Source organism: Euphorbia lathyris, chromosome 3 (assembly GCF_963576675.1).
Source record: "Euphorbia lathyris chromosome 3, ddEupLath1.1, whole genome shotgun sequence".
Taxonomy (NCBI): domain Eukaryota; kingdom Viridiplantae; phylum Streptophyta; class Magnoliopsida; order Malpighiales; family Euphorbiaceae; genus Euphorbia; species Euphorbia lathyris.
This window is the reverse complement of record NC_088912.1, coordinates 13,639,914-13,712,002: the sequence shown is the minus strand read 5'-3', so window position 1 is coordinate 13,712,002 and position 72,089 is coordinate 13,639,914. Positions and strand designations below refer to the sequence as shown.

Genomic DNA, 72,089 nt, shown 5'->3' with positions numbered 1-72,089 from the left:
CAGGATAATACGCCCCGCGTATTGAGTGGATTTTTGCTCCTTTCTCGTACCTGAAATACAAATCTTGAGAGCCGAGTTAGCTTGACGTTTTTATTTCCTAAACTAATAAAAAACGAGGAAAATAAACTAAAAGTACGAGATTTATTTTTATTTCTTTATTTATCAAAAACACTTTATTTTTGTAATTAAACTTATTTATTTTACACGAAATCATCCCGTAAATCACGCTAAAAGATAGGGGTAAAATACCCCTATCAAGCACTGGCACAGATGCCGACATACGCCAAATTCCTCAAGGAAATCTTATCGAACAAGAAGAAACTGGAGAACATTTCCATGATACAACTCAACAGAGATTGTTCGTCAATACTCCAAAACAAGCAGCAGCTGCCCAAGAAGCTAAAAGATCCAGGGAGTTTTTCGATACCTTGTTCTATTGGAAAACTAAATATTGAAAATGCACTGTGTTATTTAGGGGCTAGCATAAATCTCATGCCATATTCTGTGTATGCAAAACTTGGACTAGGAGAACCCCAACCTACTCGCATGTCTATTCAGTTAGCTGATCGTTCCGTATGCTACCCTAGGGGGATTGTGGAAGACGTGCTAGTAAAAGTAGGAAAATTCATTTTGCCCGTTGATTTTATTATAATGGACATAGATGAAGACTTGCATGTTCCTATCATCCTAGGAAGACCATTCTTAGCAACAGGGAAGGCATTGATAGATGTGGGTGAGGGGCGTTTATTTTTAAGAATTAATGGGGAAGAAGTTATCTTTAAAATGAACGAGACTATGAGGCGTGCGAATAATAATGATGACACATGTTGTTTCTTAGATGATTTTCAAAGTCTTTCTACTTTGCAGGAACAGGACACATTAGAAACTTTATTGGGAGAAGAGGTGAACATATGCGCGGGAACAGGCTGTTCCATTGAGTCCAACCTCCCTGCACCTCCGTTCGACCCTACTGTTCCAACTCATCAAGAACCACCAGAGGTACCAACTGTGCCTGTGTCTAAACCAGAATTGAAGCCGCTGCCTGAACATCTCGAGTACGCATTCCTTGAACCACCCAGCGGACGTCCGGTCATCATATCTTCAAAGTTGACTCCCGATCAAAAGGCGCAACTCATGGCGGTTTTGCGAAGAAACAAGGCTGCAATCGCGTAGAAAATTGATGACATAAAAGGTATTAGCCCGACAATCTGTGTTCACAGAATCTTGATGGAAAAGGAGCATAAACCAACGGTCCAGCTGCAACGCAGATTAAATCCCCACATGAAGGAAGTTGTACGTAAAGAAGTAATCAAGCTTCTCGATGCTGGAATTATCTACCCAATATCCGATAGTGTGTGGACAAGCCATGTTCACGTTGTGCCAAAGAAGGGAGGAACGATAGTAGTCCTCAATGAGAAAGATGAGTTGGTGCCCACAAGAACAATCATAGGATGGAGAGTTTGTGTTGATTACAGGAAGCTCAATGAGGCGACAAGGAAGGATCATTTTCCGCTGCCCTTCATTGATCAGATGCTAGAGCGTTTAGCGAGCTATGCATTCTACTGTTTTCTTGACGGATATTCAGGATACAACCAAATCGCAATTCATTGTGAGGACCGGGAGAAAACAATGTTCACGTGTCCATATGGGACTTATGCTTACAGAAGAATGCCTTTCGGCCTGTGCAATGCTCCTGCCACTTTTCAGCGATGCATGATGTCCATTTTTCATGACATGGTGGAGCGAACAGCAGAAATATTCATGGATGACTTTTCGGTCTATGGAAACTCTTTTGATAGTTATCTAAACAACCTCGAAGATGTGCTTGTGCGATGCAAGGAAACTAACTTGGTCTTAAATTTGGAGAAATGCCACTTCATGGTCACGGGAGGAATTGTCCTTGGGCATAAAATTTCAGAAAAAGGGATGGAAGTGGACAAAGCTAAAGTAGAGGTGATAGAAAAGCTGGTTGTGCCCACCAATGTAAAGGATGTGCGAAGTTTTCTGGGGCATGCAGGGTTCTATTGCCGGTTTATCAAAGATTTTTCAAAGATTGCACTACCTTTGTCTGCCCTACTTCATAAGGAAGCTGAATTTGTATTCACCGCAAGCTGTGTACAGGCATTTGAACTCTTGAAGAGCAAACTGATAAATTCACCAATACTAGCTGAACCTGACTGGGAGAAACCGTTTGAAATGATGTGCGACGCAAGCGATAATTATGTGGGAGCTGTTCTTGGACAGAGGATTGAAAATAAGTTTCGGCCCATCTACTATGCAAGCAAGACATTGAACGAGGCCCAGCAGAACTACACAACTACCGAGAAGGAACTTCTTGCGGTTGTGTATGCTTTCGACAAATTCAGGCCCTACCTGGTGTTATCCAGGGTGATTGTTCACACAGATCACACAGCGTTGCGATACTTGTTCGCGAAGAAAGATGCTAAGCCAAGGTTGATCCGATGGTTGTTATTACTCCAGGAGTTTGATCTGGAAATTAAGGATAAAAAGGGAACGGAGAATGTTGCAGCTGATCATTTGTCAATGATTGATCACCAGGGCAGTTTGGAACAAGCAGAAATTGTTGAAAGGTTTCCTGACAAGCACCTATATGCGGCACAGTCTGCGCCATGGTTCGCCGATATAGCTAATTACCTTGCAACTTCGCTCAAGCCACACAACCTGTCCACGAATCAAAGAAGGAAGTTTTTCTCCGAAGTCAAATATTACTTTTGGGATGACCCTTACCTTTTCAGGTTGTGCGCGGACCAAATCATTCGAAGATGTATATCACAAGAAGAAGGACAGGGTGTTCTAAGCCACTGTCATAACCGTGAAGCCGGATGATACCATAGCGCAAGCCGAACCGCAGCCAAGGTTCTCTAATCAGGTTTTTTCTGGCCCACTCTTTTCAAGGATGCCCATGCCTTCGTTAGCACTTGCAATGAGTGCCAACAAACTGCCAACATTTCGGCTCGAAATGCTATGCCCCTCAACAACATAGTAGTGTGCGAAATTTTTGACATTTGGGGCATAGATTTTATGGGACCATTCCCGACATCCTTAGGAAATAAATACATCTTAGTGGCTGTGGATTATGTGAGCAAGTGGGTCGAAGCAATGGCTAGTCCCACCAATGATGCCCGTGTGGTAGTAAAATTTCTGAAAAGGCTGTTTGACAGATTCGGGGTCCTGTGAGCGATCATCAGTGATCAAGGGACCCACTTCTGTAATGCGAAATTTGAAAAATTAAAGGGGAAACTTGGAGTCTCACACAGGGTTGCCACACCATACCATCCACAAACCAGTGGATAGGTAGAGATCTCCAATAGAGAAATAAAAAGAATTTTAGAGAAAACTGTTGGCAACTCTCGGAGGGATTGGGCAAACAAGCTCGATGATGCTCTATGGGCATATCGTACCGCTTATAAAACACCGATTGGAATGTCTCCGTTTCGTTTGTTATATGAGAAATATTGTCACCTGCCGGTGGAAATGGAACACCGTGCATTTTGGGCGTTAACATTTTTAAATTTTGAGACACAGGCTGTTGGTGAACAGAGAAGTTTACAACTGAGCGAAATGGAGGAATTCAGACTGTTCTCGTACGAAAATGCGGTGAATTACAAAGCCAGGACCAAGCAGTGGCACGACAAAAAGCTCCTGAACAAGGTGTTTCATGAGGGACAAAACGTCCTTCTCTACAATTCACGATTGAGGCTCTTTCCAGGAAAGCTCAAGTCAAGATGGTCAGGACCATTCATAGTGAACCATGTATTCGCACATAGAGCTGTTGAAATTTTCAAGTACGGGGGTGATCCTTTTAAGGTGAACGGGCAAAGATTAAAACCATATTTAGAGAACGATCACACAAGGAAGATCGATACTGTTCATTTTCAGGATCCCCCAAGTCAGTAAAAGCACGAGAACAGGGTGTCCGATACAAACACCAATTGTACCACAAGTAACTTTGCATTTTATTTATTTTTATTTTTATTTTTATTTTTATTCTTGTGTCATATGTGTTGAGTTTTGCTTCATAATGAGTATCTTCTGCCCAGGCACAATTGTAAAACCTAAAGATCCTTCCGAGGGTGAGGTAGTACAATTGTACCTATTTTGTAGGGAAGGGAGTATCGTAGAAATTAGGGCGGTAGAAAAGAAATTTTTTATTAAAAGCTAGGAAAAGTGGAACGTCCACTCCTATGCCCATAGGCAATCATACCGCCTGTTTTTCTCCTCGATAAGATTGAACGGTTAGGGGGAAATAAATGCTAAACTCAAATCTTGACCGTTCATCACCCCTCGTTCTAATTCGAAAATACGCGCCTTTCTGCCAATCTGTCCAGGTGGCCGACTCTGATTCGACCTCATAATGATAGATTGGCGAGAAGACGCCTCGTTTCCCCTACTTAAAGAAGATTTATCTCATTTCAGTCCGTCTTTCACCATATTTCTTTCTTTTCTTTGAGATTTCTTTTCACAAAGGCAGTTCATGATCTGTGCCCTGTATCACTGGAAAACCCTACTTAAACTAGAAAGCGAAATGAGAACCCGAGGCTCGGGAAAAAACGTGAAAATAGAGGGTTCTTCCAAAAAAGAGAAAGCAAAAGCAAAAATGGCGGAGCAGAGCACTGTGGCTTTTGTCCCGGATGAAAAGCTGGTCAAGAAACTCTCCCAGTTTAAAGATGCCTCTGTACAGGCGTACTATGATGAGTTAGCAAAACTTCAGTTCGGACCCACCCGAACAGTTTGTTAGGAAACCCGAAAGAAGCTGAAGCTCGAGGATCGTGTGCGCAACCTCATGAAGGCCGGTCATTTTGAATGTTTCTTTGAAATGACGGAACCTGCCTATCGGGAACTGACACTCGAGTTCTTGGCCACCTTTAAGCACAACGCTGAGATGACCGAACCTGACGAAGAGGGAAAATTTAGCTTCAGGCTCATGGGTCACTCCCAGAGGCCTTCACTTAACCTGTTTAACCAGATGCTAGATGCTGCCGACGATGACGATCTAGAATCCGAGAGCTATAAAGAGGCATTCACCACAACTCCTGATGTTTTCGACTCTGTGGCCTTCTGGGAATCACTTTCAGGATAGAAACATTATGACGACAGTTCGTCTAAGGCGTCCAATATCGATGATTACGCTGTTCGGTATTTGCATAAGTTGATCTCCGGTACAATTTTCGCCCGGGAAAACCAAGCCACCATGCCACATGCAGATCTCACCGCGTTGTGGAGTATGGCAGTTGGATCGAGAATGAATTTGGGATTCTGGTTCAGAGAATACATCAGCGCTTTTTCCAAGAAAAACTCGTTGATCATCTGTTCTGGAAGCATTGTCACTAGGATTGCGGAGTCAATCGGGGTTTTTAAACCAGAAGACCGCTCTCGTCTCACGATTGTGAATCACCCTGACCCGATTGATCTCAAGAACCTCCAAAAGACGCTATTCGGAAAACCGATGAACGGGAAGTGGGTCTGGATGTCTGACTTTGTTACATCTCGACAGACTGAGAGCCGAAAAAGGAAAAGCGAGCCTACTGTATCAGTGTCGTCGGATTCCGAGCAAGTCGAGAAGCCAAAGGACTTAGACTTTTATAAGAAGTGTGCAAAGTTGACCAGCGAGGATGTAATGGATCGATTCAACGCCCTGTTTGCCCAGAATCTGGCAAACCGCGAGATGATATTCGCCATGGAGCAAAAATACGCATCGCAACAAGGCGAAATCGATATGCTCAAGAGCCTTTGCATTGAGGAGCATGCCAAGGAAAGTCCTTCTGGGTTCTCTGTAAAAAGTCTGGTAAGACAAATGCCCGAAACACCTGCCAGTGCTAATGTTAAGGCTAATGCTGCTGCCCTCTCGAAAGAGGAGGGCATTCCTGCCCCTGTGGATAGAGAGGTTAACTCCTCTCTCTCCCATCACGCCTGATCTATACCGATAGTCGCTGTCCTAGCATCTGGTAACCTCTAATCACCCTCACTCTATCATGTTATGGTCTGCCTGTTTTATTAACAATCTGCTGCCGTGATTCATATAACTGAGGACAATGTTTTGTTATTTTTTGGGGGTGGATTGTGTGTGTCACAATTTATTGCGGAAATAACATGATAAATACTTTTAATTTGTTTGTTTAAATTAGTAATTTCATGTAGAACAAATATCCCTTGAGAATTTTTGCACATATCCTTGGTAATTATTGTTTGGTTCCATATTTTTTTTTCTCTCCGCTTGTGTTTGCACCGTCTAGTAAATTTTTTAGTGTTCAGTAGGAATCCAAGAATAGACTGTGCATGCTTTGGTGTAATGGTTGTGTTACTCGCTTGTTTGTACCTCGTGTCCCTAAATTTCAGGAAGTTCCAAGAATGTTGAAATTTTTAATTCCTCTTTCAAAATTAGTAACCGCTGCCTTACTACATTTTCCCCAAAATTAGTGAGAACTTGAGCCTTAAAATCCATCTTTGCTATGCATTAATTTGTATGAGTGGGCCAGCGCTCACTATCTTTAGGGAGAATTTACCTTGGTGCCCTGTTGAAATGGTGATTGGTTCTGACTTTCATAGGAGGAAAGAGGCATTTAGTTACCCTCTCCGCTACACAAAAGGCACATGTGCTTTGCACCCTCGAACACGGGCTTTGGCCGCTGGGCTAAGCATAGCATACCAGGCATGGATACCCTCGGTGGTCCCACTAATGCCAATAACCTGGAAGGAACAGTGCGGGTAAGACAAGAGGCTAAACTAAAGTCATTAGTCCTCGAGAGCCTCACTTCTATACGTACATCTAATAAGAATTCCGTTAAGCTAGTTATTCTTTTGGTTGTGTTTAAATCTAACATAGAAATTCCTTTCGGTTAGGATCGTTACTCTTTGAGATTTCATTCGTAGGATCATTTGTATATGATTTGATTAATTCATTATTCCTTGGTGTTCCACTCTCCCGTGTGCTTGCGAGGAGCTTAATCCAATTCAAGCTTGGGTTAAAAGCATTTAGTTTCTTTTACAATTTTCACTATTCACGTTTTTACTATTCACGTTTTTACTATTCACGTGTACTATTCATGTTTTTACTATTCACGTTTTTACTATTCACGTGCACTATTCACATTTTTACTATTCACGTGCACTGTTCACGTTTTTTTACTATTGGCATGCATTGTTCGTATTTTTACTATTCACATGCATATAGTTCACATTCTTTCAACAAACGAAAAAACAAAAAGCATCGCTCACGTGAATAAAAATTCGCGTTTTCTAACTAAAAGACTTCTAAGCAGATTAAAGATTAGCATGCAAACGACGTTCGAAATGGGCCAGCTAAAGCCTAGAAGTCTTGACAAGTAAAAACAAGGGAGTACTTACCGGATTGACGTTGGTCCGGCTCAGGTGAGAATCAAGATTCTGAAAGGGAGCCACTCTAGTCAAATCCTCGAAACCCGCTTCCATACCCTTCGTGCCATCGTGCCTATCCGAACCCATCACAAGAATGCTCTAAGGTTAGAGTTAGAGAGAGAAAGAAGAGAGATAAGGTGTGGGGTTGGAAATGAACCCCACCACCCTTTTATAAAGAAAGGGAATGTCATTTTCGTAATAAGCGAAAAGGTACGACGTGACATAAAGGTAAAAAGTAAATAATTAATTACCAGGTGCACAGACCTCCAATTTGCAGTCCGTTTCAGCCTGCGTTTCAGCCAAATGGTGACCAATACCCTAAGGATATGCCTCCAAATAACAGTCGAAATTTTACAGAACAGTGGCGCCAGTCAAAATTCCGACAACAGTCAATGAAAAATGATTTTTATTCTAAAGTGTTCCCGACAAAAGGATAAGGACATTCCTATCAACAACTCAAATACCCGAGACGATAGCTCCAGTAAAAATACAGACGACAGTGTTTTGAAGTTCAGAATTGCTAGAGAGAGCCTTTTTTTGCTATTTAGCCGTTTTACCTACGTTCGATGACCGATGTTGCTATTGAGCCATCTTACCTACGGTCGATGACTGAGGTTGCTATTGAGCCATTTTACCTACGGTCGATGACCGAGGTTGCTTTTGAGCCATCTTACCTACGGTCGATGACCGAGGTTGCTATTGAACCATCTTACCTACGGTCGATGAACGAGGTTGCTTTTGATCCATCTTACCTACGGTCGATGACCGAGGTTGCTTTTGAGCCATCTTACCTACGGTCGATGACCAAGGTTGCTTTTGAGCCATCTTACCTACGGTCGATGACCGAGGTTGCTTTTGAGCCATCTTACCTACGGCCGATGACCGAGGTTGCTAATAAGCCATTTTACCTACGGTCGATGACCAAGGTCGCTAGAGAGAGCCATTCTTACCCGCGGCCGATGACTAGGGTCGAAAGGAAGAGCCATTTACCCGCGGTCGATTTAGGCTAGGGTCCCTAAGAAAAGCATCCACCAGCAGCCGATTCAAAGGCAAGGACGGTGAAGACGGAAGACGAAACTAGAGTGCGCGGCACGGAGATCAGGTATTTTTCCTCCTACTCTATATGTGTCTTTTACTTTAATATATTTCCATTGCATGTGCTGCGTTAGCAAAAAAACGTTTTCAAAACACACACATCACTGTCAAAATAGAAAAGTAGGGGCAACTGTAGACACCGAATCGGAGGACCTGTGACGAAAACCCACGACAAACGGCTAAAGCGGTTGATTCCATTGGTTAGGAAATTTTAAAAAATAAAAAAAAGGAAAAGGGGGCGCGACGCGTCGAATGCCCGCCCGATGGGCCGGGTGTGAAACATCTCCCGTTGGACGATGGGCGTCGCTCGTCGAGCGTTGGACGCGGCCCGAGGGGTGTCGGCGTCATCCAACGTTCGATGGGCGGACGCCCCACAACGTCGGACGAAAGCCCAACGCTCGTTGTGCGGACGCCCAACGACGTCGGGCGAACGCCCAACATTCGTGGGGCGAGCGCCCGACGAGGTTGGGCGAACGCCCAATGGCCGTTGGGCGCGCGCGCCCAACGGTAGTTGGGCGTTCGCCCAACGTAAGTTGGGCGCTCGCCCAACAGAAGTTGGGCGTAGCCCAAAATATTTTAGGATCCGTGCCTATAAAAGGCACGGATCCCCATGCATTTGAGGGAGAGGGGATTTTTTGGACTCTCTCACTCTAAAACATTTTTTAGAGAGAGAGTAATTTTTTGGGAAAAATATTTTTTTTTCCTAAAAAAATCCGAATTTCCTAAAAGTTAAAATTTTACTAAAAACACCAAAAAACACAAAAATCGTAACTCGTGGAATCAACCGACTTCAGCTGTCAATACCAATCTTGAGGTATTATCCGAGGACTAGACTCGTTTTATTTATTTTAATTATTTTATTTTGTTTATTTTTATTTATTCGTGTAATTAGTTAGTTATTTATTTAAACACGTTTATTTATTTTCCCGAATATATTTAAGTTTCGTCTCGTATTAAATAAACGTTTGGTTTTGTTTTGAATTAAAAACCTCGTTTTAAGTCCCAACACGAACCGTGACCCGTGTTAAGGGTAGTTCGGGACTAAAACGTTGTAATTATAAATTTTAAACATTTTGTAAATAACGTTTCGAATAAAACATCGTTTTAGGAGTCTCCGTTATAGACTATGATCCAATTTTGGTAGTTCGGGGATCCAAAACGATAGAATAGATTAAGTTTAAAGTGTTTGAACAAATCTGGAATGTTAGGTACTGATTCTGTAATTTTCCATTTTCTGTCACAAAAGATAGTTTACCGACGGAATTTCCGTCGGTAAAACTGCTGAAATGTAAAAAAATGCTATTTTGGTCCTTCTTTCTCAACTTTTAGACTTTTGGTCCTTCATATATATATATGTATAATTATGTAATATATGCATTCAAATTATTTTTAATTATTTTGTATATATTTATTCAACATGTTTAGATATTATTTTTCCTTAATTTGATTTGATAAAATTATGTGTATATGTATAGATTTTCCTTTAAATTCATTTAAACTATACATACTTGTCATTTTGGGGTTATTAGGGGTTATTTTCTATATATACTTATCATAATAGTTTTGGGGTTAAAAGCTAATTTCTTATCATTTGTGAATATTATTGTCATTTTTTTATCTATTAATCATAGTCTTTATTATTTACCTTTTCTTTTAAATGTATATGTATAATTATCATTTCTATCAAATATATATATATATATATATATGTACATCTTTCTTCTTTTCCTTTTAAATTTCCTATATGTATATATGATTTGGAAAACGTTTTGGTTGGGTGAATTTGGATTTAATTTGTTAATTGTTGTCATTATGTTCAAATGAAGGATAATTGAGTGGAAAAGGGAAAATAAAAGATAAAAAGAGATTTCAAGTTGTTTGTTTAAATTAAAGCTTTTCTAGATATTCTTCAAGTGTAAATAAAAGATTTTTGTCATTTTAAACCGTTTTCAAAAAGTCACGTGTTGAAACCTTAATTCGTTCCAACGGCGGATTAAGCGAACCTTGTAAATAAAACCATTTTCATTATAAATAATCGAGTTTTGAATCGTTTTCCTAATTAAACTGTTTTGTACAAAAATAAATGGACTTGTATGTTTAATCACGTTTTTTTGTTAAAACTTTTTATCTCACGTTTTCAAACGCTCGAGTCGTTCCAACGGCAATTCGAGTCGATGTCATGTAAATTAACGGGGTTTTGAAACGTACCTAAATCGTTCCAACGGCGATTAAGGTACGAACCATGTAAATAAATTCGTTTTCGGAGAATGAGATTAGCTTAGAGTTAGTGTATAGTCTAAAGCATAAAATCACACCGTGAATAAATCAATTCTTTCTTCTCCCCCTCTCTCTCCTGTATACTTTAAAATTATGCAAAATGAGTGATTCTTTACTAAAATGGCTTTCAAATAACATGCTCAAAACGGTTTTCAAAGCGAGAAAGAAAAGGTTTCAAATGAATTTTAAACTTAAAGAAATATGCGATTAGTCCGTTATCGCCTAACACGCTAAGTAGGAGGCCGGTGGTTCATAACCGGGCGATGTCGGGGTGCCTAGTAGCCTTTCTCCAGAAAGAAGCTAGCCTTCTCGGCTCGTACCAAAGTTTCCCGAGCCCACACCGGTCTCCCGCAAGGGATCGGTGTTCATTTTCCCATTCGTGGGTGGCGACTCTTCCATACTCCGAGCTCCGGCCCTGCCGAGCAGCTTGATTCTGCGATTGGTTGCTTTCGGCGCCAATCACAGCATCTGTCGTCAACGGTGTCCACCCCCCGGTCCGCCCGGGCGAGGCCGCGGCACCTACAGATCAATTATGCAATTTGTCAAAAATCCTAAATTATAATCTCTATCGCACGAATTAGAATGAGGTCTTCTCTCCTTCCTGCGCAAATCGCGATTTCAACCCCTGTGCTATGTACATCGCAATTCTCTTAACATCACGATTTCGTTTTTGTTTGGGAATAATCAGAAACAATTTCTTCTCTCCTGGGTTCTTCCTTCTCATGCGCTGCGATTCTTCTCCTGGGTTTTTCTCCTAACATCACGATTTCGATTTGTGATTTAGCATGTTTTTTTTTATATTTTTATATCTAATATATATATAATTAATTATATAAAATTTGCCATGTCCCCGCCGCACCCGTGTCTCATATTTTCTAAAAATGTTGTTTGCCGTGTCCGCACCCGTGTCCGCACACGTGTCCGTGCTTCATAGTAATTTACTAGTAATTTGTATTATTTAGCATAAATTAATGGGATAAGGTTCAAAAATACCCTTAAGGTAGACAGCCAAAAACAATAATACCCCTAAGGTCTAAAATGGTATTTGGACTCATGGTTAACCTATTGGTTCAATTTTACCCATACTAACAAATCTTAATTTACACTGTTAAAGTTTCTGTTAAATTCCATCTGTTTAAAATTAACTAAATGTCAATTATACCCCAACCTCTTCATCTGTAGAAAACGTGAAGAATCCCAAATCTGAATGTAAACAAAACCCTTAATCGATTCCTTACATCATCATCTTCATCTGTAGAACAAAACCCTTAATTGAATTCCTTCCATTCTCATCTTGATCATCATTAGAACAAAACCCTTAATCGATTCTGTAGATTTCACTTTACTTTTTCACCGTGGATTTCCTTCCATACTCATCTTCATCTTCCATCCTCTCCCAATTTGTTAGAAAAGTCGAAGTTCACTTGATTTTTCCTGAAGTCGACCTCCATCTGTTGAAGTCGAAGTACACCTCGACCTTCATTGGGAAGTTACAAAGCAGACCAAGAAATCTTCCAATCATCACACCAACCTTTTACTTCAAGTGTACTTAGGGCCTCATGTACTTTTAAATTTAGACATTGAATTTTTTTTTGAATTGCAGTCTCCAAATTATACCCCTCACCTGTAGACATAAGAAGATGTTGATTAAAGAGATGGAACTTCAAAAATGAAGGGTTTCAGGTTGAAATTGGAAGTGTTTTTGACATTTGGAAGTACAATTAAAGATAAAACTTCAAAAAGGAATGTTATGTTTGTAATGTTTATGAATAAATGATATTAGCAGTGATGGTAGTTTTAGTTTTGAACAATTTTAAGATTAATGGTAGCTTTAACATCATGTTAGGCTTGTAATGGATAGTTTATTTGTACATAACATTGTTTATACATTCCTTAATTCCACTTTTACACACAAATCTTTTTTATTCATCAATTCACCTCAAAAGTGTACATGTAAAGAAAGATTAATTGATAAAAATGAAGTGCAGGACCTGAAGTTTTGGTATTATCTCCTCCATCTGCTGGTTTGATTAAAATTGCTAAGTTTACAAACTGCCATATATAGATTACTCAAATTTGAACCGAATCAAACTGTAAACTGGTGAACCAGAAATTGTCAATTGACAAAATCTGAAAAAATGAAAAAAATAACTAATGACTTAACTTAAATCTAGGGTCACATTCACGAATAAATGTGCCTAATTGCATGATATACATAAACCTACAAAATCTGCACAAGTCTAAAGATGCAAAAGAATTCCATAAAAGTGAAGTTGTTTCATTGCATTGTGAAACTCCAAGATCCAGGATGAATTTGTTGTACAGGGAATATTAATGGTGCAACAGAACATAGGCTACATATCACAAGTTAGACATTGCTAATAATTGTAACGAGACAAACTTAAACTTCAGATTTTTGACTAAATTCATAACAACTACATATCACAAGTTAGACATTGCTAATAATTGTAAAAACGAAATTTGTACACATTCAAAATACTATCCAAAAAAACTAATATGCTTGTAATATATTGCTAAGATGTTTATCCAATATGGATTTCCTTGTCTTTCTTCTTGCCAATGCAAAGTTCTTTCTCTTCATGAAGTTGTTTACTTGTCATTGCTTTCTTGCCTTTCCATTGCAATTTGAGAGGTTGAAATGGCAAATCGGATGGCTGTGAAACTTCAGAATCATTTGCAATGAAACTAATACTCCTTGTTCCAATAGGTGGCTTAAACGGCTTCATCTTTTTCTGCTTCAACTGTCTTTCATTTGGAATAGGGAATGTGACTACTGGATCAGAATTGTACAAGCCTTCTATATCCTCAACCCCATCAAATAATAAAGTCTCACTAGTGTTTCCAGGCTTCAAGTTTTACAAAGATGCACAAAAATATTATTCCAGTTGAAAAAAACTGCTGCAGTAGCAATCTTAAAAATGACAGAAAAAAACTGGATAAAAAAAGCTCTTGCAGTAGTTATACCAGTAATAGACGTTTTTGAACATAAGGATTGTGTCTCACTTAAGTTATGAAAAATGCAGGAACTGAGACAATAAGTAGTTAAGCTTTCCTATATAATCAGAACATTCCACAAAGTAAATTTGTTCAAATTAATATCTCAATCATCACTTTTCACTCTTGTTCGACAGATTGCAGCATGTGCCACTAACATTGAAACTTCTTTTCCACAAATTTTATTTCACAGCAACCCAATATGCACTAATTATACTATTATCCACTAATTGCTTTTCCCAACAACCCAATATCAACTAATTATATCTATTATCTAGTAATTGCATTTCACAACAACCCAATATGCACTAATTACACTAATCTTATTTCACAGCAACACAATAAAAACTATATGCACCACCACATCAAGATTTAAATAATAGCTTTATAATATATAAATTTAACACATGTGGAAATACTTACATTTAATGTGGCAGTTCCTGAATTTTCATCATAAAAGTACCCAATTCCAACTTCTCTAACTTGAATCCTAGGCTTTATCCAAGAGGGTGACCACTTGATATACCTTGATCTCGTTTTCTTTTGTGATGTTGATGGACATTACTGTCATTCTCTTCATTCAAGTGAGCATACTTTTCCCCTTGCTGAGCCTAAGACATTTAAAAGTAAAAAATAACAATTCCGTTATCACGTGAACAAAAATAAGTAAAAAAAATACTAATTACCTTGCAATATGTTCTCTTATGGCCTGTTTGTCCACAATTACTGCATTTTTGAATCTTACCCTTCCTTGATAGTCTGGTTCCAATCCTCTCCCCTACATTACCTTCACTAGCTTCCCTTATCCTTGTTTTCTTTGGTCTGTCAGGCATTCTCGTAATCTTTGGAGGTTCAATAGGTTCAAAATCCTCCATTCTCCAAAAATGTTTCCCTCTTACAGGTTGCATTTTGTACTTGTATGTCATCATGTATCTCAATTTAGAATAATACAAGTCTATTTGCTTCACAGGATTTATTTCAGCATGATACATAGCACATATGGCATGAGGGCAGGGTATTCCACTTAATTGCCATGCCCTACATGTGCACTTTCTCTCAAGTAAAATTACATAGTGCCTATCAGTCCCATGTGTGACTTCATACCCTTTTTCCCCATTAAACACAACTCGACAATACCTGGCTATCGAATGATTTAGCATGAATTCCTGCATACTAGTTGGTGAATAGTCACCACTCCAACTTGTAGCCTTCTTTTCATTTTCATGCAACCTATTCATGATCATCACTCTCAGTTCTTCTAACATCCTCAAAATTGGTCTTGATCTCTGTTCCAGAATCCAACTATTGAAGCTCTCGGTTATATTATTATCCACCATGGGATCTTTACACCTATCAGTGAAATAAGCCCTACACCAATGTTGAGGAGGATACTTTAACAAGTATTCTGCTGCTTTTTTATTCACATATGCCAAGGTCTTTAAGTTATCCTTGAACTCTTTTTCATATGTACTCCATGCACAACTCCAAAAGTGTTTTTGCAGCTCTAGTCCTTTAAACTTGATCCCCCAATTGGATAGAACATGTCTTGCACACCATCTATGTTCTGCCCTCGGGAGTAGCATACTTACAGCAGGGAACAATCCCTACATACATGGAAAAGAGACAAACATGATTAATAATTAAATTACTTACCTTCTGCATATTTAATTGTATAAAGATGCAAACATAATTAATAAATTAAATTACTTACCTCCTGCATATCAGACATCAGTGTTACATTAGCCCCATCTTGCAGCTTCAGATCTTCTATCAAGTGAGACAAGAACCATTCCCAATTTGCCTTGGTCTCTTTTTCGACAATAGCCCATGCTATTGGGTAGATTTGATCCATTGCATCGTGTCCCACAGCCACAAGTAGTTGCCCTTTGCATATACCTTTTAAAAAACAACCATCAAGGCCAATTATTGGCCTACATCCATCCATCCATCCTTTTCTACACGCATCAAAACATAGATATAATCGACAAAATATTCTTTTGCCAATTCTGAGACCTTCTTTTGAAAACTCTAAATCAAATGTGCTACCTGGATTACTTGTAATCAACTCATTCACATATGCTTCCAAACATGAGTACTCTTCCTTATATCCCCCATCCAACTCTTGAATGATCGCCCTCTTAGCTCTTTTGCACATACTAGGTGTCACTTCTAGTTCTAATGCTTCCTTTGCATGATCCTTCATATCTCTAATTGAATACTCAGGTTTTCCCCTAATTTTTTCCTTAAAATATTCAGCTAAAAACAATTTTGTGGCTCTGGGGTTAGTATATTGTCGAGTGCATTCATGACTTGGGACAAATGTCCTAACCACAAATTCATCACAATTACCATCTTTAACAGCATATAATTTAAAAGAACAAGTAGGTTCGCAGTGGTACCTAACTCTATTTTTATCACTCTTGATCACTTTTAATGGACATCCCTCTTGAACTGAATATTTGGAGACAGCCAATCGAAAGGCCTTAGCATTTGCAAATGTTTGACCAAGTTCGAAAGTGAATTTCTTATTTAAACAAAGCCTTTTAATAGCTGCTTCATTTCCCATCAGATTATTTATAACACCAGCTTCATCAGACTCATACTTCTCATTATCATAATCTTCTTCATTATCATCACTGCCCTCATTACCACCGTGTCCTTCATATGCTTCCCGTATCTCAATAGAATTCCATTCTGCTCTATATTCAGTATGAATTTCTATATTTCCATCCACTTGGCTTGCTTCTATTTCATCCAATTCGTCTAACATAGGAGCTGCACTTGATTGTGTAAATATTTCAACAATCTCATCGTTCGTTCTGTTATCGCGATTTGATTTCACATGACTATTAGGCTGTATGCTTTTCTCATGCTCATAAAATGGAATACCATTCACCTCAAATGGATAGATATGTACTTCAGTTCCTCTGCCTTCTGTAACATGACCCATAATTGATCTTATGTCTTTATCACCTTCAACTAACATTAAGCCATCAGACAAAGACTTCCCCAACTCTAAGTAATATAGATGTTGAATGTCCTTACACCCTAAATCATCAATGTATCTGTCTTTGATGTCTTTATAGCTGAGAAAATCTATGTCAAACTTGAATTCAATATCCACATTACCACCAATGTAATGCCTTGTGGGCATTAGTATCCACTTGCCACCAAAGTGCAGGTATAAATCACAGCAAGTTGTCATTCTGCAAATTATGAATAATAAAATTAATTTGTGAGCCAATAATCTACATATGCACTGAACTAGGCTCAAATAAGAATTTTCATCAGGTCCAAATGAAGTTAAATGCATTTCAACTAAATGCATAATAACACATTGAGAGGAAACATGGTGCACAAATGGCTTATATATGTAAAATTGGTACCACTAACTATCTTTACAAACAAAGTAACCATTAAAAAATGTGAACAAAGACAACTCACTAAAAGATAACTTCATTCTTGGACTCATTAGAGTAATATCACACATCTGAGTAAAGTAAATAACACATATAGAGACAAAGGACCTACTTCTATGCTAATCTTTTTTATATGAGATAAAAAATGTTATTATATTCAACCTAAATCCTTGCACATAAGACAAAAAAAAAGTAAAGAAAGTTACCTTTGTTCTTATTTGGTGGCTGCACAAATAAAAAAACCAGAATGCTTGAGTTCCTTTCAGTTCAATATCATCATTTACGATCCAGAAATGCTTGCTATTATATAGATAGAGGTCTTTTTCTCCAGCAAAAATCAAAGTGAATGGCAGGAAAAAAGAACCGAATCAAAGTGAACTGAAAAAACCAAGAAGTGAAATAAACTATATTAGGGTTCCTGGGTTTTTCAATTAATAGATTTGGGTGAAAATTTTAGATTTGTGAATTCTATGGCTTTACACTTAATCACATTAGTTCAAATGGAGGTACAAGAAAGAAGAAGCATATTCACGTGGATGCTTGAATCAACAAAGTCCATTCAAAATCCATCGCTTAACACAGAAGATGAAAGGGTGGGGGTACAATTGACATTTGATTAATTTATATCCCTCTGAGTTGGCAAACGGCAATTACTATAAGTAACGGTGTAAATTAAGATTTGTTAGTATGGGTAAAATTGAACCAATAGTTTAACCATGGGTCCTTAATTGTACCATTTTAGACCTTAAGGGTATTATTGCTCTTGGCTGTCTATCTTAAGGGTATTTTTGAACCTTATCCCTAAATTAGTTAGCAGTGTAATTGATCATTTTCAATGCCTTATTTTTCGTTTTCTTTTCTACTTTTAATTAGATGATAATAGAAGTTTTTTTATATATATAAAAATACTTATAACTTTATTGGATTAAAACAGAATAATTATAACCAGAAAATAAACTTAAGAAATCAAATCTTACGAAATCTACAAAGAGACTAAAACCAGTGCACAAAGCAAAAAAAAAATCATAAAAACATAAAACAACAATAAAACATAGCTACTCGACCAGAGATGAAGTATGGAAAAAAAACAATAATTAGGTTGATTAACTAGTCAAGGTTAATTGCAACTTTATTTAGAGATCTATACAATGACTTCAAGTTTTCCACTTAGAGTTGAAAAATTAGTTAGACATTTTGTGTGATCTCACCATGGCAATTAAATTCAAGCTACTACTATTAGTAAAATTTGACATATATATATAGATATATATATACTATTATTGAAATTCTAATTTCAACAATAATCAAAATAAAGGGCATAAATGCAGTGAAACTGAAATATAGGAATGCAATGTCAAGATTTTAATGAGTAAAAAGGCTAAAATTGTTGTCTCTCAATAAATAATCATTTAAGAGATTACAAATATCTATTATATTAATTAAAGCAACAATTGTATGATCATCTAAAAAAAAAATTGTATGATCATATAATGTGCTCCAACTATAACCTTTTATTATGTTTATGGTTTTCTATCAAAGTTTGAATTACTAGACATAGACATGCTAAAAAAAGTTTCATTCTTCACTTGATGTGGTAACATTCAATAATTTTTTAACTGCTACCTAAGTTGCACGGGCACAAGACAAACAAAAACTATAAAAGACATTTCAGTCTTAAATATTGAACTCGATTCTCCAGCTTTCATCTGATTAATTAATGACCTACAATTTCGTCTTCTTGGGATATGTGTGCTGTTCCGAAATTAAGGAAGGAGGGTTGGGTATGAAGGATTATTTTGTTTTGAATCAGGCCACGCTGCGCGGTTTCTGTTGGGACTTAATTGACTCTAAAAAAATTTCCCTAAACATTCTGAAATCTCATTTTCTTACCGGCCCTTGCTCTCCGCGTTGCTCACCTATCGGGTTCTCGGTTTGGTCATCATTAAAGGGAGTTTTCAAAAAGGTGAACTCGCATTGTTTATGGTTGATTGACGTGACCTCAAAGCTAAGCTTTTGGACCGATTCCTGGATCCTCCCTTCATTTTGGGAGCGCTTGAATCTGAATCTTGGGGACATGTCCTTGATCAATTATTCGGTTCTAAATTATTTTGAGCATTCCTTGGGATGGTCAGAGCTACCTATTAGTGTGTACTTGGTAGCGCGACGCCTAGTGGTAGAGTTTCTATGATGAAATGTATATATTATGAGTGCGTTATGACTATGTCTATGGATGTGATCTTTATAAATTGCTCTTAACTCTACTAGACGCTACGACTACTTAGGGGCTATTTTTTTTTTTATTTTTTTCACCTAATTAATTTTGCACTTTGACCTAAAAAGTTTAAATCTTTTACCTAATTAATTTAGCTTACCATGCCTAATTAGTTTAATTAATTGAACGTGGACATGCAATAATTAATAACCGCAAGTGTACCCCGTCGTATCAAGTAATAATCCGGTTAAGACCGGGTATCGAATCCACGGGATTTATAACTGCAAGTATTAGACGACTCGGTTTTATACGTTATCTAAGCGGTGTATACTTTGGGATTGGTTTGCGACACAACTACAAACTACTTCTAAACTATTGGCGACACAGGTTTATGTAACGGAAAACTCCACGGAATGATATGGGCGACGATAAGTTATAAATATAAAAGGCAATGACTCCGAATATATTCGATTGACAATTTACTCTTGCAAAGACGACTACGTGTAGTTCGACCGACCCGTGAAGTACTTAGACTACGTGGTTCCTAGTCAAGGCGTGTCTAATGCTGGGGGTCAGAAACTAGGGCCCGTAAGTTCCGTGGCTTGTCAATTCCTACGGTTTCCAGTTTGTCACTTCCGGTAAGGCAACACCTATATAGCAAATGAGCACCATTAGCTCTCAAAATATTATTTTTGTGCCTCTATCAAAACAAAGGATACAATAAATAATAAGGCATTCTCAAAGCTCCACCCGAGCAATTTTGAAGTACGACTTGTAAAATTCGCCAAGGCCAAAATAAGCAATGATACGGTGCAATCACAAAACGATATTTTTGAACTCGAGTTTCTTTAAACTGACCACTAAAGTAGCCATCCACATTACAACCCCCCTCCGGGTTCATTTTTAATATTGCCTAACCATATTTTAGGAGGAAAAACCCGGATAAAAATGCAAATTCAACATGATCTCGAGTAAGTGCAAAGAAGAGCGATAAAACACCGACCCACCTAAAATTGAGCGTAAGAGCGAAATCCCTTGGTGAGGTACTATCGGGTTCTCAAAAGATAATCAACCCCCGTTAATATTGCCTATTAAATCTTGATCATGGAGGTTTCAAACAAGTTTTTGTACTCAATTGTTTGCGTAGGTACTTACCGAAACCTTTGCACAAAACCATAACTTTGAAATCATGCACTTGGCAAAACCAACCTTCGGTTTGTTTCTTAATTTTCTCAATCCCTTGTCTTTCGATCTCTTTTACTTGAGGACAAGTAAAACTTTAAAGTCCGAGGAGGTTTGATAGGGGCGTTTCGTCCCTATCTTTTAGCGTGATTTACGGTTTAATTTTAGAAGAAATAAATAAGTTTAATTACAAAAATAGAGTGTTTTAATAAAATAACAAAATAAAAATAAATTCCTTACTTTCAGTTAATTTTCCTTATTTTTGATTAATATTAGAAAATAAAACGTCAAGCTAACTCGGCTCTCAAGATTTGTATTTCAGGTACGAGGAAGGAGTGAAAATCTACTCAAATACGCGGGGCGTATCATTATTTATGCGGGGCGTATCGTCATTTACGCGGGGCGTAAAACATGGTGTCAGAAATAATTGCCTTATCCGCAGGCACCATGTGGAAATGACTCAGCATACGCGGGGCGTATGACACCTTACGCGGGGCGTATGACACATGTCGGAAATGATTGGCCTAATCCTGAAAGTCAGACTGCATTGTCTCCCGGAGTCAACTCTCCATACGCGGGGCGTATCACCATTTACGCGGGGCATAAAAGGTAGTTCTTCAACGTAAAAAGATCAGAGACTCATTTACGCGGGGCGTACTTCAGCTACGCAGGGCATATTTGAGACAATTAGACATAGAATTGGTCCACATGCAGGAGATTTCTGACGGAATGGGCACTTACGCGGGGCGTATATCACCTTACGCGGGGCGTATCATGGGATTTCTGCACCAAATAATGTTGCTCCATACTTGTACCTTGTGAAGTTACAATTCTACCCCTAGCTTGATGTATAAATAAGAGTGACTAGCACTCATTTAGACACCTTCTACTTTCTATCTTCTACCTCTACCTTACCTAGATAGTTGTTGTATAGTTTTGGTTTTAGATTGGGTTTATGTAATAAAACTCTCCCACCTCGAGAGCTTGTTCGGTTATTCCAGCGTTCCATCAACGTTCCGCTCCATCATTCATCACCAAGCTCGAGAGTTCCACCTCCAAGTCCTAAGAGACGGCCTTGAGTCCGGTTGGCTAGTCCCGAGGGCCGACTCTTCCCTCTTCACTTGCTAACTAGCTTGCACTCTTCCTATGTACTAGGCTTGGTTGTATTCCTCATTTATGCTTTCCATATTTATAATATATGATTTGCAATTTCCGTTTCTATATACGTGTTGATGTTTATTGCTTGTTTTGATACTCATAATTGACTATTGTGTAGGGGAACACGATTTCCGACGCCATTCGGGCTATCTTTAGGGACGTGACTTATTTTGGGTAATTCGGGTGCAACTTGATTATATCGGTAATTAAACCAGAGGAAAAAGGGTTAAATGTTAAGAGGGTATTAACAAAAAAGTTGGTTAATAGGCTCGAGGGGGTTTCCTAATGTTTAATGAAAACGAGAAAAATAAATTAAGAGAAATTAGCCTAAGTGGGTTCGGTTTATCATCTATTGCCTTTTTACCACAATAAGTGTACTTAACCCGGTATTAGATGCAAATTCTATGCGTCGAGTGAAGTCAAAGCTCTCGAAAAATTGTGAAAGAAATAGAGTTCTCGTACGAACTCTTTTAGGCTCAAATATACTTCACAAAGATTCGGGTTTAAATTATGTACTTTCAAGTTCTCATCAAATTCTCAACTATCCCGTTTTTATTGCCTTTTTAAAGTTCATTATGGAGATAACATTTGGGTTAAGACTCAATGCCTTAGTTTAGTACTAACCTAAGCTTTGCACAAATTCCCTAATTTCAAAACCAAGACTAAAATTTCTTAATCGAATCATTCCTTTATGTTCCGACACTTTTATTTTTGATGACGAATAACGGAACTTTAATTAATTTCCAAAGGAGGGATAACGTGTCGGGAAAATTTAAAAGAGTCAATAAATTAGTTTAATTATTTTGTTGTTATAAAATTTTTATTTTTGTTTTTGGTAGGGCAAAACAAACGTTAAGTGCGGGGTTGCACGTCCCTCCGCGTTATTTAAAATGACGCCTATTCCAAGGGCGTCGCAAAAAGAAACTAAAACAAAAACAAAAATAAAGTAAGAAAAGGAAAAGAAGAAGACCCTTAGTGGTCAGGGGCCCTACGCGAGGCGTGCCCAGGGGGGCGCCCCGCGTAGGGTAGCATTATTAGTGCGTTTTGAGTCAGAGACTCAAATACGCGGGGCGTAATAGGGAGGGCGCCCCGCGTAAGGCGTTGTTTATATATATATATATTTTTTTTTTGTTTTGGAGTCAGAGACTCAAATACGCGGGGCGCAGGAACTGGGCGCTCTGCGTGTTTGAGTTTCTGAACTTTTATAAAAATGAGAGGTACGCGGGGCGTGCCATGGGGTACGCCCTGCATGGTGTTATGCTTTAAACAATAAAATGAAAAGAACGAAAGCACAAAACACAAACGAGACTTAACAATTTCAATGAAAAGAAGAACAACCTACATTACAAACATAAAAACAACACAGGAAATAATAAAAACAACATTAAAAAGAAAATAAAGAAAACATGAAAAGAAAAGAAACAGAAATTAGGATTGCGGTGGAGGTGGATTGCCATGGAGGTTGAAGTAGGAAGCGAAGGAAGCGGTGAGAGCATCGAAACGAGTGTCGATATGGGCCCGGTCCTCCCGTTGTTGTGCTTCGATGGAGTCGAAGCGGGTGTTGAGGGTGGCGAATTGGGAGTCATAATGAACCCGGTCCCGGCGTTGGTTATCCTCCAAGATATCCAACCGAGCATAGATGGCATTGAAGTCATGGTTAGGTGGAGGGCTAAAGTTGAGACCCAAATCGGAATCCGAATCCGAACCCCCTTCCTCGTTTGCATGAGCCGCCCCCGAAGTCTCTCCCGGGCCCGAAGTGGAACGGTTAATGGACTTAAAAGCATTTTTCTCCACGGGCCTAGGCAAAAGGCTTGGGAGGCTAGCAAGGGTAGCCTCGCCAAGAGCGGAAGTGGCGAAAAGAGTGACTAGATGGCCCAACCCGATCTTGCCCCGCTTTCGGGTGGAAATGTGGTGGAGTTGGACGGCCACAAGATAGGAGAGGTCATAGGCACGGTTGTTGACACAACAATAGAGTGCCAAAAGTTCGTCCTTGTTGACCTTGGTGGATTCCGACTTCCCCGAAAAGTAGACGGAGATGAAGCGGTGGAGAAGTTGGAGGATTGGATCACGAATGAGAGAGGGGCGGAGGTTAGAGACGTCATAATCCTCGGACCCGGTGATGGAGGTCCAAAAATCACGAGCGGAAACATCCTCGGGCCAATGGGAGATACCATTTTCCGCTTGTTTGGTGAAGTGATTGCGGAGCCATTGGGTATCAATGGTGAAGGGGTGGTTGTGAAAGCGAAAATTGAAGAGGGCGGCACTGGGGACATTGTTAGAGGTGAGGGTGGTGTAGAACTCCAAAACTAAGGAGGGGTAAACGTGGTGTCGTGCAAGAAAATGATCGTACCAAGAGAGAGCACGGAGGCGCTCCACGAAGGCCCCGCCAAGGCCGAAACGGTCAAGAGTGTTCCGCTCAATGTACGAAAGTTCCATAAAGTGGGCAGCGGAAAGTGTTTGGTAGTGCTCGGCCTCCCCTTCGGTTAGGAGATGAAAAGGGGCCCGGTGTAGGCGGGTAAGTGGTGGAGTTCCCTCCCATTCGGGAGGTGGAGGTGATTGTTGGTTTTGTACGGAACGGGAGGATCGGGCCCGAGTGGACCGTGGGGGGCGTATGTCGGCGACTCTCTTTCGTGCCATGGCAATAGTTAGGAATGGAGAAGGATTGAGAGAAGGTGGAAGAAGGTTGGGAGAGAGTTGAGATAGTTGTGAGGAAGGGAAGGGAGAAAAGGGGAGATATAAATAGGGGAGAAGTGGGGAATCCAAGCAGAACTCGGATTCCCAGAGGGGTACGCGGGGCGTAAAGGGGCCACGCCACGCGTATCCCTCCCCCTGATGTTATTTTTGCGCAAGAATGGTGAGATACGCGCGGCGTAATTGGGGTTACGCCACGCGTATCGGACCTCCTGCTCCTTTTTGATGACAAAAAGGGCGGAGACGCGGGGCGTAAATGGGGTTACGCCCCGCGTATGAGGACGGAAGATGAAGGATTTTTGTGGTTTTGGTAATTTTCTGATTTTTTTGATTTTTGGGTTTATGAGTGTTTAATGATTTTTAATTGATTTTATGATTTTTATGTTTTATTTATGACTCTTTTTAATTTTTATTAATTTGTAATTAAGGGGGGTGGTTAATGAAAATTTATTATGGAGGGAAGTTGAAAATTTGAATTTGGAATGATGGAAGTTGATTGGATGGAAAGGAAGGTGGAGTGTGGAAGTGGAAAAGGTGTATGGGGAAGATGAGTGATGGGAAGTTTGAGGGAAAGGGAGTTGCCATGGGGAGTTGTAATTCACAACTCCCCGAGGATACGCGGGGCGTGCCCTGGGGTACGTCCCGCGTGTCCTCCCACGTGGCGTTTATTCAAAAAGTGACGAAAATTAAAGTGTACGCGGGGCGTGGCAGGAGAGACGCCCCGCGTACCGTGTCTTTTATTGTGAATGAGGATTAGACACGTAGATACGTGGGACGTATAGGTGCGTACGCCCCGCGTGTCATAAAATTTGGATTAAAAAGGGATTTGTTTTTCTTTTGGTTTTATAAAAATAAAAGAAAATAGAAGAAGATAAAATAAAGTGAAGATGAAAATAGAACAACAATGCAAAATAAAGAAACAAAATAAAGTTTATAATACATATAGACAAGTGGTTCGAGGAATTCAAACCGGTGCTACGTTTTGAGTCGAAGTAGCTCGACTTTGAACTTCCTCCTAGGTGTATGCTTCCATTCGCGTTAGGAATTCAAATTCTTGAATAAACAACCCGTACCTGCAAAACGGATTGTTCGCTTCAAAAGAATTTGACAAAAACCAAAAACTATATGTACAGAAATTATCGAAAAGCTTATTTTGCTCCCTTTTTGACTCCTTTGGTAGTTCAAAAGGAGCGAGATGTTCCGAGGTAGAAGGAACCTCCGACTCTTCTAACTTTGGATTTACTTTCATGGGTCCGCACACAACCGACTTATTTTTCTCCCCACTGAGATAGCCTTGAATATTTGGAGAATCCTTTTGAGAAAACTCGATTAACTCGAGCTTCCCATTTTGACAAACCGAATTGGACTCTCGACTTGATTCGTCCGCGACGGAATCACGAGGAGACTTCAATCTGGCCCATAGATTTCCTATTTCCCTGAAATATGTCTCAGTGTTAGATAATCCTTCATGAATATCTTTAAGCAAAGAGTTTATCACATCAAATTGCGAGATTGAGTGTGGGCATTCGTCATCCATGCGGTCGTCCCACCGATGATGATTATGAAGCATCATACCATGAAACAAATCATTAGTAACATAAAACGAAATAAATTATTCACATGAACTCAGACCAATTGGTAGAATTCAGCATGGTACTGGGCCTCAGTTATTTCTTTGAGCCGTAGTCAGTTTTTTTGCACTGTTTCTTACCTTTTGCTTTGTTTCTGATAAATGTAGATCTATAGTTTGCAATATCGTATACAGCACAAGAGCATCCCATTGACTAAGGAGAAGCAAATCCTTAAGAGAATTAATGGCCAAAGGACAAAGTGATTTCTAATGCTGATATGCGAGCAAAGATTCAGGATTCAATGGCCCAGAAAGAAGGTATACAAGACCAGGTCAAAGTAAGAAATCTTAAATTGGGGCTCCCTTGTGCTAAATTTTTGTAGCTTTTCTGGATTAGTTATTGTGATTAATTTATGTTGCAATCAGAATTGCCTAGTAACTTGCTAATTTACTTATATTATTGTAGTTATGGGTTCTTATTCGGATGGAGTAAGAAAGGAGCAACAAGAAGTTTGGGGAAGAATTAACCACTTAGGGATAAAGTGAAGGTTTTTTATAATGAAATCAAGGACCTTACAGCTGTGATCTAGAAGAGGGACGAGGCATTTGAAAATATCAAATCATTAAGGCAATGGTGTGATGAGGTATGTTTTTTCATCAACTATCTAAAAATATGTTTTTCTCGGCACATAAATTTGTTTCTATCTATTATGATTTTTAACTGATTTCACTAAGTTATGGTTTTTCTAAACATGGATGGTGTGTGTGCGAATGGTGAACTAGGTATGATGCAAAACTGTTTATAGATTAAACAACTGGAATTTTATCATAATGAAGATCATATGGCATACAGAACAAGCTTTTAGCAATGATTAGCCTTGTGGGAATTAGTACCTGAAGCAAAATTGTTGAATAACTTATTTTGTTCATGGTGAAAATATGTTGGCACTGGAAGGCCCTTGCATGATAAATGTTATGGTATTTGTAAAAAATAAAAAACTTTGGGTTGGTCCCTTCTTCTTTCTTGATACTTTATGCATTGTTTTGTGCATTGGTCATTTGTAACAATTGCAATTTAATTGTCTCATCTGTATTAGAATATCCACATCTATAGTAGTCGCAAGGCCATGATTGAGGCCTATGACCTTACTGCCAAGAAAGACTTAATGGCTCTGGATAAGCTTTCCCATGAATTCTACTGTCACACTTTCTAAATTTTTAAGTTTCGGACATTCTGATTACAGTGCTGATATCTTTTATTTTCGTGCCATGCCTAAGAATTGTTCCATTTGGAACTATAGGCATGATGCATAATACCTTTTCACCATTTATGCCACACTTGGCAAACTGTGGTCCACGGTTAATTTTGTGTATATTTTAGCATATGATCTTGTTTTCCCTTTTCCAGATTCAGTAAATTCTAATATTTGTAGAAGTATGCCTTTTCTTTTCTGATTTTTTCATTTTTGGGTTTGATTTTACCATTTTTTTCAATAGTATGAACCTCTCCTTTGGTTGTGTACGGGACGGACCAAGTCCGTTCGCATGCATGTCATATAGTTGCCATGACTATCATTAACTTTCTGATTAGCTAATATAATTTGATAGACGATTTTGGTCAATGTTATTTGTCATATTGCTGATTTGCTTTTATTTACCTTTTTATTTGTTTTGGAGTGACATGGATATTATTTGATGCTATCATAGCTCCATTCAATCCAAATTTTTATTTATTTTATTATTAGAAAATTTAGTCTAAATAATAAATATCATTAATTAGAGTAAATGTTATGATTTAATAAGGGAATTTTTAATTATTATAAATAGTTTTTTTTATAGGAAATTATTATAAATAGTTTTTAATAATGGGATTTTTACTTATTATAAATAATTTTAGTAACGGAATTTTTAATTATTATAAATAAATTTTAATAAGACGATTTTTAATTATTATAAATACTCTTATAAAAAAACATTTCCCTTATTAAAAATATTTAATAAGGAAGTATTTATTAAGGGGTCGATAAGGGAGGAATTTCTCTTATTAAAAGCTTCTAATAAGGAAAATTTGACTTTTAATACGACTTTTCACTCTTATTAAAACCCATTTTTTTTAGTGAACAGAATGGTATTAAAAAAGGAACTCACAAACTCATCCTAATAATTACATGTACATAACATGTATTCATTTATTATTCTTTACTGTTATATCTTTGCTGCCACACCAAGTGGACTAAAACATTCAGACTAAAATGGAAAAACTTGTGGTCCACAGGTGTCTGTATTTGTAAACTATAACCAAAACTTTTTTTTATGTCTTTCTAATATTTCCATTACTGGATAAATTATTATTATGTCCATAAATGGGCTCAAACTATGTTTCCGGGCTCATAAAAATGGGAGTAAGGATAGTTGTAGTCTTGGTCCGGATAAAAAGCTTTTCGGAGTTCATTATATTTATGAAGATCAAAATTATGAATTTTCATAAGTTTCTTTTGCTTTGTCTTGAATCGGCGCTGAAAATAGCCCTCAAACGAAGGCTCAATGGAGGTTTTCAGGAAGAACATATATGCAAGGCCAAAGTAAATAGAGGTTACAAAATAACAAATGGGTTCCATAATATCCCAGCTGAGTTCCCAAAATGTTAGCCTCATGAACCCAAGTGTTTGAACCATTAAGAACCCAAGTCCACAATATAGCTCTGCTCGAACATGGGCTCGAGCCTTTTTGTCTATCATGGCCTTTTGCAGCTCCATTTCTTTCAATTGCTCTCTTTTTGAGTCATCAGGATATACTATTGACTGGGTAATTATGTTTTGAATTGATTTAGCCACCTGTCAAACATAGAAAATAAAATATTTTAATGGGGTTACTCAGAATAGCACGATTTTATATTTGTTTGTTTGTTAGGAGGGAATCAAGTGCACCTAACATGATTGCATGAAAGCCACTTGCAGCCTTTTATAGGCCATGAGATAAGGACTAACTACAACATGTCATTCCAAAATGTAAAGAGGGACGTTTCATTTGGAGTGAAATATTTCAAACATAATTTAGTTTTTTATTTGTCATTTTGTGGTCAAATTAACATGGTTTCCAATAATTGATGGTTCTTTTCTGTTGAAACATGTTAGTTTCTAAGTTTAATATATTTTTAGTCTCAGAAAAATTGACTGTCAACTTATTTTAAGTAATCTATTAGTTCAGGGAAAATGTATTAAACTAGACTTAAAGTTATTGGGGATGTATCAATTTAGGCTTCACTTACAAAATAGCACTAATACAGGTTTAACTTTTAAAAGAGAGTACCAATTTAGTCTCGATAACAAAATGTGACACATCATTCATATTAATCCGTTAAATTCTGGCTTCTCTCTTCATATACAATTGAAAGATCTTAACAGAATAATATGAATAACGGGTCACGTTTTGCTATCAAGATCTAAATTGGTACCTTTTGCGTTAAGCATATATTGATGTTATTTTGTACATGGAGCCTAAATTTATACTGTCCTGAAAACTTTAAGCCTATTTTGATACCTTATTCCTAAAGGTGACGAATGCATTAAGCCTAGTTCCTAATATTAGTACATATTATTTTGATTTAGTGTTAAAAAATAAATTTTATCTTTATCCAAAAAAAATCCACTTGTGCATGTGTCCGTTTCCAAAAATCTGTCATTATGTTTGTGGTTTTAAAACAGATATCTGTGCAGAATCCCAACTACGGGTGCTCTGCTTGGCCAATATTGAACGTCTAAGTCGAACCTATTATGCATGCCTACTTATTTTCTTCTTCTGTCTTTCTCCGGCCGAACCAGCACTCATATGATTAATTGAATCACAAAATCCGATTGATATCGCCGTTAAAATTAAGAACATCTAAATTAAAAACGGAAACAAAATAATAACCAGTTAACCTGCTCCGGGCGGAGGAACACAATACTCCTATGAACGATCACATTTCCACAATGATCCAACGTCTTAGCAAACTCAACACCTTCGATTTCGTTTCCACACTCCTCAACACAGATCTGAACGAACTCATGATATTGAATTGAGCTTTCCTGAATTTGCCTAAGCTTCAATTTCAGCTTCTCCATCTGAGATAACCTCAAGATTTTCCTGGCTTCTTCAACCGATATTCTGAAACAATTTAGATCTATAGCCTCCAATTCCTTCGCCTGAGGCAAAAGAGCTAGTCCATCAAAGCCGATTGGATCTCCACTGATGCTTTTGAGTCTCTCCTTCAGCTTCTCCCCGACAGGCATGGAAAGGAACTTAGTGAGCTGGTTAATTGATCTCCGGTGAAGGAAACGACGGAAAAATCCTCTCTCTAAGGATTCAGAGGAGTTGAGATACTCTTTGTGGAAGTTTGATTTGGCTGCATTTAGGGGTACCGTGGGTTGTAATGAGATAGGGGAAGAGATTGGAGATTGTTGAAGAGACACCTCCGTGTATCTTCCCGAGAGACGTTTCCAGAACAATTTACGAAGCGCCATTGATGAAGAAGAAAAGGCAGTGGGCTGAGTTTGAGAGCCTGAAACGTTTTTTTGGATGAGCTGATGGAGAAAGACGGAGGCTGAGACGTCTTTTATAAGGTAGAAATATGAAATATAGCAGGGAATCTTTCATTTTCAATTTCAAGATAAATGTTTTTATTGTTTTTAGGGCGAGGTGAGAAGAATCAGACCCGTTATGACGTTATATTTCAACATCGTCTTTTGTTCTTCAACCATTGAGTGATACCACTAAATTACTTTATTTTTATTGATTATGGTATAATTTTTTCAATTTTTAGATGAATGATTTATTAAATTTTTATACTTTGTTAAATTTGTAATATTTTTTGTTTTATTTATTCATTATTAACGGATAAGGATACCCTAGGTAAAAGGACGGGTAATTAAAAAATAAACAGATAAGTGTTTGAGAGTTACACTATTCGCAAGTACTATACCCGTTACCATCCCTAATGTGAATCAAGCTGTGAAATGGAAAGTTACCATCATATAGTAGTATCTGATTGGGCGGTGTAGTTCACGCGTAGTTATATTCATAGGGTTTGTAGGTTCTCATTAAGGATGACAACTGGTACTATATTTGTGGCTACCCGAAACTACCCGATTATAATGGGACTATTTGTACCCTATAAAAAAGTGTATGAAACGAGTATGAGACAAATATGAAGGAGAACAAACAAAAAGAAGGGGAGGAGAAAAGTTTAGGAAAGTCAACAAAAACCCAAGTGATAAATACTACAAATGTCATCATTGATAAACCTGTGGCAAAAAGCATGAAGGCCACCAATTGATCACTGAGGAAGAGACTCCAAACTTTGCCATTGCATCATCAACTCTATTTCCTTGTGTAAAGATGTGTGAAAAAAGAATGTTCATCCTAGAGCAAATGCTGAGACAATATAACCATTCTTGCTGAATACTCCAAGGAACATCAATGAAACGATGTCTAAGCAGATTAACAACGTACTTTGAGTCTGACTCAATCCAAAGCAAAACAGCCTTTGGAAAATCCAGGATAGTTGCGAAAAGATTAACACTACCTATGGGTAGTTAAGTGTTGGCATCCCTAGTTCCGATACATAGGCACAAGTAACCATAAGCTTTAGGTGAGCAGAAGAACAAGATACCCTTACTAGATACCACCTTCCTCGGATATACATGGAAGAAAAAAAAGACAAGCAAACTTAATTTTTTTGATAAAAGATTGAAACTTGCCCTCCAAAATAATTTATTAACAGCAATTTACTTTGTAACGGTTTAAATCCAAATCTATTTTATTTTTATATAATAAAAAAAGCCTCACCATAAGAAAAACCTTGATTTACAATTATTTAAATATTAGATTGTACCTTTTTCAAAAACAAAAAAATTCCACGATAAAATTAGATTGTACATTCTATACCCACTGACTTGTATCCTGCTTGAACGGAACAGAAGATATTGTCAATAAATAGAAGTACATCTTCTTCATTGAGATCTCGGAAATATTCAACCATAGTTAGCTCTATGGTAATATAATATAAATGGTGTTGTCAAGTCAACAATTACCAATCTCCATGTACAATTAAGTTTAGTTTTAAATTATTAATTTCTTGTTTAAATTTATATTATTTAAATTACTAATTTCTTGTTGAAAATTAAAAGCTAAAATGATCCTTGTATATTCAATGGGCTAGAGCTTGTAAGTACTTTTAGAAAATATATTGAATTTGTTTAATTCGATATAAATTTACAATTAGATCATTGCCTAGCAATAACATTAATTTTGTTAAGAAAGACAATTTCTCGCCTTCATTCTGCAACTGCGAACAAACCTAAACCTCGACAACTGAAAAAAGAACAAAAGAGGAAAGGATTCCATCTATTTGGATGAAAGTCACCAAATACATCATTATTGTATACTCTTTCATATATATGGCGCAACCCAATCATTGTTTTTCAAGTTTCTAATCCTTAACTTTTTTGAATTCAAATATCTAAATAATAAGAAATTTCCTCTTGACAGTGATATATGTTGTCTATGTAAATCCTGGAGTCATTACCACTCTTTGATTTACCGGAGCCCTCTCCTTTCGACTTAATTCCGCGTCCGCTGGTAACAAAAGTTGATCAGTTTTATTTTCCGCTACCTCGGATGCAGTGGACAAATCGTTTTCTTCTGGGACAGGCATCTTTTTGGGGTTCTTCTGGGGCAGGCATCTTTTTGGGGTGGTCGTGCACACCGAGGGTAAAGAATTTAGGGTCAAAACCCGGGTTTTGGATGGTAAGAGGCTTTCCTGTCTTTCAGGTAGTCTGTATTAGTGTTTGTTCTATTAGACAACAAAGATCGCATTTTTTTCATTTCGTTCAAATAAGAGTTGTACCCGTACGGAATTGTTCTGTTTCTCAGTATGATCTCTATCATCATCTCTATTCCCTTTATCATTCACCGACATAATGTTTCGGGTTGTTAAGATCTTTTAGTTTTAGATAGAGTTAGATAGATAGATTCTATAATAGTTATAGATCTAAGAGATATGTTTTTTTCTCTTTTCTCCCTTATATAATAATAAGACAAGACTTTTTTTCGATCGGGGAATAGTCGGATAATAGGGTGTTCCAAAAAGTGTTAAGAGTGAGTTTCTACGTATGACAGAAAGATCAGATGGCAGAGAATCCGATGTGAGAGAATGAGCTCAAAGACTCAGAGCCCTTGGAACCGAAAAAGAGGTGCCGCAAAGGAGCAGGCCAGGCATTTGCGGGTCCTTCAAAGATATTCCACCCTGCAAGACAGTTCTCTTATACGGCAGTTGAAACAGCTTTACGGGACCAACTGAACCTGAAAGTCATGACCGAATAGCTTCTCGTTAGAACGTTTATTTTTATTCATTTAAACAAAATCCACTTGAATTGCAAATAACATCTATTGGGCTTATGGAGACTAATATATATATAGGTCCAACTGAAGCGATGGGCCCAACTGCAGCGATCCAACTACGTTTGGGCGATTAGGATTTTGGACGGTTAGGGTTTCAGGAGTATAAATGTAACCTCTTTCTCTGTAATCCGTATCTTTTTCATTATAGTGAAATATCCTGGTTTGGTAGTGCCCAGACGTAGTCATTCATATGGCGAACTGGGTAAACAATTCTTATGTGATTGCTTATTTTTCGTTTATCGTAATTTCAATTATTCCTAACAACATCCGAACCGTGAACCACCCCTTCTTGGATTCAGGCCAAACAAAAACATCTGAAGGGCCATATCCTCCCTTAATGTTAAGGATGTCCGAAAGATGAGAGTAGACACTAGTAGGTAGCTCTGACCATCCCGAGGAATGATCAAAATAATTTAGAACCGAATAATTGATCAAGGAGGTGTCCCCAAGATTCAGATTCAAGGGCTCCGCAAAAGAAGGCAGGATCCAGGAATCTGTCCAAAAGCTTAGCTTTGAGTTCACGTCAATCAACCATAAATAATGCGAGTTCACCTCCTTGAACACTGCCTTTAATGATGACCAAAAAGAGGACCCGACAGGTGAGCAACCCGGAGAGCAAGGGCCGGTAAGAAAACAAGATTTCAGAATGTTGAGGGGAAATTTTTTAGAGGCAATTAAGTCCCAACAGAGACGGCTCAGCATGGCCTGATTCAAAACAAAATAATCCTTCATATCCAGCCCTCCTTCCTTAATTTCCGAACAGCATATATCTCAAGAAGACGAAACAGTAGGTCATTAATTAATCAGATGAAAGCTGGAGAATCGAGTTAAAATTTAAGACTGAAATGTCTTTTAAAGTGTTTGTTTGTCTGTGTGCCCGTGCAACTTAGGTAGCAGTTAAAAATTTATTGCATGTTAGCAAATTAAGTGAAGGATGAAACTTTTTTAGCATGTCTAGTAATTCAAACTTTGATAGAAAACCATGAACATAATAAAAGGTTATAGCTGGAGCACATTATATGATCCTAAATCTTTGACAAAATGCATTATATTATTTGTGTACTTCTTATTATACTGCTGAAAGAATTACAATTATTACAGAATCGAAAGAAAGGGCACAACCATCACATATTGAGATCAGACAGCCTATTACCCTTCACAGATGATTGGTGACGGTTCCACAGAAGTTCAAGTTGTTCCATATACTGCTGTTGTAATGCAGTTGTAGCTACAGTAGAAATATCCATTCGTTGTCCTTGCACTTGTTTCAATCCCGTAGCCATTTTGGTCCATGCCAAATGGAGTAGCTCACCTCGACACCTCTCTGTACACGTGTTCAAAAGCTTTAGTTGCTGCATAGTTTTGATTTAATGCAACATTATTCTACCCCCTCCATTTTGATACAACCTACTTACACAAGCCAAACCGGTTGGCTCTGAATGGTTTAGCAACCATGTATAGTAAGCGATGTTCTGATTAGGACACAAACCATTGTTTTGGTTTAATGGAGCAAGAGCAGCAGCATTCTGTCTCCCTCCATTGGTGCATACCATCTTTCCTTCACAAGCAGCATACATATTAAAAGGAAAATTACAAGGCATCTGACTGCCCATCCTTTACAAGGCATTTAACTGCACATACCCCCCATTAAGAAAAGCACCATTCTGCAAGGCGGCTAATTTAGGAGCAACACAATCAGCAACCATGCTAAGTTTCTTGTTGGCAACCATTTGTGCTGTGGATCCTCAATCCTACACAAACCACATTAGACTATTTGTGTACTAGGTAGCTGCACATGTAAAATGAAGCATTCACTCAATTAAATCAACATACAACCTCATATTATCATTTCCTTAGGAAAATAAGAGCACAAATTGGTCAAAACCGAAAATAGCAGAAAGTTACTTAAGTTGCAAATCTGGAATCAATTTTGTGATTTAGAACTATTTGCATTCAAAATACTAAATCTTCATTTTCATTACAAAATAAGAGAACACATTTTCATTTCGAAAGAAACTTAAAGTTTGAAAATTGGTGCACAACTAAGGTCTTGTTCAGTTTTACAAAACATTTTCAGTTTATCTTTTATAGACTAGCTCTTCAATTTTCACCAAGAAAAACAAGAGCTACCAGAGATGACCATAAGAAATGAATATTTGACATTTATAATTGAAAAGGTTTCTAATTAGATGTAGTTATTTAGAACAAAAGGTTTCTTTGGTAACATTTAAATATATTGCTACTGATGGGCTGGTTTTGAGACAAAAAAAGGCAGTCTAATTTGTCAAACAAAAAGGGAAGAATCGCAACAAACAATATCTGACTAACCCTAGAATTTGGCAAGGGTCTCCCAAAAGTATGGGATATGGTACAAACCGAATATGATCAGTCAGAGAATGAGGAGAAATTAAATTTAAAGAAATCAAGGAAGAATGACCAACAAACACTCTCTCTCATCCATATGTGTCTAGATAAGATTATGTTCATGAAAATTTCTCTGCAACAACATTGAGGAACGCATGGAAGAATCTTGAAGATTCCTTTAAAGGGAAAAATAAAGTAACAATGTATGTTTGCAAACCTTGAGAAGTGAGTATGAGAAACTGAAGATGAAAGAGTTAGAGACAATTGATGAGTTCTTTAATAGAACCTTAGTAACTGTGAATCAGTTGAAGAGATGTGGAGAACCCATGGAGGATGTTCTTGAAAGAAGATAACATTTAATTGATTTACAGAAGAAAACTACACTCCAATTAATTCAAGTATAGTTGATCCAAATTGTTCAATTTTATCCTTGGACTTAATTCTTTTATTCAAAGTTGAAAACTGTATTAAAAATAAAAATTGTTTCTCTCTCTTGCTAAGGGAGATTTAAAAAAAATTTGATATGAAAGAGAATGAATGGATTGAGAACACACTCCATCACTTCCCTTTCCTTTGTATTATCTCATTTAACTCTCTACCTCATTCACTTCCAAACTCCCAAACAAAAGCTTACAACAATAAAAGAGAGCAAGATAAAAATGAAAAGAACTATAATTTGATTCAATTTCATACAACTCAGTCAATTTTTAAAGTGATTTAACAAGTACCAATAGCTAATGCAGCAATTAAACAACCCTAAACCAGACATGAAGTTGTAACATGTAGTTCGATTAATACCAAATTTACTTGTGTATATAACTGGAGTCATTATAATGTGTACAAAAGCTTCATCTTTACATCTAATGCATATCAAAATCAAGCGAATGAAACTAAATCAGATACAAAAGTACTAAAATCCACATAATCAAAATAAATACATCACACTTGGAGAAATCAAAGAAATGAAACTGAACCCAATAAAATTACTGTAGTTACATTGAACAAACACGAGACATCCAAAAAACACTAAATTACTGTAGTTACACTGAACTAAAGGAGACATCATGAAAACCCTAAATCAAACATAACAGCGAACTAACATCAAATTAGGTTATCAAAGGAAAACCTAAGAATTTGTGAACTTGGTAACAGCCTTGGTACCTTCGGATACGGCATGCCTTGCCAATTCTGCAGGCAAAACAAGTCTGGCTGCGGTCTGGATCTCCCGAGAGGTAATTGTCGGCTTCTTGTTGTACCTAGCCAGACGAGAAGATTCCAGGTTCTCGAAGATATCATTGATGAAGCTGTTCATAATCCCCATAGCCTTGCTGGAGATTCCAATATCAGGATGAACCTGCTTCAGAACCTTGAAGATGTACATCTTATAACTCTCAACACTCTTCTTGGATGGCTTCTTCTTCTTGTCAGTGGCTCCACTTTCCTTAGACAATTTCTTTCCTGCTCTCTGCTTTTTCTCTGCCGGTGCTTTCTCGGCCTTCTTCTCCTCGGCCAGTTTCTTGTCTGCCAGCTTCTTTTCTGCTGCCTTGGGTGCCGCCCAAAATAGTGAAGAGTCTAAAGGGGATGCTAGAGTTGAGGGAAAAGAAGATATTTTTCAGTTGGGTAAGTTTGAGAATGAAGAATGTACATATATAGGACTGAGAGATGAGATATGATTGGTTGGATAAGTGAGGTAAAAATTGATGACTTGGATAATATAATGACCGTGGATTTGGAAAGCACAATATTGAAGGGTTGTGATTTTCTAAGGCTAAGGAGCTATTTAATTTTTGAGTTATTCAATTTTTTTTTTATTTCTTTTTGAAATACTGAGTTATTCAATAAAAACCATTACCGTTAAGATATAAAACAAAAAATATTACAAATTTAACCAATTGTAAATTTAATAAATCATCAATCTAAATACTGACAAACAAAATGTTGAGATTTGGATCATTTTAGACGTTGGTAATAAAATTGCTTCATTTTAGACGTTAGGAATAAAATTGCTTCATTTTAAACGTTAGGAATAAAATTGTTTGGGATCGTCAACATTAGGAGTATTTTTGCATCTTATTATCCCTTTATATTTTCTTTCTTTTTACAATTAGCAACCAATTGAAAGTATAAAGTTGGTCTAAAAACTTCAACTGCCCTCCCGATTTTGTCCAATTGCATTCAGCAACCCCCTATTTCTTAATTAAATTTGTTGGATACATAAAATGGGAGACACGCTCAACCACATGTCAAAATGTTCGCCACGTGCCAAAAAGAAAATTTCAAATAGATAAATAATTAGGAAATTTTGAAAGCTCATTTAACGGGAAAGTTGAAGAATAAAGAGTTATTAAACGCAATTCAATAAAAATAGGGGTTATTAAATGCAATTGGATAAAAATTAAGCATACTATATATATAGTTTGGTTTTTATAGTTTGTAATTTTCTACTAAATCTAATCCCACATTGTTACATAACAATATCTTTCCATAACTTATTAGTTTCAACCATAACAACTTACATCGCTGAGCTTGGTAGCACAAGCTTGTGACCCAAGCAGGAGCAACAATGTGATGGAACATTACTCTGACTCAGAAATCCAAGTTTGATGCAGCTAACATCTGGCTGGCCCGTTCCAAGCTGAGAGTTTAACCATGTTGTTCCAACGAAGGTTGAGATGGCATGGTTCCTAAAGCAGAGAGCATCGCGTGAGGCTGGCTTCACAGAGCAGCGACAACCTCCCGCTCCCAGCAGTGGAAGGAATACCGGCTAGTGGCTACTCGAACTCACATGGTCTAATGAGTCAACCAAATTCAGCTGCATCTTCTACATGAATTTTAGCAAGCCTGAGTTTTTTCATTGTATCCCAGCACACGGTTCTGATTGGCCCAAACTCGAGCTGAGCGAGATCATCATAATACTTTTGTGTGGCGGCGTCCTTGAATTCGGAGATCTTCTTTACTAATTTCTCGTCGGGAACAAATGCAACCGTGCTTGTGCCCGCCATTTTGCTCTTCCCCTTTTCTTTCTTTGTGCCCTCGATTTTAACTTGCTTTCTAGACCCTCGAGTTCTCATCATGTGCTCAAGTCTAAATAGGGTTTCCCAATGATAACGATCACATAACATATGGTGAACAGTGTGAAAAAGATGTGTGAAAAAGAAAGAAAGTCGAACAAGGGTCCGTAATATGGTCGGTCTCCTTAAGTAGGGAGAATAATGAAACGACACGTTGCCTACCCGTCATTATGATAGCGCTCAAATGAACGCCACCTGGACAAGTGGTTGGCAAAAGGTGCGTTCATTCGAAGAGACTCCTGGGGGGTGAACGGTCACTTTTCTAAATTTGAATTCACTACTCTCCTATCCATTTGGTTCTACCGAGAAAGGAGAATAAGTAGAGTAGGTACCGAGTGACAGACGATTAGATGTTTACTTTTCAATCCACAGTTCGCCTCCCTTTTCCCAAGGATAACTCTTCAACAAAAGTTTATTTCATTTTTCTACTTAGAACCAGTAAAAATGTAAAACTTGACCCATATGGAAGAGAAATTTTTTACGTATTTGCTTGCACAGGAATTACCGAAATCACGGACCATCATATGACACAAAATTTGATCTTAACCACCCTTAATATTATTTAACAAAACTGAAAATGTAAACTAATTAAAAAAATGCAATGTTACTTGTGCTACAATTGGTGTTTGTAGCGAACACCTTGTTTGTGCTTCTATTGGCGCGGGGGATCTTGGAAGTGGACTGTGTCGATCTTCCTTGTGTGATCATTCTCCAGATATGGTTTCAATCTTTGCCCGTTTACTTTGAAAGGTTCGTGACCTTCTTTGCCAATTTCAACTGCTCCATGACTAAACACGTTGTTTACCAGATAAGGTCCCGACCATCTTGATTTCAGCTTTCCAGGAAACAACCTGAGTCTCGAATTGTACAAGAGAACTCTCTGTCCTTCGTGAAATGTCTTCTTTTGGATTTTTCTATCGTGCCACATCTTGGTCTTGTCCTTGTAATTTACATCGTTTTCATATGAAAACAGCCTGAACTCTTCCATATCACAAAGTTGGAGTCTTCTCTGGTCTCCCACAGCCTGTTGCTCAAAATTTAAGAAGGTTAATGCCCAAAAGGCCATGTGTTCCATTTCAACCGGCAAATGACAAGACCTGTTGTACAATAATCTAAATGGAGACATTCCGATTGGTGTCTTATAGGCCGTCCTATACGCCCAAAGAGCATCGTCAAGCTTGTTTGCCCAGTCTCTCCTAGAATTGCCAACAGTTTTCTCTAAAATTCTCTTGATTTCTCGATTTGAAATCTCAACCTGTTCACTTGTTTGTGGATGGTAAGGCGTGGCAATTCTATGAGAGACTCCAAGTTTTCCTATCAGCTTCTCAAATTTGGCATTGCAAAAGTGGGTTCCTTGATCACTAATGATCGCTCGTGGGACACCGAATCGGGCAAACAACCTTTTTAGGAATTTTACAACCACATGGGCGTCATTAGTGGGGCTAGCCATTGCTTCAACCCACTTGCTCATATAATCAACAGCCACTAAGATGTATTTATACCCAAAAGATGTAGGGAATGGTCCCATAAAATCTATTCCCCATATATCAAAAATTTCACAAACGACTATGTTATTGAAGGGCATGACATTTCTAGCTAAAATATTGCCTGTTTGTTGGCACTTATTGCAAGTGTGAACAAACTAATTGGCATCTTTAAAAAGTGTTGGCCAGAAAAAACCTGATTGAAGTACTTTGGCTGCAGTCCTGCTAGCGCTATGATGTCCTCCTGCTTCTCTGTCATGATAATGGCTTAGAACAGCATGTCCCTCCTCTTGAGATATACACCTGCAAATAATTTGATCGGCGCACAACCTGAAAAGATAAGGTTCTTCCCAAAAATAATATTTAATTTCTACATAGAACTTCCTCCTTTGATTAGTGGACAGGTTGTGAGGTTTCAGTGAACTGGCTAGATAATTGGCAATGTCGGCAAACCACGGAGCAGTCTGTACAGTATATAGATGCTCGTCTGGAAAATCTTCCAAAATCTCTGGTTGTTCCTGGCTCCTCTGGTGAGGAATTCTTGACAAATGATCAACAGCCATATTCTCCGTTCCCTTCTTATCTTTAATTTCGAGATCGAACTCTTGAAGTAAGAGTAACCACCGTATCAACCTTGGCTTTGCATCCTTCTTTGCGAACAAGTAGCGCAGTGCAGCGTGGTCTGTGTGAACAATGACTTTTGACAGAACCAAGTAAGGACAAAATTTGTCGAAAGCATACACTACTGCAAGGAGCTCCTTCTCGGTAGTGGTATAGTTCTGTTGGGTATCAGTTAATGTTTTGCTTGCATAATAGATAGGCCTGAACTTCTTCTCAATCCTCTACCCAAGAACAGCTCCCACACATGTATCGCTAGCGTCACACATCATCTCAAAAGGCTATTCCCAGTCGGGTCCTGCCAGTATGGGCGAGTTGATCAGCTTGCCTTTCAATAGTTCAAACGCTTTAAGACAGCTTGTATCCAATGAAAATTCCACATCCTTATGAAGCAAAGCTGACAAAGGCAGCGCAATCTTTGAAAAATCTTTCATAAACCTCCGGTAGAACCCTGCGTATCCCAGGAAACTTCTCACATCCTTTACATTAGTTGGAACAGCCAGTTTCTCTATTACTTCCACCTTAGCTTTATCCACTTCCATTCCCTTTTCAGAAATCTTATGCCCGAGAACAATTCCACCAGTAACCATGAAGTGGCATTTCTCCCAATTCAAGACTAAGTGGTCTCCTTGCATCACACAAGCACAGCTTCGAGGTTGTTTAGACAATTTCCAAAAGAGTCTCGATAAACAGAGAATTCATCCATGAAGATCTCTACAGTCCGCTCCACCATATCATGAAATATAGACATCATGCATCTTTGAAACGTGGCTGGAGCGTTGCACAGTCCGAATGGAATGTGCCTGTAGGCATAGGTTCCATATGGACATGTGAACGTTGTCTTCTCCAGATCTTCACTGTGAATTGCAATCTGATTGTACCCCGAGTAACTGTCAAGGAAGCAATAGAATGCATACCCTGCTAACCGTTCTAACATCTGGTCAATGAAGGGCAAAGGGAAATGATCCTTCCTTGTACCTTTGTTGAGCTTTCGGTAATCCACACAAACTCGCCATCCTGTTATGGTTCTCGTAGGGACCAACTCGTCTTTCTCGTTGAGTACCACTGTGGTTCCTCCCTTCTTTGGTACAACATGAACAGGGCTTATCCACACACTATCGGAAATGGGATAAATAATTCCGGCATCCAGCAGCTTGATCACTCTTTTCACACGACCTCCTTTATGTGGGGGTTCAGTCTGCGCTGTGGCTGGACAGATGGCTTGTGATCCTTCTCCATTAAAATTTTGTGGACACAGACTGTCGGACTAATACCTTTGATATCATCAATTTTCCATGTGATTGCATCCTTGTTCCTTCGCAGCACCTCCATGAGTTGAGCTTTCTGATCACCAGTTAACTTTGAAGATATAATAACTGGGCTCCCGCTGGGTGGTTCCAGGAAGGCATACTCGAGGTGTGAGGGTAAAGGTTTTAGTTCGGGTTTATTTAATGGCACAGTAGGTATCTCAGGTGGTTCTTGATGAGTGGGAACAGTAGGATCTAGAGGAGGGGTAGGCAGGTTTGATTCGATGGAACAGCCTGTTCTGTCACATAAGTTCACCTCTTCTCCCAAGAGAGTGTCCAGAGTGTCATGTTCCTGCAAAGTGGAAAGACTTTGGAAATCATCTAAGAAACAGCATGTGTCATCACTAGTGTTAGCTCGTCTCATTGCCTCATTCATTCTAAAAATGATTTCATCCCCATTAATTCTTAAAAACAGTTGTCCCTCTCCCACGTCTATCAATGCTTTACCCGTTGCTAAAAACGGTCTACCTAGGATAATAGGAACATGCAGGTCCTCATCTATGTCCATTATGATAAAATCAACAAGCAATATGAATTTTCCTACTTTGACCAACACATCTTCCACGACTCCCCTAGGATAACATACTGATCGATCGGCCAACTGAATAGACATTCTAGTTGGTTGTGATTCCCCTAATCCTAGCTTAGTATATACAGAATATGGCATTAGGTTTATGCTATCTCCTAAGTCACATAGTGCATTTTAAATATTTAACTTTCCAATCGAATAGGGAAAGAAAAACTACCTGGATCTTTTAGCTTTTTCGGAAGCTGCTGCTTGTTCTGGAGTATTGAAGAACAATCCCTGTTTAGTTGGATCATCGAAATGTTCTCCAATTTTTTCTTGTTTGACAAGATATCTTTCAGGAATTTTGCATATGTCGGCATCTGGGCAAGTGCTTCCACGAAGGGAATGTTGATATGCAGCTTCCTCAAGGTGTCTAGCACCTTAGAGTTTTGTTCTTCCAGCTTCTTGTTTATTAACCGCATCGGATATGGCACATGTGGAACACAAGGTAGAGGTGGCTTGTACATCTTTCCTCGTTCCTCCTGATCTTGATCACTGGATAATTTTACCCCGACGGGTTCTTCCTGACTAGGAACAGTTTGTTCCCGCTCACTTCTTAGAGTGATGGCCATAACATCGCCCTTGGGGTTTGGCTCTGTGTTGCTTGGCATTATTCCATTCCAAAATTTGGATGATTTCTTGTTGCTGGGTTGTATGTGTTTGAGTATGGATTTGGTGGATTTCTTTGATTATACCCGGCATAATCACATTCTCCCTGCTCACCTTTCCCTTGTTTAACTCCAGGGCAGTTGATATTGAAATGATGCCCTCCACAAAAATCCCATATGTCATTGAATGGTGGTTCGTTGTGAATCGACGACACATTTATCTTGTCGAGCTGTCTGGCAATCTGTTCCACCTGGCTGGTCAATTTTAACACAACATCATCATTTCCCATTCTTTTTCCGTCACTCCCGGCGGAGTGCCAGTTATAACTCGTGCTCACTACTCTTTCAATAAGGTCATACAAGGCTTGTGGTTCAAGATCTTCAGGGTTTCCATTGGCAATGGATTCGATCTGGATTTTATAAATGTTGGTGACTCCATTGTAAAAGTTCTGCACTTGCATCCATATAGGGATGCCATGATTTGGTACCCTTCTTAGTAGTCCCTTGTATCTTTCCCATGCCTCGGCTTAGGATTCGTCCTCTTCTTGCACGAAATGGGATACCTCGTTTCTGAGTTTAATGGCCTGTCTTGGTGGAAAATATTTCATCAGAAATGCGCTGGCCATTTCTTCCCAAGTGGTGATCGTTCCTGGTTGCAAGTTTCTCAACCAGTTCTTTGATTTATCCCTTAGAGAAAAGGGAAACAGCTTTAGCCTGATCACGTTGTCAGAAACCCCTCGGTTTGATCTGAAAGTGTTGCACAGTGTTATGAACTCCTGGATATGCCCATTTGGATCTTCCGACTGGTATCCATTGAACTGTACTGATGCCTGCAACATTTGTATCATCGATGCTTTCACCTCAAACATGTTGTTTCCTTCAATGGGCAACACAATGCACGACGAATGGCCTTCCATGGTTGGCCTCGAATAGTCTCTGATTCTCATAACAGGATGATTGTTATTCTCTCCTTCTTCTTGATTGGGTTGAACTGGCTGTTCGGGTGGTACCCTTCCAGTCATCCTTCTTTCTATTTGTCGCTCTCTTTGTCTTGCACATCGAGCCCCCGCTCGGTTTCGTCTACACGTTCTCTCTAACTCGAGATCGATAGGAAAAACAGGAGGTCCAGCTCTGCGCATAAATAGTTAAAGAACTCCTTCTGGCTGCACTATTTAGCAAACAGATTAAAAACACCTTGTTTCATAGAAAATTTCGTATAAATTTTTTTGCTTTCAATCCCCGGCAACGGCGCCAAAAACTTGTTGTCTCCTAAATGGACTCTAGCAAGTGCACTAGATACAAGTAATAAAGTGATAAGTCAAGTATCGTATCCACAGGGATTGAGGACCAAAGTTTACAAGAAATACTTTGCAGAACAGGGTGTTCGTAGTGTGTGATTCTTTTATATTGACAGATGTTGGTATTTATGAAAACTAGTGACTAAACAAGTTGCTTTGCGTGTCAAACTAATTACTTGATAATGATAATAAAGGGAACAGGCTAAGCACAGCGGAACATGTTACTACAAGCCTCCAAACAACCTAATAAGTCATGAATGATGCAACTGAAGCCAAGGTTTCTGCTTTAACACTCACTTAAGTCAACTCTCGTGTGTTCTTAAGATTCTAAGACTTACTAAAACCAATAGCGTCCTACAGGTTTGTTCTTTCTTGCATTAAGATTTAAGCAGCATTTCAAATGAGAAAACCCTTGATAAAACCACCTAACATTTCTGCTTCGAGGTTGGATGTTTGATAGAGCGTTCGGTGAAGATGAAAGCAGTGTCCTATCATTCATCTAACACAAGCATATATGCATAAGCATTGGAATGTAAAGCCTCAACAAACACTTCATGCGTTAACATCATTCATTCATTACTAGACTTTGGAAACTTACATTACCGGCCCCGACTGGCCGAGCCCATTCAAAAGGATTACTCACTCATACTGGTGAGTGAGCAATCTGCTAGTTTAAAGCTCTGAAACTCTCCTTCCTCCGCAAGGTCTATATTTGTGTTTTTCAAAAAGTGTGATCCCTTTCCTTCCTTACTACCTCTATTTAAAGGAAAGGACAGGGTCAAAAACGGTACTAGAAAAGTATTCGCTCAAAATATATTACAAAACAAAGTCAAAAGTTCAGAAATCTAAAAATTGCTAAAAGTGGTGAAGATCATTTTGACCCTTGAACACACAAGGGTTGAGCTTTCTTTTCATCATGTTGCTTTCTGCCTGCACTCATCCGCCTCTCTGCCTGCAACTATTGTCGTAACTGCGTCCTGTCAAGTCGCTGTCCATCATCAGAAGTTCCGGCGTTTGACTGCTGGATCAAAGAATGGCTCAATCCCCTATTGGTATGTGCGAACAGGCTGCTTCCAGTTTGTTTGGCTTAAACTTTCCTTATCTGCATAAAAGTGCCTATAAGACCTTCTTTCTTGCAATAAAACACTACAAACACCCTTAAGTCATTATAATTAACACGTTAAAATGTAGTCAATTTCATGCCTAACACCGACCGAAGAAGCTTAGTAGAATATAACTCAGCCCCGTCAAAGGAAATCTTAAAGGCAAAGCCGAACAATCAAGCTGAGTATTCGTTAGGACAGCGCCAATGATCCGTTGACTTAAAGACAAAGTCCGACACAGGTCTGCACCAATTCAGAAGTATCGGAAATCCGCCCAGAGAACTTTTCGAGACGCATGGATCATCTGGAATTTGGCAAGAAGACAAAACTGGCGCTAGAAGACGAACCTGGCGCAAGAAGATGAAACTGGCAAGCCTGACGCCTGCTAAAATCAGACGACAGGATTGGCCTGCAACTCTGAAAGCTGACCAAGTGATGACAAAGATGATCGTTCTACAAACAATGGGTATTGGGAATTTAAATCATTGAAGACCAGAAATCATTATAAATAGACAAGTTCATCATTTGGAAAGGACAACGCATACAAGGTCTTATAGACAGAAAAGCAAATCTTCACAAGAGTGAAAATCCAAAATAGAAGTTGTCTGAAAAGAAAGCAAGTTCTTACACTCAATTCCAATCTTTGTGTAAAAGTCTAGAGTGAATTTGTATTCATCTAAAGTGTTCTTCATTTAGTGAGAACAATCTTGTATCAATTTTAAAGGTTAGAAGAGTGAAGCTGAGTACTCGGTTTTAGTACTCAGCGGTAGAGAAAATCTGAGTGTTCGGTTATAGCGCTCAGTCGGATTGAGTAGACGAATAGAGGACGGTAATCTTGCATACTCAATTGCTTTGTAAACGGTTTTTGCTCTACCATTAAAGAGCTCAGTAGTGGATTGAAAAAGCCCGGAGGGACTCTGGGACTGGACGTAGGCGGTGAGGCCGAACCAGGATAAGTCTACTGAGTAATCTCTAACCCTTTCTCTTGATATATATGTATGTGTTGCTTGCTTAAATTGCTTAGGAAACAATCTATATAAGCCGACACTGAGAAATTAGAGTGTTGAGTTGGAAGCTGACCTAAAGTGTTATTTTCCAACTCAACACTAAAACAGCTTTAGTCAGTTTCTGATTAAAGCTGTATTGCATCTCACTCAGCCTTGCTGACCTAAAGCTGAGTTAAATTATCAAACATTTAACTAAGTCAGCAGTATTAAGCGAAAAAGTTATATTAGTTCCTAACCCCCCCCCCCCCTTGGAACTAATCCTATTACATTACATGGGACCAACAAGTGGTATCAGAGCTCAATAGCTCACTATTTAAGATAAAACTATCTTGAGCTGATCCCTGTAAATGGTTGAGAATAGCACTCGTTTCCTTCCAAGAAATCAAACAACACAGATACTCCCTGAGGGATTATCTATTAGTCGGCCTCCTTTGTTCTTCGGGTCAAATTATACATTTTGGAAGAACAGAATGAAAAACTTCGTTCAGGCAACAAACATGAGTGCATGGCTGGCAATAGTCCAAGGCCCGTTTGTTCCCTATGAAATTATTGACGGAGTAAAATCTGTCAAGAGTGAGTCTAAGTGGTTAGAGGATGACCTTAAAAAATTACAAAATAATGCTCCGGCTATCAATATGCTTCACTGTGCGTTAGATATTGTAGAGTACAACAAAATTTCAGGTTGGGAGTCAGCACAGGAAATCTGGAAGAAGCTAAAGGTGACCTATGAAGGAACAAGCAAGGTCAATGAGTCCAAGGTGAATCAACACATGAGACTATACGAGCTGTTTGAGATGAACGAAAATGAAGACATCTCTGAGATGAACTCAAGGTTCACCAATATCATAAATGAGCTTAAGAGACTCGGCAAGAACTTCACAGAAGAATAACAAGTGAAGAAAATCTTGAGAAGTCTCCCCAAGAGCTGGCATGCTAAGAAGACAGCCGTGGAAGAAGCTCAGGACCTGACCACGTACAAATATGATGAGCTGATTGGATCTCTGCTGACCCACGAGATCTCCATGAAGAATTTTGAGGCGAAAGAAAAGTCTGAGGACAAGAAGCAAAAATCTCTTGTCATGCAAGATGACTCAACAGAAGCTGACTCATTAGATGATGAGGAAATGGCCATGTTCACAAGAAAGATGAAGAAGATGTTTAAGAAAAAAGACAAATACAGCAAGGGGCCATTTAAAAAAAAGTGATAAACACAAAGCTGAGTCTAGCGACATCAGATACAAGAAGGACAGCTCAAAGCCCGTCACCTGCTTTGAATGTCATCAGGCTGGGCACATCAAATTAAGCTGTCCTACTTTAGAGAAGGACAAGAAAGGAAGAAGAAAGGCAATGGTGGCCATATGGAGTGACAGTGATGAGTCAACCTCATCAGAAACTGATGCCACTGAGTCAGCAAACATCTGTGTTATGGCTGACGAAGTTGCTGACAACGGCAAATCTGAGTAATCTGACCTCTCAGATGGGTTTGACCATGAGAAACACTCTAATGAGGTAACATTTATACCCTTGCTCAGAAATGAAATGTTTAATGCCTTGAATAATCTCTATACACTGATCAAAAAGTGTAACAAGAAAATAAGAGCACTCAACAGGCGGTGTGATGAGATTGAAGAGGTCAAACTGAGTGACCTCTGACATCTGCTACAGGAGAATACCAGGCAAGATGAAAATCTAAAAATCATGCATCGGTTTGTCTCGAAAGTCCAATCAGATTCTAAGAAACTGAGGAAGGACATCACATCAATATAGAATCAGCTGAATACATCAGCTAAGAAGAGTTTCCATCCAAAAGCTGAGTACTCAGGTACAAGTCAGCGTAGGTGGAACACTCAGCGGAATGTCCAATGTGACTTCTACGGAAAGAAGGACATACCACAAAGGTACATTGGCATGCTCAGCACAATCGTGCTGACCAAAAATGGAGACATCCTCAAATGTATGTCGTCACAAACTTAAATATGATGCATCGCCTATTAGCTCTAACAAACAAGGACCTAAAAAGAATTGGGTACCTAAAGATAACTAGTTAAATTGCAAGTGAGCATGAGGTGCGCGGAGAAGTCAAAGCTATGGTACATTGATAATGCATGCTTGAGGCATATGACTGGTGATGAAGCTCAGTTCATCACACTTGTGCATGAATGAGGTGGAAATGTAAGTTTTGGAGACAACAAAAAGGGTAAGATAGTATGGTCAGGTACCGTTGGTGGTAATCCTACTATTGAGTCTGTTAAGCCCAAAATATACCTAAAATATCATATATAAATACATTAAATTTACATTGAAATCGTGCTAATTATATTCATTTGGAATATTTTTACGTCTTTATTTACTTCTTTGATACAAGGTACTTAATTATTTGGTTAAATCCAAATAGGAGCTAAAACGGAGCTAAAATGAAGGAAAAATGAAGGAAAACCCTAAAAAACGGGCCAAGAATACGTATCAATCAGAAGAACGCTCAAGGAGGACAAGAAGCAGTCGAAAGACGGGGAGAAAAGCCCCTGTCACGACTGAGATTTTCAAAATCTCAGTCGCGACATACGAAAGCCGAACTCTGAAAAAACGAAATCTTCAACTCGCCCCTACACCCCCTGTCGCGACTGAGATTTTCAGAATCTCATATGAGACAGCGAAGAATTCTGCACAGTTTTCACATGTTTTAATCCGAGAAACGCGTCTGTTCGTTTGGATAAAAGCGGCCCTTCACCAACGGACACGACCCATCATTTACAACCCTTCAACAACTATAAATAAGTGATCCATTTCAAGAAATCAATGTTGGATTAGGTGGATTAAGGGTTATGAGAGTTGTTATGTTGAAGAAACTCTGACTCAGAAATGAGTCAGAAAGTTAGATTACATTTCTATGTAAACAAACTTGATGTACACAAGTTGTTATTAGATTAGTTATAAACACGGTATTAGTTTAGTTTCAAAGGTTGATCAGAGACAAGTTTTCATTCTGGTAGCGGACTAACCGGTCCCTATTCTGAAGATTCAGCGAGAAGAACTAACGGCTGAAGCACAAAAGGGTCTGACAAACCTACGGAGTTTGAGGGAAAGATTGACAACCCGGATCTCAAAGTTTTCGTCACAATGCTTTCCATATTTCTACTTCTCTGTTAACTTGTGAAGATTCACATTTCATTAATGATATATTTATTTTATTCAATACATTCTTTCTGTTGTTATTTTGATATTGTTCTGACAAAATGATTTTCAAAATGATAAATTGGTGTTTTTATTAAAAGGTTTTATTCCATCTTATTCATATAAGAACTTTGCTGAACACTTGAAAGAATTAGTTTTTACGGATGATATGATCGCTGATCGCGGCTTATCAGATATAAAATACTAATTTGATTAAGGTAAAAATCTGCTCCGAACCAGAGAGATTTCTACGGTTCAAAGCCATTTAATTGAATAAATTCCTATATTATTACATGTCCATAATCTTACCAAAGTTAAAGTTGTTTTCTTTGCTTTATGAAAATAAGTTTTATACCTTCTATTTATTCCAATTACGGAAGTATCTGTCTTATAATCAAAATCTCAAGACGGAATTGTTCTCTAAATTGAATATAATATTCTTATCTAATCCTAATTTACCCGAACCAATTCAATCAATTAAACGATTTTCTTTTGTTAAACCTAAACACGTGAATAAAACTGAATTAAATAAGGTTTTAGTTAAAAAGCGTTCCTTGTGGGTTCGATATCTTTTATTACTACAAGCGTATACCGTGCACTTGCGGAAATCGCTCAATAAGTTTTTGGCGCCGTTGCCGAGGAACGCCAAAATTTTTTACAAAATTTTAAATTTTTCGTGTTTTATTTTGAATCTAGGTTTAAACATACTTATTTTAACTTTTATAATTTATTAATTTTAATTTACTAATTTATTTATTTTCTAAATTCTGTTTTGTAGGTAGTTTCGGCTCGTGTAAGATTTCAGGTTCATGCGCAGTTCTCGAAGTTCAGGCATTGTACCAGACCCTATAGACCCAGAAATTGAGAAAACCATTAGGAAGAACAAGAAAAACAAGAAAAACAAAAATAAGACTCCAGTAAAAACATTTACCGAGCCAGAAAAAATGGCAGATCCACCAACACTTATGGATTACGCTAGGCCAGGTGTGGCCGGTGTGACCAATAGTATCGTTAGACCCAGAATCACCACAAACCAATTTGAAATTAAGTCAGCTTTGCTTAATATGTTGCAAAATAATGTAACATTTTACGGGTTACCTAACGAAAATCCTAACACTCATTTAACAAATTTCCTTGAAATTTGTGACACTTTTAAAACCCCAGATGTGACTGCAGAAGCAATCAAACTTCGCCTCTTTCCTTTCACTTTGAAGGATAGAGCCAAAGAATGGTTAACTTCTATGCCAGCCGCAACTTTTTCCACTTGGGAACAATTAGCCCAAGCATTTTTATCAAAATATTTTCCTTTAGCAAAAACTGCAAGAGTCATAAAGGAGTTAACATCTTTTTCTCAAAATGATAATGAGACTCTTTATGAGACTTGGGAACGTTTTAAAGAACTTCAACGTTTATGCCCACACCACCAATTACCCGCTGAACTTTTAATGCAAACATTTTACAATGGACTAAATCCTACAACTAGGGGTTCATTAGATGCTATGTCGGGAGGGCTATTTATGAAGAAAACATCAGCCCAAGCAAGAGAACTTTTAGAGGAAATGGCAATCAACAGCAGTATGTGGCCTGCGGAACGTGGACATATACCGGTGGCAAAACCATCATCCTCAACCACATCATCAGTTAAAGGTATAATAGAACTTGCTCCAGTCGCGATGTTACAAGCCCAATTTTCTGCTTTATCGCACAAAATTGATAAGTTTATGGCACCACGCGATACTAATGGTAATCCAATCCAAATGGATGTGGATTACGAAAACATGAGTGAGATAGAACAGGTAAATTTTGTCCAAGGGCAAAACCAAACTAATAATCCTTATTCTAATACTTATAATTCTGGATGGAGGAATCATCCTAACTTTAACTGAAAAGATAACAATAACAATAATGCAAGTGCTAATCAAAATCGTACCACTAATTATCAAAATCAGTCAAGAGATACGATTAGCACTTTATCTTCTAAAATCGACAAGTTTATAGACGTTATCAGTGGAAAAATAAGTAATCCCGATGATAGTTTTAAACGGATCGAAAATAAATTCGATCAGCTTATTAAAAACCACTCATCTAGCATCCATAATTTGGAGGTTCAAATTGGTCAACTTGCTAAATCAATTCCATCTCGAAAAGAGGGAAGTCTTCCCAGCCATACGGAAGAAAATCCGAAAGAGCAGGTGAAGGCTATCACTCTTCGTTCAGGGAAAAATTATCAAGGGCCGGAAATGCCCAAAGATGCAACATTACCAGGAACTGATTTACCAAAGTCCAAAGAAGATATCTTAAACACAAATAGTTCACCATTCGACACAAGTACCAAAACTTTTGTACCCAAACCACCTTTTCCGCACAAAGTCCGAAATAAGGACTATGACAAACAACTTCTAACGTTTTTGGATAAACTTAAAAATTTGCACATCAATTTAACGTTTATGGATGCAATCACACAAATTCCTAACTATGGTAAGTTTTTAAAAGGTTTAATTTCAAAGAAAATCAGTTGGGAAGGAATTTCATCCATTTCGTTAACTGAAGATTGTAGTTCAATCGTGTCAAGTAATTTGCCCACTAAACTCAAAGATCCCGGATGTTTTACTATTCCGTGTAAGTTGGGAGATATTGATTTCCCAAGTTGTCTTTGCGATTTAGGAGCAAGTATAAACTTAATGTCGTTGTCTATTTTTAACAAGTTAGGTTTAGAAGAAGATATCAAACGTACCAATATGGTTTTGCAATTAGCAGGTCAAACCACTAAGAGACCATATGGTATAATTGAAGATGTTTTAGTCAAAGTCGATAAATTTATTTTTCCTACTGATTTTGTTATATTAGACTTTGCATATGATGTAAATTGCCCTTTAATTTTCGGTAGACCGTTTATGAACACGGGACGCGCTCTAGTAGATGTGTCCGAAGGGAAGGTAGTTTTAAGGATATGAGAAGATAAGATCGAGTTTAATATGAACAAAGCGATGAAATACCCTATGGAGGAATTCGCTTGTATGAAACTTGATTTAGTCGAGGAATGTGTCAATGACGTTATTCAGAGTGAAGAAATAATTGAACCTATAATAGGTGAGGAATTAGAAGATAAGGACCCAGAGCCTTTGATTCAAGAAGATGGACGAGTTCCGCCTTCAATTGTAACACCCCCTAAATTAGAACTTGAAGAGTTACCCAGTCATTTGAGGTACGCTTTCTTAGGCGAAGGCGATTCTCTACCTATAATTATTTCTAACAAATTAACAAATGATCAAGAAGAAAAATTGAAAGAAGTTGTTAGAAATAGGATAGGAAGTATGGGATGGCAAATTTCAGACTTAAAAGGAATTAATCCTAGTATCGTAATGCATAGAATTCACTTAGAAGAGGATAAGCCACCTAAAGCGGATAGGCAAAGACGCTTAAATCCGAACATGAAAGAGGTAGTCAAAAATGAGATTACTAAACTTCTCGACAATGGAATCATTTATCCGATTTCGGATAGTGAATGGGTTAGTCCAATCCATTGTGTACCCAAAAAAGGAGGCATAACTGTTGTAAGAAATGATGAAGGTGAACTGATACCTACACGAACCACCACCGGTTGGAGGGTTTGTATAGACTATAAGAACCTAAACAAAGCAACTAGGAAAGATCATTTTCCTCTACCTTTCATTGATCAAATGATCGAAAGGATAGCCGGTCATGCATTTTATTGTTTCCTAGACGGTTATTCCGGATTCTTTCAAATTTACATTTACCTGGATGACCAAGACAAAACAACCTTCACGTGTCCTTACGGAACATTTGCATATAGGAGAATGCCTTTTGGTCTATTTAATGCACCAGCAACATTTCAACGATGTATGACAGCAATATTTAATGACTTCATTGAAGATATAATGGAAGTTTTCATGGATGATTTTTCAGTTTATGGAGATTCTTTCGATGCATGTTTACAGAACTTAGATAAAGTATTGTCTAGATGTGAGGAAACGAATTTAGTATTAAATTGGGACAAATGTCATTTCATGGTAGACGAAGGAATTGTTTTAGGTCATAAGATATCTGAAAAAGGTTTAGAAGTGGACAGAGCAAAGACTTCAGTTATAGAAAAATTACCCCCACCAACCACTGTTAAGGGAGTAAGATCATTTTTAGGTCATGCAGGTTTTTACAGAAGGTTTATAAAGAACTTTTCTGTAATCTCCAAACCACTTACTAATTTACTTATGAAAGATTCAACTTTTGATTTTAATGAGGATTGTTTACAACCTTTCAATACCTTGAAAACGGCTTTAGTCAGTACACCTATAATATCGAAACCCGATTGGAATCTACCTTTCGAAATTATGTGCAATGCGAGTGACTTAGCTGTAGGATGTGTATTAGGTCAAAGGAAGGATAAGAAACTTCATGTTATATATTATGCGAGTCACACATTGTCCGGTGCACAATTAAATTACACCACAACTGAAAAAGAAATGTTGGCAGTAGTTTTTGCATGTGATAAGTTTCGATCTTACTTGTTAGGATCTAAAGTCATCATTTACACAGATCATGCAGCTTTACGATATTTATTTGCAAAGAAAGATGCAAAACCGCGTCTTATTAGATGGGTTTTATTATTGCAAGAATTTGACATAGAGATTAAAGATAAAAAGGGAGTTGAAAACCTTGTCGCCGATCATCTATCAAGACTTGAGGATGAAAACGGTCCCATCGGTGAAACATTAGGCATTCGAGATGATTTCCCCGATGAACATCTCATGCAAGTACAAAGTGTCATAGCTCCATGGTATGCGGATATAGCCAATTACTTAGCTACACATGTTGTGCCAGATGGATTGAATCCTCAGCAAAAGAAGAAATTCTTTTCAGAGGTTAAGAGATATTTTTGGGAAGATCCATTTTTGTTCAAAACATGCGGCAATGGAATACTTAGGAGATGTGTTAGTGAGTTTGAATATGACCCTATAATGTCGGAATGTCATACTAGAATGCAGATTCTTTTGGCCTACTTTGTTTAAAGATGTCTGTTCATTTATTGTCCGCTGAGATAAATGTCAAAGAACCGGGAATTTAGGAAGGAGAGATGAGATGCCTCTCACGAACATATTGGAAGTTGAAATCTTCGACGTATGGGGGATCGATTTCATGGGTCCTTTTCCTACTTCTTTTGGCAAAAATTATATATTAGTAGCCGTAGATTATGTAGTAGCCGTAGATTATGTTTCAAAGTGGGTTGAAGCAATTGCAACCCCGACAAATGATTCTAAAGTAGTTGTTAAGTTTTTAAATGCAATATTCTGTCGATTTGGAGTTCCTAGAGTTATGGTAAGCGACGGTGGTACTCATTTCGTAAATAGAAGTTTTGAGTCACTTATGAAAAAATACGGAGTACACCACCGTATCTCTACACCGTACCATCCTCAAACGAATGGTCAAGCAGAAATATCAAATAGAGAGCTCAAATGGATACTTGAGAAAACAGTTTCGTCTTCTAGAAGAGACTGGGCATATAAACTTAACGATGCATTATGGGCATACCGTACTGCATTTAAAACACCTATCGGAATGACACCTTATAGATTAGTCTATGGTAAAGCTTGTCATTTGCCGGTAGAGTTAGAACATAAAGCATATTGGGCTATAAAAACCCTTAATTATGATTTTCAACGCGCAGGAAAAAAGCGGTTGTTCGACTTAAACGAGTTGGATGAATTACGCTATTTGTCCTACGAAAATGCAAGAATTTATAAGGAAAAAGTTAAAAAGTGGCATGATGCCAAAATCAAAATTAAAAACTTTAATATTGGGGATAAAGTCTTACTTTTTAATTCGAGATTAAAGTTATTTACAGGTAAGCTAAAATCTAGATGGACTGGACCATTTTTGGTTGTTAAAACATTTGATTACGGAACTTTGGAGCTAGAAAAGTCCAATGGCGATCGATTTAAGGTCAATGGAAATCGTTGCAAGATTTATTTCGACGGAGCTCCAATTCAAGCAATTGAATCCGTGGACTACTTCTATGAAAATTAATTTATTTAGTTTTCATATTTTTATTTTATAGTTTTTCTTATTTTATGTTCATAATTTTTTATTTTTCTTTTTAAGTTATTTATTTTTATTTTTATTTTATTTTTATTTTTAATTTTATTTACTTTAATTTTTTTTTATTTTGTGTACAAATAAGTTTTGTCAACATTAAAATTTTAATCTAGTCATGTTTTGAAAATAATTTCATTAAGTGTTAAGTGTTATTGAGAAATTAAAAAAAAATGCAAAAATCTCAGTTGAGATTTTCCATGTTTCAGGATTTGGAAATCTCAGTTGAGATTCCGAAAATCTCAGTTGAGATTTTCTGTCTTTTCCAATTTGAAATAACTGTAAGGGATTACAGCCATCTGATTTTAAAATTTCTATCAGTTGAATCGAAGAGGTATCATTTTTGCATCTTTTCTTTTTAACAGACACAACCTTTCACTTATATGTCTTATATATTCCTGTAGGATCAGACTTATTCCATTTTCATTTCATCTTTCTGAATTTCTTTCTCAAATTCTCAATCATACAGACACCATTTTCTTCTCTCTCACAAACATGACTAAGTCTTTGAAAAATGTTCGAAAACACACTTCTGCTCAAAGCGGAAAAATTGATATCTCTGATCGTTATGGCGCATGGTTTCCAATCTATAATCAGGACGAAGGGAAACGCTTTCTGCAGTTTAGATATGCTCAATTCTTTAGCATGATGTATATGGACGAGTTTCTGAACGAGGAACTCGGGATAAGCGAAGATATAGATCGCTATCTGACTAATTTGGGATGGACCAAATTTGCTTCTATGAAATTTCCTATAATTGGGAATTGGGTTCTAGAGTTTTTATCCACCGTTCGATTCGTCAATAAGAGACGTGTTCATCTCAGTTTTCGTTGTGAGGGGCATGTATTCACTTTTGGATATCCAGAACTTCATAATTGGTTTGGTTTTCCACCCCGAGACACAACTCAGCACCATCCTGGACGGGATATGACTTCTACAGATATATGGAGGATGTTAATAGGATTTTGGCGATTCAATCCACGTCTTGCCTTCAACAAATCCATAAATTCTAACTCAATGCTGTATCTACACAAATTCCTCTGTCATAGTCTTTTTGGTCGAGTCAGTAGCAATGTTGTGAAAGATACTGATCTCTATGTGTTAGGCGACGTTTTCCAAGGCAACTCAGTGAACTCCTCGAAGATTCTAATGGAGGGGTTAGTTGCCGCTTCCCGTTCAAAGAACCGGAAGATTGGGTTCGCCAATATCATTTGTGGAATCATTTTGGGAGCCAAGGGAACCATTTCTGTCCCTTGGACTGATACGGAACCTTTCCCTATTCTTGACTACGAGTTCTTGGAGAACGAGGGGCTTGTCAAACGAGTTTTTCGTTCTGGTCCAACATTCCTTTCTGCACCAGAGAGGCAAGTCTTCATTCAAACGAAGATTAACAGGGCCAATGCACGTCGTTTTTCCAATTCTTAGGGATATAAGTTGAGTTTCTGTTGATTATTGTATATATGAGTGTTTATTTATGATTTGAGTTTTTATGAGTAAGATGATTTTATGTAAATATATATATTAAGGTATTGTTTATATTTTCTTTATAATTAATGAAAGTGCATTAATTCTTTCTTTTATTTCTTTCATTTAAGGAACAACCCTTGGTTTTCCTTCGATTTAATGTTTCAGTTTTGTTTATCTCAGTTTCAGGGATTAATATTCACATTAATGTCACTTACTTATAAGAGGAATTGGTTTAGTCGTGTTAAAATTGTCAAAAACAGTCCCCTTTTTACCCAGAAATTTCAGAATCTCAGTTGAGATTCTGAAATCTCAGTTGAGACAGCAACAGGGCAACTTTCAGGAAAAATTTGACCCCCTTGCATACTTGCTATCGCGACTTCCAGGGACGGGATATGGGGCGAATTTTGCATCTTTTCCTATTCCTACTCTAATTACTTATCTATCCTAATCAATACCTATTACTTACACCTATTTAAATCACCAATATTTACACCAATCAATTATCTTTTCTCTTCCCAATACCAAGATTCACTCACCTTTCCCATAAATTTTTACCCTATTCATCTTCTTCTTCCCTAAACCACCACCATTATCTTTTACTCTTCCTTTCATCCTTTCATATTTTCTTCATCCCATTCACCAAATTTCACAAACAAAATGCCTCGACAAAAGACCGTTGCTAACAAAACTAAGGCCACTGAAGTCAATCGATTACGGGTTCAATATGGAGCACCGTTCGATATTGCGACGGAAGCCGAATGACGCAAATTTCGCCGTTTTTCTAATAGCCAAATACAGTTCGTCGACATGCTTTTCCTTGACACCGACACGGTAAACATATTTTCTTTTACCGAACGTATTGATGAATATCTATCCGTTCTTGGTTGGAAAAGGTTTTCTAGTATGCGTTTTCCTAGTATTAAATCGCATATTATTGAATTTTTGGTTACTCTAACCTATGACAAGAAGAAAGGAGTTATCTCTTTTCGGAATAATGGAGTTCGTTTTGACGCTGGGTATGCGACTATGAACCGATGGTTTGGACTTCCTACTCGGAATTTTTATTCCAAACCAAAGCCTTTTAATGCACACACGGTTTGGCACTCTTTAACCGGTTTAGATGTTTTTAATCCAAAGAATACATCTAGTAAGCTACTTAAGGATGATTGTATCTTTTTCTTTCACAAGTTTTTATCATTTTCCTTATTTGGTCGGGTTGAAAGTTCAAAGGTGCAAGTTCGTGATTTGTTTGTGTTGGATAGTATTTTTAAGGGTTTGACCATTGATATTATTGAGATGATATTTAGTAATTTAGTTCGAGCTTCCAAGTCTCGCAATAAGCAAGTGCCTATGGGTAATTTAATTACCGGCATTGTTTTGGATGCTCGGGGTGAATTAGTGGATTATTCAAAATATGCCTCATGTTGGTTTACCTTCCTTGGATCTCACGACACTTCAAAGGGCCAATTTATTGAAGAAAATGGGACCGCCCGCCTTTATCTCTTATGAAGCTCGTACAAGACGTGTTTTTGCTACCATGGGTAGTGAAGCTTCGAGTTCTCAAGGTTTGGGTGCCCAAGATGATGATGAGGAAGATGAAGAGGAATTTGATGAAGAAGAGGAGGAGGAGGAGCATGTTGATGTTCATACCAACGAGCAAGCAAATGTAGAACCGAATGTTGAGGAACAAGTTGGATGGCAACGTGTTTTGCACCAAATGAACGAGCATAACCGTCACATGAATTTGTGGTTAGATGAAGTCGTTGCCACCAATACCGAAATGATTCGAGCATAAACACGGCGGATGCCAATATCACTACGTTGAGACGTGAGCACAAATCTACTCGTCGCCGGTTGCTATCTTTCTTCCGACGCCAAGGAGTTGAGACTACGCCTTCTCCACCGCGTTCACCTTGATAGGTTTTATCCTTTCCACCTTTAACTATAAATAAGTGATCCATTTCAAGAAATCAATGTTGGATTAGGTGGATTAAGGGTTATGAGAGTTGTTATGTTAAAGAAACTCTGACTCAGAAATGAGTCAGAAAGTTAGATTACATTTCTGTGTAAACAAACTTGATGTACACAAGTTGTTATTAGATTAGTTATAAACACAGTATTAGTTTAGTTTCAAAGGTTGATCAGAGACAAGTTTTCATTCTGGTAGCGGACTAACCGGTCCCTATTCCGAAGATTCAGCGAGAAGAACTAACGGCTGAAGCACAAAAGGGTCTGACAAACCTACGGAGTTTGAGGGAAAGATTGACAACCCGGATCTCAAAGTTTTCGTCACAATGCTTTCCATGTTTCTACTTCTCTGTTAACTTGTGAAGATTCACATTTCATTAATGATATATTTATTTTATTCAATACATTCTTTCTGTTGTTATTTTGATATTGTTCTGACAAAATGATTTTCAAAATGATAAATTGGTGTTTTTATTAAAACGTTTTATTCCATCTTATTCATATAAGAACTTTGTTGAACACTTGAAAGAATTAGTTTTTACGGATGATATGGTCGCTGATCGCGGCTTATCGAATATAAAATACTAATTTGATTAAGGTAGAAATCTGCTCCGAACCAGAGAGATTTCTACGGTTCAAAGCCATTTAATTGAATAAATTCCTATATTATTACATGTCCATAATCTTACCAAAGTTAAAGTTGTTTTCTTTACTTTATGAAAATAAGTTTTATACCTTCTATTTATTCCAATTACGGAAGTATCTGTCTTATAATCAAAATCTCAAGACGGAATTGTTCTCTAAATTCAATATAATATTCTTATCTAATCCTAATTTACCCGAACCAATTCAATCAATTAAACGATTTTCTTTTGTTAAACCTAAACACGTGAATAAAACTGAATTAAATAAGGTTTTAGTTAAAAAGCGTTCCCTATGGGTTCGATATCTTTTATTACTACAAGCGTATACCATGCACTTGCGGAAATCGCTCAACAGAGTCAGTCTCCCAAGTTAGGGGTCTTAAATATAACCTATTGAGTGTAGCTCAGCTGTGTGACAGCGGTAGAAAGGTTGTATTTGATGCCACTGAGTGTAGAATACTCGAGGGAAAAACAAATGAATGGATTTTAACTGCCCCTTGTGTTGAAAATGTTTTTATGCTGAACTTAGAAAAGAAGTTTTCAAAGAATATATGCTTAGTGTCAAAGGAAGATAATTCCTGGCTATGGCATAGGAGACTTGGTCATGTAAGCATGGACCTCCTAGCCAAATTAGCAAGAAAGCAACTAGTTGAGGGATTACCCAAACTTGGATTTGAGAATGATCAATTATGCAATGCTTGTCAGCAAGGTAAACAAACCAAAAAGTCTTTTCAAAGTAAAAATGTAGTCTCAACCAGGCGTCCACTGGAATTACTACACTTGGATCTTTTCGGACCAGTCAAGCCGCTGAGCTTGGGTGGTAAGAGATTTTCCTTGGTCATTGTAGATGATTTCTCTCGGTATACTTGGGTCATCTTGCTGAGTAGCAAGGATGAAGCTTTTGAGATGTTCTCAACACTGATTTGAAAACTTGAAAATGATAAAGACCTAAAATTAGCTAACATTAGAAGTGATAATGGCGGAGAATTCAAAAACCAATAGTTCGATGAATTCTGTGAAGTCAGCGGCGTTGACCATAATTTTTCTGCTCCTAGAACTCCTCAACAAAATGGGGTAGTTGAGAGGAAGAACATAACCTTAGTCGAAATAGCTAGGACAATGCTGAGTGAGAATAGGCTTCCAAAGTATTTCTAGGGTGAAGCTGTCAACACAGCTTGCTATATACTCAATAGGGCTTTAGTTAGACCTATACTTAAGAAAACCCCCTATGAACTTTGGAAAGGACGGAAGCCCAACATCGGTTACTTTCGTGCCTTTGGTTGTAAATGTTTTATTCTTAATACGAAAGACAACCTTGCTAAGTTTGATTCTAAAGATGATGAAGCTATATTTCTAGGGTACTCAACAAACAGCAAAGCATATAGGGTGTTTAATAAACGAACTCAAGTCGTAGAAGAGTCTGTACATATTGAGTTCGATGAAACTGACCCTGCAGGGAAGATAAGTCAGCCTACTGAAGATGACCCATGCTCAGCTTCCGCCGACCAAAATGGAGCCGCTGAGTCATTACCACAAGGGCTGACCAAAGGTAAATACGAACCTGAAATTACCTTTGCTGACCAATCTAAAACTGCAGAGATTGTTGAAACACCTGCTCCTGAAAACTCAACACTGCCCAAAGAGATCAAAATTTCAAGAGGACACTCAGAAAAGTCCATTCTTGATGCTGCTGAGAACACCCTGATGACCAGAAATCAACTCAGGAGATATCTCAGTAATGTTGTGTTTGTCTCAGTTCATGAACCAAAGAATTTTTAAGAAGCTGAGCATGATGAATTCTGGATCAATGCGATGCAGGAAGAACTTGATCAATTCAAGAGAAATGAGGTATAGGATTTAGTGCCAAAACCTAGGAATCAAAAGACCATAGGAACAAAGTGGGTATTCTGCAATAAGCTAGATGAACAGGGAAACGTAGTCAAAAACAAAGCCAGACTTGTAGCTCAAGGTTACAGTCATCAGGAAGGTATTGACTATGGTGAGACCTTTGCACTCGTAGCTAGATTAGAGGCTATAAGAATATTATGTGCATATGCTAGCTTCATGAACTTTAAACTATTCCAAATGGATGTTAAAAGTGCTTTCCTTAATGGAGTTATAAACGAAGATGTATATGTTAGTCAGCCTCTAGGGTTTGAGGATCCTAAATTTCCAAACCACGTTTATAAACTCAAAAAGGCTCTGTACGGCCTAAAGCAAGCACCACGTGCTTGGTATGAAAGGCTGACCAGCTTCCTGCTGACTAGGGACTATGTCAGAGTAAAAGCTGACACAACCTTATTCATTAAGAAAAAGGGTAAAGATACCCTGTTGGCACAAATATATGTAGATGACATTATCTTTGGTGCTACTAACGAATCTATGTGCAAGGAATTTAGCAAACAGATGCAAACTGAGTTTGAAATGTCAATGATGGGAGAACTCAACTTCTTCCTTGGGCTTCAAATCAAACAAGGTAAAAATGGCATCTTCATTAGCCAGACCAAATACGCCAAGGAGATACTAAAGAAGTTCGAGGTATGATTGGCTCTAAACAATGCAAACTGACACTGTGCTTTGCCTTGACGAGAAAGGTAAGTCAGTAGACAGCAAATTGTATCAAGGTATGATTGGCTCTCTACTTTATTTAACTGCAAGTAGGCCAGACATTCAGTACTCAGTATGCTACTGTGCTAGATATCAAGCTGACCCTAAGGAATCTCACTATATAGATGTGAAAAGAATTTTTAGATACTTGCAGCGCTCAGTAAATGCAGGTTTATGGTATCCAAACACAAACGATTTCACACTCATTGGATACACTGACGCTGACTATAGACGAGACAAGCTAGAGCGTAAGAGCACTTCAGGAGGATGTCATTTCCTTGGAAGATGTCTAGTGTCTTGGTTCAGCAAGAAGCAGTCGCCAATTGCCCTTTCAACAACTGAAGCTGAGTACATTGCTGCTGGAAGCTGTGTGGCACAAGTTCTATGGATTAAGCAACAGCTGGAGGATTATGGAGTACAAACAAAAACAATCGAAGTCAAATGCGACAACAAGAGTTCCATTGACTTATCCAAAAATCCAATCCAACACAGCAGGATGAAGCATGTCAGCATTAGGCATCACTTCATCAGAGACCATGTACTCAAGGGTGAGATCAAGCTGACCTATGTTCCAACAGATGAACAACTTACGGATATCTTCATGAAGCCACTAGCTCGTGAGCAGTTTAACATATTAAAGGAAGCTATCGGTATGTCTAATCCTCTTCAATAAATTTCTGCGCTAAATGAATGTTGAGTGATTATAATATGTCGAGTGACTATTGCATGTCAAGTAACTATCATATGCTAAGAAAACATGAATACCATGAAATCACTATGTTGAGTAGATATATATATATATATATATATATATATATATATATATAAAGTGATTATTAAGCGCTGAGTTACTATGCATGTTGAACATCCCTTCTATAGGAAACAACACTCTGAATTTCAAACAATTAGTATCCTAGATGCTGAGTGAAACACCTGGCACAATTAATGCTTGCACGTGCAGTAGACACCTAGGATGACGTAAGCGTAATGATTAGAAAACCATGCGCCGTATCTGTCATTAATGTCAGAATTAAGTACCGTTGATTGTTTCAAGAACCCACCGCCACTCTGACCTATCAGATCAACTCGAAATAACTAAAAATAGTGGATGATTTCCCATTAATTTCTCTTTACACTTGAAATCTTTGGCACTCGATTTCTCTCTCTGAAATCCCTAAACTTCTGCATTTCTCAAAACCTCAAGAACACCATGTCTAGAGATTCCCAGGACAACTCTGGCGAAGAATACAACGACAATCGCTTTAACATTAATCCTGCCTCTCTTGCAGAGCAGGAATATCAAGAGACTTCCACAGAGTCTCAAGAACAAACTCATAGTCAGTGTGACCAATCTGTTCCCAAGGTCAGCATGCCTCGTAAAAAGCCTCAAGCTGACCAACCAACTTCATCAAAGAAGAAGAAAGAGAAAAAGAACGAACAACTTGAGGAAAGAACATTCTTCCCAGTTTTCACAAACGTCAAAAATCTTAAAGTTTTCCATTCACGATGGTTCTCCAAAGGATTCGTAGAAGCTGAGAAACCCTTTTGTGAGTGGATTTCAAAGAATGGCTGGACCGATCTCTTCTCTCTTCTTAGAACCACTTACCCGCAGTTAGTAAGGGAGTTCTACATTAATCTACGGGTAGCCGATGATGACGATGACCATATGGTTACTAAGGTAAAAAACAAAGACATCATCATCACTCCTTCTTATCTCGCCAAACTACTAAAGCTGAAGGAAGAAGGATCAGAACTCAGATGCACGAACGACTACTTGCGCGTTAAGTACGATGTTGAGTTCTGTAAACCCAAAAACCACAAGGGAGAAATCGCCAGTACCAGCATGGGTCAGCCTAAAAAACAAGCCCACTATATCCTGACTAACTTCTTATTCCCCAAGGTCAACTCCTCCTCCTCAGCTTCCAACTTTGAGCAGTGCTTCATCTGGCACATGCTAAACTACAAGCCGCTCAACATGCCCGTCTTTCTCATCGGCGCTTTTCAACGCAGCACCGGGATCCTAAGGATGGGTTCTCTCATCACCAAAATACTTCGAGATCACCAGGTCAGCTTAATAGAAGAAATTGAGATTGAGGGTACGGAAATCACTGCAGCAGTGCTGTTCGGCTTAGCTTACAACCAACCTATAAAACCTAAGAAAGGAAAGGGGGCTATGGTTCAAGAAGAACCCGCTGAGGGAGATATGGAAGGGGATAATATGGTTGAAGAAGCACAGGCTGAGTTGACCAAGAAAGGAAAGAAAGTGATGGTTGAACCTACTGTGCGAACCAGAATGGAAAGAAAGAGGAAAGATGACCAATCCTCAACCCCACTTGTCAAGGATATCAACAGAACAGTAAAAAAGATCATGTTTGTGACAAAGGAGAAGAAAGCTGCTCTTGCGGAGCAAGCTCAAGGGGAACCTAAGTCAGTTGAGAAACGAAAAAGGCAAGCTGACCCTAAGGAAGAAAGTGAGGAAACACCTAATCAGCCTCTGAAGAGGAAGAAAACCTCTGGGTTAAAGCCGATAGATGCTAACCCACTTGACTTTGTGATTACAAAGGAATCACACTTCGTGTGAAGTTAAGAAATTGATTTAGAGAAAAACTCCTTGTGATCAGGAGGAAGAACAAGGCCGTACTAAGGATCAGCCTCAAGCTGACAAGATGGGTCCTGCTGAGCCAAGTAACACAGGTGCTGCTGAGCAACCTGCTGAGAACCAAGCTGAGTCACCAGTGAAGGACAGGGCTGTGGAAGGCCTTTATGTTGACTTTGGACTCAACTCTTCGTATGAGTCCCTTGACTCTATTACTGCTGACCCTTCTCCACAGACCAAAACTCAAAATCCCAACATCATAGATTTTCTAGATGAATCTCCACTGAGGGATCCTATCACTGACCTTACAGGACTTCAGTTCCAATTCTTCACCGACATCATTGAGCCCACTCCGGACCAAGTAAAGGAAAAGCAAGTCTCTGTTTCTCAAGTTGAGGAACACGTCGACCCAATAATTCCTAAGGGTCCAATTTCTGCTGACACTTCTGCTCAACCTTCCAGTGAGCAAGTGCTCGAAGTTCCTGCTGCTCGACCCAATGAATTAGCAAAGGAAACTCCCCATGCTAAAGACATCACTAAGTTGCCTCAAACTCCAACTCAATTTCAGGCTGACACGGAGCATGTTAATAATACTACTAAGCACATACTTCCATCCTCTACTGAGCAGCTCATAGACCAGTCAACTCTTGCTGCTGGCCTCAATACACAAAGTGCAGCCACTGACCTCGCTGGCACTTATGTTTCCGGACAACACCAAACACCTCCAACATCTGGTACTGACAAAACATTGATGATTCCTACACTTATCTGAATGCTTCTGAGACTAGAAGAAAAATCATCCACTCAGCTCAAGCTCTCCTTCATGAGTTACATCAGTCTCAAGCCGATGTTGTTGGGTCTATTCCTGCTGAGCCCACTCAATTTTCCTTAGTCACCTAACTTTTGACTGAACTCAAGGGTCTAAAGGAGCTGATGAGTGTAATGACTTCGCTAGTCTTTCAGCAGCCCAAGCAAGATTTTATGGTCAAGCTGGCTGAACTCCAGTTGATGATGGTAAACCATATGAACTCTATCGAAGGGAAAATCAATGCCCTATCTGATGTCCACTCATCATCCGTAACTTCTGCTGAGCTTAAACAGCAGTTCACCCAACTGACCACTAAGCTAACCGGGGATCATGAACTGATCTCCTCCTCCTCTCAATGCTCCATTGAACAGATTGGTGAAGCCATTCGCCTACTCAACCTGAGAAAAGAGGAAATGGACACTGACCAAGTGAGGACCAACAAGATTCTGCACTGCACTCAATCCATACTTACACATGTCCGGCATATCCATACTCAACGCCATTCTTATGATTCCGCAATGCTCAAGATGTACTATCAATCTTATGCACGGATGGCCGACTCCATTACTTGGATTGGGAAATCTCTTGAGTATCTACTCAACATGCTCAGTGCTAACATCAAAATCCTCGCTTCAAGTATGGCCGATGGCATGCAAGTTTTTAAGGGTCTTCGAGATAGTACGGGTCACATGCAACACTACTCATCCATACTGACTCGTGCTGCTCAACAAGGAACATTCCTTGCTTCTTCCCCTCCGACTAATGATGCTGGCAAAACGGGGGAGAAATATCAAGCTGCTGGAACTCATCAAAAAATGGGGTAGAAAGAAAAGGCTAAGCTGCCAACTACCGGAACTCAGCAGAAGCCTGGTTCAACTTCTGCTGTCCCGGGTAATCAAAGTCAGCAACAAAGAACAGCCAAGGGCAAAGGCAAATCTAACTAAGTTCAAGTCAACATGAAGAATTAGATTAGCAATAGTCTTAGCTCATGACTTGTAATTGTATCTGGCATATCTTTGTTGAACTTACTATCTATATATATGCATCAGTTATCCAAAACTGACTATATTTATGCGATGCTTACTTGCTGTATTTTTATGCTGATCTCTCATGCTATTCATTGAACAACAACTTAAAACTTGTGAACATAAAGAATATACAAGTAAATCTCACTCAGCACAAACTCTGATATCCATATTTGAAACTGAGTAATGACTAAATGCTCCAAGTATTGACCTTCTTCAGAAACTGACCTTAGACTCTTTTCGATTAAATCTTAGAAGGTTTAGAATTTAGCTAAGTCAGTGGACTCAAGTCTTAGTTTCAATCAATTACATCTTAGAAGGTTTAGAGTTAAACTAAGTCAACAGATGCAACCCTTACGGGGGAGTAATCTAAGAAGAATAAAAAGGTCATAAATCATGAGGGATGCTCAACACTGAGTTCCTTGACTAAATACTTTTGCCAACATCAAAATGGGGGAGTTTGTTGAAACACTTTTCCACATGATTTTGATTTGACAAAATTATTTAAGTTAATCCCATGATTAAGATAATTAAATTTAAGTGCTTTGATTTTATTGTACTAATGTGTTTGTTCAATGTTGAGTATATTTACTAACGAGAACATGAACTAAAAGTAAGGCAGAACGAAGTCAGCATAAGCCACAGAAGCTGAGTAGAATACACACTCAACATTGTAAAAGAAAAGTCTTCTTTAGAATAACGCTTGAAGGCGAAGCCGACCGAAGAAGCTGAGTAGAATGTAACTCAGCCCCGTTAAATGAAATCTTAAAGGCAAAGCCGAACAATCAAGCTGAATATTCGTCAGGACAGCACCGATGATCCGTTGACTTAAAGATAAAGTCCGACACAGGTCTGCACCAGTTGAGCAGTTTCGAAAATCCGCCCAGAGACCTTTTCGAGACGCATGGATCATCTGGAATTTATCAAGAAGACAAAACTGGCGCTAGAAGACGAACCTAGAGCAAGAAGACGAAACTGGCAAGCCTGACGCCTGCTAAAATCAGACGGCAGGATTGGCCTGTAGCTTTGAAAGCTGACCAAGTGATGACAAAGATGACCGTTCTACAAACAACGGCTATTTGGAATTCAAATCATTGAAGACCAGAAATCATTATAAATAAACAAGTTCATCATTTGGAAAGGACAACGCATATAAGCAAATATAAACAGAAAAGCAAATCTTCACAAGAGTGAAAATCCAAAATAGAAGTTGTCTGAAACAAAAGCAAGTTCTTACACTCAATTTCAATCTTTGTGTAAAAGTCTAGAGTGAATTTGTATTCATCTAAAGTGTTCTTCATTTAGTGAGAACAATCTTGTATCAATTGTAAAGGTTAGAAGAGTGAAGCCGAGTACTCGGTTTTAGTACTCAGCGGTAGAGAAAATCTGAGTGTTCGGTTATAACGCTCAGTAGAATTGAGTAGAAGAATAGAGGACGGTACTCTTTCATACTCAATTGCTTTGTAAACGGTTTGTGCTCTACCTTTAAAGAGCTCAGTAGTGGATTAAAAAAGCCCGGAGGGACTCTGGGGACTGGACGTAGGCGGTGAGGCCGAACCAGGATAAGTCTGCTGAGTAATCTCTAACCCTTTCTCTTGATATATATGTATGTGTTGCTTGATTAAATTGCTCAGGGAATAATCTGTATAAGCCGACACTGAGAAATTAGAGTGTTGAGTTGGAAGCTGACCTAAAGTGTTATTTCCCAACTCAACACTAAAACAACTCTAGTCAGTTTTTGATTAAAGATGTCTTGCATCTTGTTAAGCCCAAAATATAGCTAAAATATCATTAGTATTTACATCAGTTTTGCTTCGAATTCATACTATTTATAGCTGTTTAGAATACTTTTACTTTCGAATATGTTTCTTTCATGCAAGGTATCTAAATATTTGGTAAAATCCAAATAGGAACGAAAAGAGGTCAAAAACGAAGGAAAAACCCTAAGTTAGGAGCCAAAAGACGAAGAAATCAGCACACCGATACAAGGAAGACGAGAACGAAGTCAGAAACGGGAGAAAAATTCATATTCTCGGTTGAGAATCCAAATTCTCGGTAGAGAATTGTGGGCCGCGACCGAGAATTCCAAATTCTCGATCGGGACACGCCTTTTCCAGGCATCTTCTTCCTTTGTTCCGAAGACCAAAAACTGCTCCCTCATTCTCGGTCGAGAATTTCCATTCTCGGTAAGATCAGAAATTATGCCAAGCACAACATACACATGTTTATATTCCAAGAAACGCGTTCGTTCAGGTGGATAGAAACGTCTCTTCACAGTGGATACGACTCTCCATAATGGACACGACACTTCAATCACGACTCTTCAACATCTATAAATAAAGAGTTGACTGAGAGTTGAAACATATAATGAGAGAGTCAGATTTGTGAGATTAGTGCAAGAGTTATGTAGAAACTCTGACTCAGAAATGAGTCAGAGACTAGAAGTTCGATTTTGTAAAAAGCAATATGATGTACACACATTGTTTATTAAATAATTACAAACACAGTAGCGTTTAGATATGTTCATATTAGTTTACATTTTGGTAGTAGATAGACCAGTCTCTATTCCGAAGATTCAGCGAGAAGATTTAGTAGAGGATCCGCCCCTGAGCCTGACAAACTCTAACGAAACCCAAGGAAAGGATTGATAACCCGTTCACTTGCAAGTCGTCGAAAGTTTCCATGCTTCTTGTTCTCTGTAAACTTGTATCAAATTCACATTTCATCTAATAAAGTTCATTCTATTCGATAGATTTTTATGTAGCACTTTGGTAAATGATCCGAAGTGAGTTCTGGTGTTTTCATTAAAACGTAGTTGAATTCAAAATCTTTACAAGAAAACTTTGTTGAACACTTAAGCAAATTGATATCATCAGTAGAGTATTAATTTGGTTAAGGTAGCAATCTAACCCGACCGTAGGAGGATTGACTGCAGTTCAAAGCCTTTTAATTAGAGGAATTTACGTTATTTCATTTTCATAATTTATACAAAGTTTAAAGTTGTTTTCTTTGCTTAATGCAAACGAATACATTTGTTTACTTTTCTAAAGAACTAAACGTTTCTGTTTTGTAAATTTATCCTTAAATCAGAAGTGATTTCTAAACATTCGTTATACTCTAATCTAATTCTTATTCTAGCAATTTTAAAACCAAATCCAATTAAACGATTTTACATATTATAAACCTTAAAAGTAAATCTAACTAATTCAAAATAAGTTTTCATTAAAAAGCGTTCCCTGTGAGTTCGATATCTTTTATTACTACAAGCGTATATCGTGCACTTGCGGAAATCATTCAACACATCTCACTCAGCCTTGCTGGCCTAAAGCTGAGTTAAATTATCAAACATTTAGCTAAGTCACCATTATTAAGCGAAAAAGTTATATTAGTTCCTAACCCCCCCCTTGGAACTAATCCTATTACATTACACGGGACCAACACTCACACCCATTATGGGGGAAACTAAAGCGAAAAGAAAATCTACCTTGATTTTTTGTCCTACTTACAAGTCGTTTATCCACGAGTGTGAGGAGAGCCAAATGGTCTATATAGTGATGGTGAAAGCTAGCATGCCATCGGATGGGGTACAAAGTGAAGAAGGAGAGGTTCCGGAGGATGTGGGCAGATTGCTTAATGAATTTCGAGATGTCTTTTCGAAAGAGCTACCACATGGGTTACTACCTCTAAGGGACATTCAACACCACATTGACCTTATACCGGGAGCTAGTTTTCCTAGTCTCCCTCATTACTGAATGAGTCCCACAGAGAGTGAGATTATAAAGGAGAAGGTGGAGGAGCTAATCAAGATGGGTTATGTGAGAGAGAGCATATTCCGTGTGCGGTTCCAGCATTGTTGACACCTAAGAAAGAAGGTTGTGGAGGATGTGTGTGGATACCCGGGCCATCAACAAGATCACTATACGGTACAAGTTCCCGATTCCCCGGCTTGATGATATATGCTTGATCAATTGAGTGGGTCCAAGGTCTTTTCGAAGATTGGTTTGAGGAGAGAGTACCACCAAATCCGAATTAAGGCGGGAGATGAATGGAAGACGGTGTTTAAGACGCGTGACAGGTTGTATGAGTGCCTAGTGATGCCGTTTCGGATGACCAATGCACCGAGCACTTCATGAGGTTGATGAACCAAGTCCTTCGACCGGTGATTGGGAAGTTCGTAGTGGTCTACTTTGATGACATCCTCATCCATAGTAAGATGTTGGAGGAACATGTGGGGTATTTGAGAGCCGTATTGGTATTACTCGGGGAGAACCATCTATTTGCTAACACAAAGAAGTGCGATTTTGTGATGGAGAGTTTTGTGTTCCTCGGGTATGTTGTGAGTGGGAACAGAATCTGGGTTGATGAAGAAAAGGTTAGAGCTATTCGGGAGTGACCGACTCCGAAGACCGTTGGGGACATTAGGAGCTTCCATGGGCTGGCTACCTTCTATAGTCGATTTATCCGAAATTTCAGCGCCATTGTTGCTCCCATGACTGAATGTTTGAAGAATGGAAGAGGCTTCAAGTGGCAAGATCAGCAAGACAACAATTTTGCATTGATTAATGAGAAGTTAAGTATGGCTACGGTCTTAGCATTTCTAGATTTTGACAAGCTCTTCGATGTTGAATGTGATGCAAGTGGAGTAGGAGTTGGAGGAGTATTGATGCAAGAGAGACGACCCATTGCATACTTCAGTGAGAAGTTGTGTGAATCTCAACAAAAGTGGGCCACTTATGACAAAGAGTTCTATGCGGTAGTGCAGGCTCTCAAGATGTGGGAGCACTATCTCATTGGGAAAAAGTTCATGTTGTAC

The 72,089-nt window shown here is 38.3% G+C and overlaps 3 protein-coding genes and 2 non-coding genes across 5 annotated transcripts; 1 reads left to right on the top strand and 4 right to left on the bottom strand.

Moving 5' to 3' along the window:
- Nucleotides 1-13,116: 13,116 nt before the first annotated feature.
- LOC136223974 (uncharacterized) lies at nt 13,117-17,722 on the bottom strand. The gene is made up of 5 exons (XM_066012160.1): nt 17,408-17,722; nt 15,494-16,988; nt 14,469-15,386; nt 14,206-14,393; nt 13,117-13,634 (listed from the first exon to the last, which is right to left on the bottom strand). Exons 2-4 carry the CDS (start codon nt 16,985-16,987, stop codon nt 14,280-14,282), a joined length of 2,526 nt encoding a protein of 841 aa, XP_065868232.1. The 5' UTR covers nt 16,988; nt 17,408-17,722; the 3' UTR covers nt 13,117-13,634; nt 14,206-14,279.
- A 10,354-nt stretch (nt 17,723-28,076) lies between these two features.
- LOC136222537 (calcium uniporter protein 4, mitochondrial-like) lies at nt 28,077-35,184 on the bottom strand. Its single transcript, XM_066010304.1, has 5 exons — nt 35,115-35,184; nt 34,870-35,012; nt 34,608-34,806; nt 29,935-30,596; nt 28,077-28,848 (listed from the first exon to the last, which is right to left on the bottom strand). Exons 1-5 carry the CDS (start codon nt 35,182-35,184, stop codon nt 28,384-28,386), a joined length of 1,539 nt encoding a protein of 512 aa, XP_065866376.1. The 3' UTR covers nt 28,077-28,383.
- Nucleotides 35,185-36,609: 1,425 nt separating this feature from the next.
- LOC136222536 (probable histone H2B.3) lies at nt 36,610-38,820 on the bottom strand. The gene is made up of 2 exons (XM_066010303.1): nt 38,622-38,820; nt 36,610-37,426 (listed from the first exon to the last, which is right to left on the bottom strand). Exons 1-2 carry the CDS (start codon nt 38,818-38,820, stop codon nt 36,945-36,947), a joined length of 681 nt encoding a protein of 226 aa, XP_065866375.1. The 3' UTR covers nt 36,610-36,944.
- Nucleotides 38,821-43,945: 5,125 nt separating this feature from the next.
- Nucleotides 43,946-44,052, top strand: LOC136225234 (small nucleolar RNA R71). Its single transcript, XR_010686960.1, has one exon. It is a non-coding gene; the product is annotated as a small nucleolar RNA R71 (small nucleolar RNA).
- A 7,323-nt stretch (nt 44,053-51,375) lies between these two features.
- On the bottom strand, nt 51,376-51,482 carry LOC136225188 (small nucleolar RNA R71). The gene has a single exon (XR_010686918.1). It is a non-coding gene; the product is annotated as a small nucleolar RNA R71 (small nucleolar RNA).
- Nucleotides 51,483-72,089: the final 20,607 nt, after the last annotated feature.

Excerpts from the sequence above, each read along its gene's own strand:
- LOC136223974 (XM_066012160.1), bottom strand. The coding sequence starts at position 16,987 with ATGACAACTTGCTGTGATTTATACCTGCACTTTGGTGGCAAGTGGATA. Across the intron at positions 15,387-15,493 it reads TGATGTCTGATATGCAGGAG|GGATTGTTCCCTGCTGTAAG; the intron begins GTAAGTAATTTA and ends CCATGTATGTAG. Across the intron at positions 14,394-14,468 it reads ATAAGAGAACATATTGCAAG|GCTCAGCAAGGGGAAAAGTA; the intron begins GTAATTAGTATT and ends TAAATGTCTTAG.
- LOC136222536 (XM_066010303.1), bottom strand. The coding sequence starts at position 38,820 with ATGGCGGGCACAAGCACGGTTGCATTTGTTCCCGACGAGAAATTAGTA. Across the intron at positions 37,427-38,621 it reads AGAAGATGCAGCTGAATTTG|TATCTTCTTTTCCCTCAACT; the intron begins GTTGACTCATTA and ends CCAACTGAAAAA.
- LOC136222537 (XM_066010304.1), bottom strand. The coding sequence starts at position 35,184 with ATGGTTGCCAACAAGAAACTTAGCATGGTTGCTGATTGTGTTGCTCCT. Across the intron at positions 35,013-35,114 it reads ATTAGCCGCCTTGCAGAATG|GAAAGATGGTATGCACCAAT; the intron begins GTGCTTTTCTTA and ends CTGCTTGTGAAG. Across the intron at positions 28,849-29,934 it reads TGTTCCTCCGCCCGGAGCAG|GTGGCTAAATCAATTCAAAA; the intron begins GTTAACTGGTTA and ends TATGTTTGACAG.